The sequence below is a fragment of the Hyperolius riggenbachi genome, chromosome 7 (genome assembly GCF_040937935.1).
Source record: "Hyperolius riggenbachi isolate aHypRig1 chromosome 7, aHypRig1.pri, whole genome shotgun sequence".
Classification (NCBI taxonomy): Eukaryota; Metazoa; Chordata; class Amphibia; order Anura; family Hyperoliidae; genus Hyperolius; species Hyperolius riggenbachi.
The window spans coordinates 83,094,823-83,158,683 of NC_090652.1; the positions used below are offsets into that span (position 1 = coordinate 83,094,823).

At 45.1% G+C, this 63,861-nt stretch overlaps 3 protein-coding genes and 2 non-coding genes across 5 annotated transcripts; 3 read left to right on the forward strand and 2 right to left on the reverse strand.

Moving 5' to 3' along the window:
• Positions 1-4,721: 4,721 nt before the first annotated feature.
• On the forward strand, positions 4,722-16,364 carry NDUFB10 (NADH:ubiquinone oxidoreductase subunit B10). Its single transcript, XM_068246712.1, has 4 exons — positions 4,722-5,028; positions 7,109-7,247; positions 12,391-12,530; positions 16,143-16,364. Exons 1-4 carry the CDS (start codon positions 4,881-4,883, stop codon positions 16,247-16,249), a joined length of 534 nt encoding a protein of 177 aa, XP_068102813.1. The 5' UTR covers positions 4,722-4,880; the 3' UTR covers positions 16,250-16,364.
• An 8,298-nt stretch (positions 16,365-24,662) lies between these two features.
• Positions 24,663-34,326, reverse strand: RPS2 (ribosomal protein S2). The gene is made up of 7 exons (XM_068244172.1): positions 34,159-34,326; positions 33,983-34,072; positions 32,317-32,424; positions 30,676-30,849; positions 28,323-28,482; positions 26,012-26,103; positions 24,663-24,787 (listed from the first exon to the last, which is right to left on the reverse strand). The coding sequence occupies exons 1-7, from the start codon at positions 34,294-34,296 to the stop codon at positions 24,704-24,706; spliced, it is 846 nt and encodes a 281-aa protein (XP_068100273.1). The 5' UTR covers positions 34,297-34,326; the 3' UTR covers positions 24,663-24,703.
• LOC137526289 (small nucleolar RNA SNORA64/SNORA10 family) lies at positions 30,500-30,635 on the reverse strand. The gene has a single exon (XR_011023106.1). It is a non-coding gene; the product is annotated as a small nucleolar RNA SNORA64/SNORA10 family (small nucleolar RNA).
• A 4,490-nt stretch (positions 34,327-38,816) lies between the features above and the next one.
• On the forward strand, positions 38,817-38,952 carry LOC137526249 (small nucleolar RNA ACA64). Its single transcript, XR_011023090.1, has one exon. It is a non-coding gene; the product is annotated as a small nucleolar RNA ACA64 (small nucleolar RNA).
• Positions 38,953-43,406: 4,454 nt separating this feature from the next.
• On the forward strand, positions 43,407-60,130 carry RNF151 (ring finger protein 151). The gene is made up of 4 exons (XM_068246713.1): positions 43,407-43,557; positions 54,094-54,239; positions 55,345-55,441; positions 58,725-60,130. Exons 1-4 carry the CDS (start codon positions 43,507-43,509, stop codon positions 59,115-59,117), a joined length of 687 nt encoding a protein of 228 aa, XP_068102814.1. The 5' UTR covers positions 43,407-43,506; the 3' UTR covers positions 59,118-60,130.
• The last annotated feature ends 3,731 nt before the right edge of the window (positions 60,131-63,861 follow it).

Genomic DNA, 63,861 nt, shown 5'->3' on the forward strand with positions numbered 1-63,861 from the left:
CAGAAGCCTCTACCGCCGGCTGCTGTAAGTATGTATAAACCCTCCCTCACCCACCCGCCTGGCTGCTGCACCCTCCCTCACCCTCCCGTCACTCAAGTTTGCGTCGTCGCATGCCCCCATCCCCCGTGGAATGGTCCTTTTCTTCACTAGTGTGAAATGTTCCGTTTTCCATTGCCCAAATGCTGCAGCAGTTTTTGTCCGGATCCGATCCGCTGGGCAGAACGGTCCGGAAAATTACGGCCTGCAGCAATTTTTAGATCCGGGGACCGGAACGTACGGAATGTATCCGTACCAACGGACGCATGTGAATGGATCCATAGGTTAACATTGGATCCATTTACATCTGTTCCATTTGTACAGTATACGTTCCGGGTTCCGATCCGCAAAAAAACGCTAATGTGAACCGGGCCTTAAGCAGACTTTTATAAAAGACCTGAAAGAAGCACAACTTAAAAGTAGATCAAGCGAAACAAGTTGAAGAAGATTGCTACAGGTTAGAGATGTCGCGAACGGTTCGCCTGCGAACGGTTCCAGGCGAACTTTGGTGATTAATTTTACGGAAGTTCGATTCGCCCCATAATGCATTATGAGGGTCAAAGTTGACCCTCTGCACCACAGTCAGCAGGCACATTGTAGCCATTCAGGCTACACTAAGCCCTGGAGCCCCCCCCCCCCCCCTTATATAAGGCAGGCTCGCTGGCCATGACACTCACTCGTGTGCCTGCTGCAAATAGACAGACTAGGGAGAGCTGCTGCAGATTTTTTCTCCTAGGGAAAGATTAATTAGGCTCCTGGCTTGCTCCTGGCTGATTGTTATTGCTAAAATAGCACCCCTCAACAGCTCTTTTGAGAGCTAATGTTTTCCTGATGTGTTTTTTTTTGTGTGTGTGTGTGTGTTGCTCACTGACATTATACAGCCCTATCTGTTGCAGCTGGACCTTGGTAATTGTTATTACTGTGCCAGCCAGGCCCTGCCTAACTATCTATACTGGGACACCTACCTAACTACTGGGGCACCTACCTACCTATACTAGGGGACCTACCTATGCCTACCTACCTATACTGGGACTCCTACCTATGCCTACCTAACTACTGGGGCACCTACTTACCTATACGGGGACACCTACCTACCTATACTAGGGGACCTACCTATGCCTACCTACCTATACTGGGACTCCTACCTATGCCTACCTAACTACTGGGACACCTACCTATGCCTACCTACGTATACTAGGTCTCCTACCTATGCCTAGCTAACTACTGAGGCACCTACCTATGCCTACCTACCTACCTATACTGGGACTCCTACCTATGCCTACCTACCTATACTGGGTCTCCTACCTATGCCTAGCTAACTACTGAGGCACCTACCTACCTATACTGGGACTCCTACCTATGCTTACCTACCTATACTGGGTCTCCTACCTATGCCTAGCTAACTACTGGGACACCTACCTATGCCTACCTACCTATACTGAGATTCCTACCTATGCTTACCTACCTATACTGGGTCTCCTACCTATGCCTAGCTAACCACTGGGACACCTACCTATGCCTACCTACCTATACTGGGTCTCCTACCTATGCCTAGCTAACTACTGAGGCACCTGCCTACCTATACTGGAACTCCTACCTATGCCTACCTACCTACCTATACTGGGTCTCCTACCTATGCCTAGCTAACTACTGAGGCACCAACCTACCTATACTGGGACTCCTACCTATGCTTACCTACCTATACTGGGTCTCCTACCTATGCCTAGCTAACTACTGGGACACCTACCTATGCCTACCTACCTATACTGGGTCTCCTACCTATGCCTAGCTAACTACTGAGGCGCCTGCCCACCTATACTGGAACTCCTACATATGCCTACCTACCTACCTATACTGGGTCTCCTACCTATGCCTAGCTAACTACTGAGGCACCTACCTATACTGGGACTCCTACCTATGCTTACCTACCTATACTGGGTCTCCTACCTATGCCTAGCTAACTACTGGGACACCTACCTATGCCTACCTACCTATACTGGGTCTCCTACCTATGCCTAGCTAACTACTGAAGCACCTACCTATGCCTACCTACCTATACTGGAACTCCTACCTATGCCTACCTATACTGGATCTCCTACCTATGCCTAGCTAACTACTGGGACACCTACCTATGCCTACCTACCTATACTGGGTCTCCAACCTATGCCTAGCTAACTACTGAGGCACCTACCTATGCCTACCTACCTATACTGGAACTCCTACCTATGCCTGCCTACCTACCTATACTGGGACTCCTACCTATGCCTACCTACATACCAGAAGATAATAGGGTCGTTGCTTCATTGTGGACAGACCAAATTTGATCAGCTTGACAGTCACTGTTGTTCTATCATTGAGCTACCACAGCCCGGCGACCATATGGGCTGGAAAACTGCCACAGCCTGCACTCTGGCCATGTAGCGCCTAGGTTCTCAACGTGTGGTACGTGTACCCTAGGGGGTACTTCTGATGGTTCCAGGGGGTACTCGGGCTTGACATACTCAACCAAGAATAACACATTTAGGCCTCAATTCACTAAGATCATGCTGGAGATAATAAGGCAAGTAAGAGAGTTATCTTATCTCTTCATTCCTTACGTTACCTCTTCTGTAGTTAATTTACCACCTCTGTAGTTAATTTACCTCCTCTGTAGTTATTTTCACACGCAGTTAATGAACAGCCTGTCTTTAACTCTGGAGTTATTTTAAGGATTAAAGAGTTAACTTAAAGACAGAAGAGTTAACTTTAGGTTTGCCTGAGGTAAAATGTTTCCTGAATACTACATGCCTTATCACCATGGTAACAACTCTAGAAGAGTTATTAAAGACAGGAGATAAGCTTAGTGAATTGAGGCCTTAGAGTTTTAGAAAATGCTAAATATTATTTAAAACAATACCAAATTAGTGTTTTAACTAATTAAAAGCAATAGTAAATGCTTGGAAATTGTTTAGACCCAATTATCACGTACTACGATTAAACTTATATTTGTCAAGGGGTACTTGTGATAATGTTTACTATGCTAAGGGGTACTTGGTGAGTACAGGGTTTTAAAAGGGGTACACACCAATAAAATGTTGAGAAACACTGATGTAGCGCACCAGTCCAGCACGGCCGTCACTACGCAAACAGCTGTTTGCTGTGCGTTACACAGTGAGTTTGGTGTGTCAGTGTGAAGCAGTGCTCTAATTACACTCCCTGATTGATGTATACACATGCAAGATGTTTGAAAGCACTTTAGGCCTGCAATTTAGCATTCAATGTGATTTCTGCCCTTAAAACGCTGCTTTGCGTCAAATCCAGATTTTTCCCCAGGACTTTTGGTGTCTATCCCACTCCGCCACCTGGGGGTCCAGGTGTTAGACCCCTTGAAACATGTTTTCCATCACTTTTCTGGCCAGCATAATTTTTTTTTTATTTTTCAAAAGTTCGCATCCCCATTGAAGTCTATTGCGGTTCGTGAACTTTTACGCGAACCGAGCCTTCTGCGGAAGTTCACGAACGGAAAATCTGAGGTTCGCAACATCACTACTACAGGGCTGTCACATGTTTGGCAAAAAGAGCTGGCAGCACACCATATTACAGCCCTGTTTGCATGATTTCTTGGGCTGTGGCCAAATTGGTTACCTAATTCAGCTCGCAGGGGTGGAGCTTTTTGTATATAAGTTGTCCTCATTTGAGCTTGGCGATCTATGACTAAGGACCTGCGTGTCTGAAATGTGTCAACTGCCTTTCTTCTTCTTGTGAATGTGTAAATAAAAGTTTATGAATTTTACTCAGTGGCGTAGTTTAGGAGCTATGGGACCTCTGTGCACGTTTTACATGCCCCCCCCCCCCCCCCCCAAGCACTCTATACATAACAATTGATACAGCGCACCACAACCTGCCAATGACAACCAGTGTCAGAGGTGCAAGAAGGGGATGGGAACAGTTTGTTAATGATTACTACTATTTAAAGCATCTATAGAAGTGATTATTACCAACACAGGGACAATAGAGAGCTAATACTGTGCTTGAGAGAGGCTCCCTTGGGACCCCTCTAACCCAAGGGCCCTGATGCAGTCGCTACCTCTGCAACCCCTATTGCTACGCCACTGATTTTACTGCAACATGGTGTGTTGCAGAACATGAAAGAGATAGAGCACTTTGATAAAAAAAAAAAAGGGGGGGGGGGGCGAATGGGCATCTTCTAATTTTATAAAACATCAGTGACCAAAGGTAATTGTGTATTATATTATTATTAATATTATTCTAAATCCCAACTACTACCTAACATACAAGAAATACTGTACAGAGAGAGGTACAGAACTGATAGAGAGAGCCCCTGCTGCCTCCCCACTGAGGTTTCAGGTTTGAGGTGAAATTGAGGTTTGAAAGTTTAAACGCCAACTTCACCGCTATTGGGTTATGAATCACGTGACAGGAAAAGTTGTCCGTGGCGCCTGTGCAGAATTGGGTCACGGCTGTCTGTGTGTGAATGAATGGCTACTGGAAAGTTCAGCCCTGAAAACAACTGTACATAGTTCAGACTAAATATAGCGTTATTCTGCTCATTACGGGGTTGATTATACAGACAGCCGCTGTTCGTGTCCTTCACCTGTCTGCGAGCCTGGGGTCCTTCACCTGGCTGAAATAGCTGCCCTCGCGCCTGTCTTGATTTGTGACAATAAATAAAACAAAAACGGCTATAGGAGTGTAATATCGGGTTACAGTGTTAAATACATAATTCACAGTAGGTGCTATATAGAGTTCGGAGAACAGAGTGCCTGAGGTGGGGAGGCAGCCGCCGGGGTCCTTCGCTGGCCTCCATCATCTTCAGGGTGACCGGAGTCGGGTTGACCTGAGCGATGCCGGACGACGTGGATAAGGATGTGTACCCGGAGCCTCCTCAGCGGACCCCGGTTTCAAGGAACAGGTCCGGGCTGCCTGACCCGACCACCATATTCCTGAACCTCTTCTACTACACGGTGGATAAGCCGGTCACCGCCTTCCATGGTGAGAGGACACCGTCTGCGGAGGAGGCTGGGGAACTACAAGTCCCAGCATGTTTCACAATAAGTCCTAGCATGGCGTGTTCTGTATGCTGCTGCTGTACTGCAAATCCAAGCAGGTCCTGACAGGGTACTACATGTCACATATTCAGCTGCTGCTGTGTTGCAAGCCATCAGATCGCACTACAAGTGTCAGCATGGCTCACATGTAGCTGCTGCTGTATTGCAAGCCATCAGATCGCACTACAAGTGTCAGCATCGCTCGCATGTAGCTGCTGCTGTATTACAAGCTATCAGAGAGCATTACACCTGTCAGCATGGCTCGCATGTAGCTGCTGCTGTATTACAAGCTATCAGAGAGCACTACACCTGTCAGCATGGCTCGCATGTAGCTGCTGCTGTATTGCAAGCCATCAGATAGCACTACAAGTGTCAGCATGGCTCGCATGTAGCTGCTGCTGTATTACAAGCTATCAGATAGCACTACAAGTGTCAGCATGGCTCACATGTAGCTGCTGCTGTATTGCATGCCATCAGATAGCACTACACCTGTCAGCATGCCTCGCATGTAACTGCTGCTGTATTACAAGCTATCAGAGAGCACTACACCTGTCAGCATGGCTCGCATGTAGCTGCTGCTGTATTACAAGCTATCAGAGAGCACTACACCTGTCAGCATGGCTCGCATGTAGCTGCTGCTGTATTACAAGCCATCAGATAGCACTACAAGTGTCAGCATGGCTCGCATGTAGCTGCTGCTGTATTACAAGCCATCAGATAGCACTACAAGTGTCAGCATGGCTCGCATGTAGCTGCTGCTGTATTACAAGCTATCAGATAGCACTACAAGTGTCAGCATGGCTCACATGTAGCTGCTGCTGTATTGCATGCCATCAGATAGCACTACAAGTGTCAGCATGCCTCGCATGTAACTGCTGCTGTATTACAAGCTATCAGATAGCACTACAAGTGTCAGCATGGCTCGCATGTAGCTGCTGCTGTATTACAAGCTATCAGATCGCACTACAAGTGTCAGCATGGCTCGCATGTAGCTGCTGCTGTATTACAAGCTATCAGATAGCACTACAAGTGTCAGCATGGCTCGCATGTAGCTGCTGCTGTATTGCAAGCCATCAGATAGCACTACAAGTGTCAGCATCGATCACGTGTAGCTGCTGCTATATTGCAAGCCATCAGAGAGCACTACAAGTGTCAGCATGGCTCACATGTAGCTGCTGCTGTATTACAAGCTATCAGGTAGCACTACAGGTGTCAGCATGGCTTGCATGTAGCTGCTGCTGTATTTCAAGCTATCATATAGCACTACAAGTGTCGGCATGGCTTGCATGTAGTTGCTGCTGTATTACAAGCTATCAGGTAGCACTACAAGTGCCATGGTAGCTCACAAGCAGCTGTACTGAAGGCCCTGTAGGGGAACTGCACATTCTTGCATTCATTGTCAGAAGTGGCTGTGGTACTGCAAGACCCAGAATGGCTTATCAGGAACTGTTGTGGATGTGAAAGTACAAGTCACAGCATTCACTGCAAGAGGGTACAGTGAGGAGAGGCCATGTCATGCTAGGAGCTAGTATAGTATCTCAGGTCCTGGCATAACCTGATGTGGATTTGCAGGTCATAGAATGTTTTGGAAGTACAAGATTTACAACTACAAATTTACATATTGTTACTCAACTGTTGAACGACTAATATGTTCTAGTTAGTAATAGAAGTCATTGAAAAGTGAGGTGAGAGGGATATGAAGACTGACATATTTATTTCCTTTTAAACAATGAAAGTTGCCTGGCCGTCCTGGTGCTCCACTGCCTCTAATTCTCTTAGCCATAGACCCTGAACAAGCATGCAGATCAGATGTCTGGCTAGATTAGCTTTGTGCTTGTTTCAGGTGTGTGATTCAGGCACTATTGATGCCATGAAAGATCAGCAGGACCGCCAGGCGACTGGTATTGTTTAAAAGTAAATAAAAATGGCGACCTCCATCTACCTCTCACCTCGGGTTCCTTTTAAGGAGGCTGGTAAATGGCATTTGGTGTATCTTGCATAACTTTGCTTTACTTGTACTGCAGATTGGATTGAACGTCAGCGAGCCGGTAGGAAGGTTCATTACTATCATCGCATATTTCAGCGTGTTCCTGATATATCGCAGTGTCTAGAAGACGATGCCTTGTGTATGTATGAAGCAAACATGCAGTGGAAGAGAGATGTGTAAGTCTTTTTTTTAGTAGTAGATCATTTAGACACACACAGGAAAACCTCCTACAGTAAATACAATAGACATGTCAGCATGAGACAATTGTGTGTTCCCTCCAGCAGGGGGCCTCCCCCTGTTTTACTCCCTCTGCTCCAGATAGTAGGTTACATGCTGCTGAGCTGAGACCAGCAAGCATGCCTTAACAGGGATAAAGGAGGGTTTGCCCCTGTTTTAGGAACACCACAAGAGGCAAAAGCCTTTTCCCTGGTAATGGGCAATGAAGTTCACCTGAAATAAGTGTATGGAGGCTGCCATATGTATTTCCTGTTAAACAATACCAGTTGCCTGGCTGTCCTGCTGATGTCTTTGGCTGCCGTGGTGTCTGAAACGCACAGTCAGACTTCAGTCAGAGCACCTGATCTGCTTTGCATGCTTGTTCAGGGACCGTCATTATAAGTATTAGAGGCAGAGGATCAGCAGGGCAGCCAGGGAATGTGCATGGTTTAAAAGGAAATATTTCAGGTTCCCTTTAATCCTCTTAAAGTGAAAATAAACTGATGAGATAATTGTATCTGTCGTCCTACAAAAAATGACTTTTTTTTTTTTTTTTTTTTTTTTAGAATCCTGCAGTTTTATTTTCTGTATAAACAATTACAAAGCAGTCTTGCAAATGTTTTTTATAGTCTGTGCTCAATTGCAGTGCCTCAAGAGTCCCAGAGCGAAAATTCATGAACTATTGACCTTTTTATCTTTCCCTTGCAGTCAGAAGCCTATTAACCTGCTTAGGAAAGTGTTTTATAGCTGTTAGGGCACGTTTCCACTGCACGCGGTGCAATCGCCGCACCACATTGAAACTGCATCCAATGTTAGTCAATGGGACTGTTTCCATTGACGCGAACTTCCAATCGCCATAGGATGCGGTGCGGCTAAATGTATGGATTGCATGCTGCAGTTTCCCGCAGTCCGCATGGGGATGATATTGAGCCACAACGTGGCGCGACTGGAAGTAGTTGTGGCTGTATGTAGTGCAGCGACCGCACCACACGCCGCAAATACAGCCAGTGGAAACGGGCCCTGAATTATCAATGACCTCGAATGGGTCCCAACTGGAGAAAAACTGTCAATTGCATAGCTGAATATTAAAGGACCACTATCGCGAATAAAGTAGGCAGTTCAAATCTGACAGAACTGACAGGTTTTGGGCCAGTCCATCTCCTCATGGGGGATGAGGAGGGTTTTCTTTGTTTTTAACAGCATTTCCTGAACAGCAGTTTAAGACCTTGTTGACATTATAAATCGCCAGCGTTATCGGAAGCGCTTTATTGGGTGATTTTTGAAAGCGCTTTTATAAGTGCTTTTCTAAGCGCTTTTGCAGAGCGGTTGATTTTTCACTTCGTGGCGCCAGTTAGGAAGTGAACTTTTTAACCCGGAAATGAATAATGTATTCATCAAAGCGATTGGGAAATCTCTATAGAAAGCGCTTTTTCAAGCACTTTGCGATTTCCCTGCACCTGCCATTGAGCCAAATCGTTGAGAAAATGGTACAGGAAGAGCGTTTGCGATTTTTAAAGAATTACAATGTTCAAATGTGAACACTGTCATATGAAATTATTACACAAGCGCTTTTAGAGTGATTTGCAAAATCGCCAGCGCTTAAAAAAAACAGCAAACGCTGATAGTGTGAACAAGCCCTAACTGCCAAAATAGTAAGACACCAGCCCGCCTCCCTACTCACTTGCACACTAGTTTGTCAGTTAGGTCTGGTGCACACCAGAGGAGTTTTTCTGAGCGTTTTGAATTTTTTAAATCTGCTGCTAATGTTATCCTATGTGTCTGTGCACACTGGAGCAATGAGGTTTTGTAAAAAAAAAAACCCCATAGCATTACATTGGGAAGAGCTTTGAAACCTCTAGCGTTTGGGCGCTAGAGGTTTCAAAAGCTCTTCCCAATGTAATGCTATGGGGGTTTTATACAAAACCTCATTGCTCCAGTGTGCACTGACACATAGGATCACATTAGCAGCAGATTTAAAAAATTCAAAACGCTCAGAAAAACTCCTCTGGTGTGCACCAGACCTTAGACCAGGGGTCTCAAACTCAATTTACCCGGGGGCCGCAGGAGGCAAAGTCAGGATGAGGCTGGGCCGCATAAGGGAGTTCACGTGTCCCCGCCGCAAAACGAGGGCTGCAGAGCCCCCAAATTGCCCCGGGGGCAATCCGCCGGCATTTCCTGGAAGGGGCAGAGCTTTCAGCTTCAGCTCTGCCCCTCCTGACGTCAATCGCGGCGGATCGCCGCCTCTGCCCGCCCACTCTAAACATAAAAAAAAAAATTGGGAAAATAGGAAAAAATGCCAGGAATCTTCATACAGCCATATTACGGCTGTATAGCGATACCTGGCCAAAGCGCTGCGGCTGCGTATGGACCCCCTGGAAACTCTGTCAGGAAATGTATTGCTCTTTCTTTTGATACATGTAAAATTACACTACCGTTAGGCTTGCTACTAAAAGTGACATTTACCGCATTTAAAAGTATACTATTTTCCTTCGAAACTTTAAAATCGATTTTCTCAAAAACTATAAGGTCTTTTTGAAAAATTGTTTTTTCCTCTTATTCCTAATGATCTCCTTAACATATCCTGCAAATTTAGGGTTTCTAGCATTTAAGGTGGATTTGCTATTAACCATTAAAGTCGGCGGGTTTTTAAATGTGTATTTTTTTCCTTTGCAACTTTAAAATCGATTTTCTCAAAAACTATAAGGCCGATTTGAAAAATTTTTTTTTCCTCTTGTAGCCACTGGGGGCCCCTACAAGCTCTGGGGCCTTGGGGCCACAAAATATTGTATCGCGGGCCGCAAATGGCCCGCGGGCCGCGAGTTTGAGACCCCTGCCTTAGACCTTGCAACTGCTGTTCAGGAAATGCTGTTGAAAACAAAGAAAACCTTGACAATCCCCCATGAGGAGATGGACTGGCCCAAAACCTGTTGGTTCTGTCAGATTTTAAAGAGAGTCTGAAGCCTTTTAAAATCCTCTTTTTATTAGACATTTATGTAAAGCAGTATCAGCCTAGCTAAAACGCCGTAATCCCACGGCAGAACGAGGTAATGACCCCCCCCCCCAAATCCCCGGGGCAAAATTCGGGGAGCGCTTCCATGTAGAGGCTAAGCTTGCTGTAGGTCTGCCTCTACTCGTGTCAATCCCCGCTGGTCCCCACCCCTCTGTCTTCATTCACTGAGAGGGGCGGGGAGAGGCAGAGATCCGTGCAGAGCCCAGTAACAATCACACTTTCCACACACCTTTAGGGCCCATTTCCACTTGTGCGGTGCGAATTGCCGCGGTAAAAATTCGCATGTGGATGCGAATTTTGCATGCGGGTGTATGCGTATTTTCATGCGAATTTTCATGCAAATTCGCATGGATGACGATGTATAAGAATTTAACCATGGCAGTGCTGGTGTAATTTTCCATTGTTTCTATGCGAATTCGCATACCCAAACCGCATGCGAATTTCCTATTAAAATACATTGTATGCAATTCGCATAGCGGTATGCGAATTCTGATGCCTCTGCCATGCAAATTTTTTCTGCACAGAAAAATGCAAAGGAATCATGACAAGTGGAAACAGTCCCATTTAGGGCTCGTTTCCACTATCGCGAATCTGCATGCATCCAACGCATGCGGATTCGCACATGGTATGCAAGTGAATGGGCCTGTTTCCGCTGTTGCGTTGGTGATGTGCGTTTTTTTGAGCTGTGAAAAAACGCACAAAAGAGCCAACGAATTCGCCTGAGAGTGGAATGCATGCGAATCGCATGCAATGTATTTAATAGGGAAATCGCATGCGTTTTCCCCATTCGTTTTTTGCCGCGAATTCGCATAGGTACCGATGTAAATTCACACAGGCAGTGACATGGTTAAAATCGCATATACCCTCACCTATGCGAATTCGCGGCAAAAAACGCATGGGGAATTGCATCCACATGCGATTTCATCAGCGGTGGAATCCAGGAGATTCTGCACCGCAACAGTGGAAACGAGCCCTCACTTGTATTGCTATGCGAATTTGCATGCGAAAATTCGCGATAGTGGAAATGGGCCCTCACAGGCCTATAATTCTCCAGGCCTGGAAGTCGGTGTTGAACTCCCGCAGGTAGACCACTCCTGCAACCACTTGCACTATGAATAAAAAGGAGACCGCACACAAGTAGCTTCTTCAAGTAATCTGTATTGAGACCATACAGTTACAGAGCAGACAGAGGACATGGAGATTGAGGCAGAGCTACAGCGCTAAGCTCTGCCTCCCCGGGCAGCAGAATCCATGACCTGGAAAGTTGTGGAATTTTGCCCTGGTATTTGGGGGGTTTAATTACCTCGTTCTGCAGCTGGAATGCAGTGTTTTAGCGAGGCTGATACTGCTTTACATAAATGTCTAATAAAGATGATTTTTAAAAGGCTTCAGACGCTAACTGCCTACTTTTTTGGCAATAGTGGTCCTTTAAAGAGACACTGAAGCAAAAAAAAATAAAAAAAAATGATGTAATGAATTGGTTGTGTAGTACAGATAATTACTAGAACATTAGTAGCAAAGAAAATATTCTCATATATTCAGTTATATAGTGTTTTTATAACATTGCATCATTCTTTAATATTTGCAGTTTACACACCACTCAGCATTCTAAATGATTTTACAGAGCAGGCTAGTGAACTAACTCCTCTGCAGAGAAAAAAACAATACAGTGCCAGACACTTGAGCTCATAAGCTCCAGAAGACAGAGTTCTCTGCCACTTTGAAAGTTGTGGAGCTCAATGGCTCTTTTGCATAGATAACTCTGGTTTCTTAACTCTTCCTGTACTCGACTTGTGTCTCTGCTCCTAATGTTTTATTTCTTAGCTGTACTACACATAGAAATGATTATATCATTTTTTTTTTCGCTTCAGTGTCTCTTTAAGGCTTTTTTTCAGGCAGGGGAAAAAGAAAAGGAGCACAGCATAGGTATTGAGACCATACAGTTACAGAGCAGACAGAGGACATGGAGATTGAGGCAGAGCTACAGTGATATGCTTGCCACCATATATACACGTCATCTCATTTCTTGAATTCAGAGATTAAAGCGTGAAGAAAACTGCCCCTGATATTTGATTTGTTTTGTTTCTGTAAAGGAAAGTTGACCAGGAAATAGTGGGCATTATGCGTGAGCGATTAATAGCATGCAGGACCAGAGAAGGGGACAGCGCTGATCAGAACTGCGCAGGAGTGTTCGAACAATACACCAAAGTCTGCGCTGCTTACAGATCCAGATGTAAGTTCATGTTTTCACTTTCACCTTGATATTAAAGAGCCTAATTTTTATTATGAATCCTGTTTTCCCAGCGACAGAAAATGGCAGATGGCAACCATTTAACGACCACTCCACACCAGTTGGCATGGACGCGGCAGTAGCCCCAGGACCGCTTAACGCCAATTGGTGTGAAGTCCTGGGGTGGGGTTTTGCAAGAGATTGCGCGCACATCTCCGCTCCGTCATCAATCTCCCAGTGGCGATCACCGCTAGGAGACTGTCAGATGGTGAAACCGCCATCCGTCTATTTATACTGACGTTTGCCCCCCTGGGAGACAGGAGAGCTATCGGCTGGCGGGGGGAAGGTGGGCGCGGTTTCTACAAACATATATATATATATATATATATATATATATATATATATATATATATATATATATATATATATATATATATATATATATATATATATATATATATATATATATATATATATATATATATATATATATATATATATATATATATATATATATATATATATATATATATATATATATATATATTATTTTTATTATTATTTATTTATTTTTTTTTAATAGAGATTTATTAAGAAAAAAAAAAACATGCCGGCGGGGATCAGACAACAAAAAGCTCTGTTGGTGAGCAGAAAAGGGGGGGGGGGGGGGGGGGAATCACTTGTGTGCCGAGTTGCAAGGCTCTGCAGTGAGCCCTTAAAGCTGCAGTGGCCTAATTTTGTGAAAAGTAGCCTGGTCACTAGGGGCCCACCTGTGGTCCTTAAGAGGTTAAATAATGGCTTGGTTTCAAACTATGCACCCCAATCCACAAAAGGCATTTAGGTTACGCTCACAGTCGGGCGTTGCACTTCCTGCTGAAGCAGGTTTGGAACGGAGGAGAAAAGTTACATTGAATGGTAGTAGCAGGGCATTTCGGGCTCTTTTAGGTCCACTGCTCACCAAAAATCACTAGAATAATTGCAAACGCTAAGCGTGTTTGTTGATTTTTTCCAATGCGATTCCAGGCATGTGCTTAACGATTTTGGGAGCGTTTTGGTGTAGCAATTTTTTTAAATTTTTTTTGTTGGAAGTGAACAGCTTTTGCGCAAAAAAAGAAAAAAAAATTACGCTTGAAAAATCGCACTGTGTTTTAGAGCGATTTTCGACCTTTCTTATACTTAACATTGAGGCAGAATCGCCTAAGAAATGCGTTTGGGAACAAAATCACATCGCTCTGGTGTGATCCCATTCAAATTCATTAGCCAAGCGCTTTGCAAAGCACTAGTGTTTTTTAAAAGTGCTCAGAAGCGCTCTTGGTGTGCACCAGCCCTTAGGCCTCTTTCACATTAGAATGTTGCGGTTTGATGCGCCGTTAAAGACGCAACGCAAAATTACAACTCAACGCCCCCAAAAAAGTTGCAACGCAATTTAATGCCCCGCTATTGTTGCATACAGTAGATCATACAGGCAATGAAAAGTATGCTTGCAAGTCATTACTGAGCATGTGCAAACAGTCCAACACAGCTAATAACGTGTATAACGCACTGCATGCAGCACTTTCACTTAATGTGCAGAGTTAGTCACCAACGCAACGTGTGCACTGTGAATGGGGCATTTGATTTTTAATTGCAGTGAGTTATTCTGCGTTTAAATGTTTTAACATCGCACTGTGAAAGAGGCCTTAGTCCCATATAGTTTATAGACACCTGAGGAAGGGCTATGCCCGAAACATGTTGTGTGCTCTGTCTGCTGTATGTTGTTAACCTTCCTGGCGGTAAGCCCGCGCTGAGCTCGGGCTATGCCGTGCAGGAGGATTTCTCAGGCCCTGCTGGGCCGATTTGCATATTTCTTTTTTTTTTCCGGTACATGCAGCTAGCCCTTTGCTAGCTGTGTGTACTGCCCCCCCCCCCCCCGACCCCATACGCTGCCTGGCCAATCAGTGCCAGGCAGCGCTGAGGGGTGGATCGGGACTCCCTTTGACGTCACGACGTCGATGACATCATCCCGCCCGTCGCCATGGTGACGGGGGAAGCCCTAATGGAAATCCCGTTCAGAACGGGATTTCCGGACGGGCTAGATTGCAAAGAGGGTAGGGGGATGCCTCTGCACAGCAGCTGTCATGTAGCTAGCGCTAGGCTACCTACACGATTTAAAAAAAAATAATAAAAAAATAGTGCTGCGCTGCCTCCTGGCGGTTTTTAATTGACCGCCAGGAGGGTTAATACAGTTTACGTGAAGAAGCTATCTGTGTACCTTCTCCTTTGTGATATAGTTTACGGGGACGTGCAGGAGTGGTGTACCTGGAAGAGTCAGACACCGGCTTCCAGGTCTATAGTCAGAGGCCTGTATGGTGACAATAGTGTGGTCTCCATATAGTTTCCTAGTGGTTTTGGGTCACCCTGAGCTGCTCCGGTATTCTGTTATACGTACGGTGTAAAGCAGGCGGTACATACAAAGTATGCGTCGCTGTAATGTGCACAATATGCCAACAATTCAGAGGGAACGTGCCATTTCAATATAATTGCATCTGGGTAGCAGTGCAATTATATTGTCCAATGCACCACTGTGAAGGTTGCCTTCTTTATATATAATACATAGTTTAGCAGTCAAAGTGCTGTGATATGAAGCTGCTGCAATTAAAGGACAACTGTAGTGAGATGTATATGGAGGCTGCCATATTGATTTCCTTTTAAGCAATACCAGTTACCTGGCAGCCCTGCTGATCTATTTGGCTGCAGTAGTGCCTGAATCACACCAGAAACAAGCATGCAGCTAGTCTTGTCAGATCTGACAATAATGTCAGAAACCCCTGCTCTGCTGCATGCATGTTCAGGGTCTAGGGCTAAAAGTATTAGAGGCAGAGGATCAGCAGGGCTGCCAGGTAACTGGTATTGCTTAAAAGGAAACAAATATGGCAGCCTCCATAAATCACTCACTACAGTTGCCTTTTAAAGTGGACCCAAATTAAAAATACAAGATTTCAGAAATAACATCATTTTCTTAATAATAATAAATAGCAGCCTTTTTTAGTTGCATGATGACAAATATAAAATATTTTACATTTATTGGAGGAACCCCTCCCTTCCTTTCATATTGCCGGGACAGAATCCGGCAGACTGGTGGAGGAGATAAAATACAAAAACAAAACACAGGCTGCTACTGATGATGTCACAGGAGAGGTGATCTCAGCTTCTGTGAGATTTCACATAGATGTCGCCCCTGTGAGGGAGGGTAGCTGATGACAAACACACCCATGATCTAAAACCTCCTACTAAGCTCAGAAGTAATGGCTGCCACCTGTATAGCCCTAGTTATGAAAAGAGAAGGGTGAAAACCATGCACTGAAATGCTCATAAGCTTGAAGGAGTGTTTATCTTTGTATGTGTCAGTGGTGCAACTAAATATTTTGAATTAAAATGTTTGGTTTGGGTCCGGAAATAAATATGGCATCCTCCACGTACCTCTCACTACAGTTGCCATTTAACCTCCCTGGCAGTATGATCATTTCCAGATTTAGGGTCCAAAAGCTGCGAAGGAGGTTAAGCAAAAAAGGATTTAGTGTGATGCTGGTAGGTGCTGGCTTTCTGTAGTACCGTAATTCTGATATTGCATTTCAGATGGGGATCTCGGAGCCAATGGCAACGCTCGTAAATGTCTCATGAAGCAGAAAAATAGAATGATTGAGGAGAGGAAAGCTGCAGCGGCCTCCACCAACGAGGCCTGAGGAAATGGGATTACGCTTCCTTCCTGTCTATGAACATTGTCCTGTTATAATGTCTTGTGTTTCAGAATGGAACATTTAACCCTGTAATAAAAAGATCTGTGGATCGGCTTCTTTATATTGTCAGCTGGTTTGTAATGTGTAGATTTGAAGATTACGCCTACAGTTCTTAGAACCATAGTACAGCCTCCTGGGCTTCTCAGCTTTAGTAAAGCTAAATGAAGGTCTGTTATTCACTTTGCTATCATATTTGATGCAGCTGCGCTCGACAATTTATCTTTGGAAAAGTCAGTCATGTGATTCAGGGATCTGTGCACTAAGTATAGAGTTGCCAGCAGAGCGGGAGTTTCCTCTGCAGAGCCATCACCTGACCCAGGAAGAGTGGGGTTTAATTTACCCATGCTGCTGCTGTTAAGACTGCCTCAATTCACTAAGCTTTAACAAACACTTTATCGAACGTTTGATAATTTACCTCATGGGTAAAATCGAATTTTGAATTCACTAAGGTGTTATATATTTATCGAATGTTTTATCGATAAAACGTCCAATAAATCTATGACACCTTAGTGAATTCAAAATTAGATTTTACCCATGAGGTAAATTATCAAACGTTCGATAAAGTGTTTGATAAAGCTTAGTGAATTGAGGCCATATGTGCTTCATTCGCTTCCCATGTTGCTCTCATACTTCCTCCTTCAACCTAGAATGAGGAAACATGGGAGTGACATGGAAATTGAATGGAGAGCATTGTCTAATACTGGGCATACACGGGTCGTTTGTGCGCCGGAATCGAGCCGCTGGCTTGATCCCGGCACATCCCCGCTCGCGCCCGGATCGATTCCCGCTTGAGCACACCGGATATTATCAATCGAGCCATCAGCGGCACGACTGATCATAAAAAACAAGCCGTGTATGCCCAGCTTAACAGCCGTGGCATAGGTAAGTTAACCAACACTCCCTTCCCCCAAAATGTAGAGCATTTTCAAGCAGCACAAATATTGCAACAAAAACAGTAAATATTAGGAGGATGACCCTGCTCTTGCGAGCTTACAATCTAAAGGGGGAACTGTGCTTTAAGTCAGGAGGGAAGGCTCTTCCTAATGAGCCTGCCCTCCCCTCTCCCGGTGCAGCGATGTCCTCGGGAGCAGTATTTGACTAATTTGGTCAAATACTGCTCGCTAGACTGGCGGAGGTGACTGCGGGAGTCTAGTGCCCTCTTGCGCGCTCTGGTGCTGCCTGTCTCCTGGGGGGGGCTCGACTTGTGAAGTCCCCCGTGGCAGGGGATTCAAATACGGGAGCCAGCGCTACACAGAGGGCACTGGAGGAGGAGAGGGAAGGCTCATTAGGACCCAGAGCCTTCCTTCTCAAAGTGGAACCGAGATGAACTTTTACTCATTGCATAATTGTGTTTCTTTCCAATAGTTTATAGGGCATTCCTCAAGCCAAATACTTTTTTTTTTTTTCTTTTGTTTTAATACTCTAATTCCCTATAAACTAAACAAGCCTCTCCCACAGTTTACCAGAGAGCCAAGGCAATCTCAGCCTTAGTAGCAAGGGCTTATGGGAGCTCAGTCTGGGCAGGAGGAGGAGGTTACAAGCCAGAGATTTCAGAGGCGGAGAGGGGAGTGGGAAATACAGATCAGCTTGCCTGTGTGTAATGTGACAAACAGAACATGGCTGCCCTCATTGTATCACAGGAATAAATAATCAAACTGCTAAAGCTGTTTGCAGCTGGATTATAGTTAGTTTTTCATCGCAGATCTGCTTTAAGTATCTTTTTTTTTTTTTTTTTTTTACTACTCCCGTTAGCGTTAACTTCACATTTCTCACTTTTAAAGTTGAAGTACACCTGAATCCGGGAGTCTACTGATTTAAGCGAACGGTGGGCTTGATTAGCTCTTATTGTCCTGGCGCTGCTAATTGTCCTTGGTCTCTTATCTCCACAAACTCCCAGAAGTTCCTCCGAGGCCTAGAGTGATTTTTGAACTACGCAGGCTCGCATTTCAAAGTGTGCTTGCACAGTAAGACAGCTTATGGGTAAGCACTTGCTTTCGCTGTGCTTGTGCAATTTGGAAATTGTGCCTGCCCAGTTGACACGGGCCGCCGCTAGGGGGGGGGGGGCTTTCCTTCTAGTATTACGCTGGAAAATTTGTTGGATATGAAGCGGGATGGGGGACAACAAGCAGTGATGGGACACTGAAGTGGCTTATACACTGGTCAATTTCAGCTATTGAATTATCCGATCGATTTGCAGCAGATTGCTATCGATTTGATATGACAAGATGGAAAATTTAGGTCAATTTACTGTTGGCAGCAGATCTATGGCCCATAGTTGCATTGGATCTAATGGTGCAATAATGCATTTAGATCGATTTTCAATAGATTGGAAATCTGTTCCTAGTGTGTGGCACATCAGATTCGACTCGACAGGCATCTGATGGTCAAATCTGTTGCAAATCCATCAGTGTATGTCCACTTTAAAGGAAACATCCGAGCACGAAAAAAAAACAAAATCCACTTACCTGGGGCTTCCTCCAGTCCCTGGCTGCCATCCTGTGCCCTCGCCGCAGCTCAGGTGGCTACCGGTGTCCTTTGCTGCAGAAGCCGACCTCGCCAGGTCGGCTTCCAGGTCTGGCTTCTTGTGCGCTCCATGTGGTCCAGCTGACGTCAGGTCTGTACTGCGCCAACGCAGTAGTTCTGCGCCTGCGCAGTACAGACCTTATTTCAGCTGGACCACGTGACCTGCGCCGTGAAGTGTACAGGAAGTTGGCCTGGCGAGGTTGGCTTCTGCAGTGCAGGACACACGGGAGCCACTTGAGCTGTGGCGAGGGCACATGATGGCAGCCAGGGGCTGGAGGAAGCCCCAGGTAAGTGGATTGTTTTTTTTTTTTGTGCTTGGATGTTTCCTTTTAAGGAGTTAATCTAGCCCACTATTTAGTCTTTGGTGCAAGGGTACTTTAGTAAACTATATATTTTATTTTTTAAGTTAATTTGCACAGCAACTTCAATGGCAAGTGTTTCATGTCTAATTTACTACACATGACAGTACTGTTATACATGCTGGAATAGCCATTTATATAAGCACAATATCTATCTATGGAGCTGTAATCCCTCAAACATGCATTTTATCTTAGTGGTTTACAAAAGTATTCAGCCCCTTTGTTGCAATAATGTGACAAAATGTGGAAAACTTCAAACAAATTAATTTTATTGGAATTCCACGTGTAGGACCAATACAAAGTGGTGTACACGTGAGAAGTGGAACGAAAATCACACGATTCCAAACATTTTTTTTTACAAATAACTGCAAAGTGGGGTGTAATTATTCCAGCCCCCTTTCCTCTGAGTGCAGTCAGTTGCACATAGACATTGCATGATGAGTGCTAATGACTTTAATAGAGTGTACCTGTGTGTAATCTAATGTCAGTACAAATACAGCTGCTCTGTGACGGCCTCAGGGCTCGTGTCTACTATCGCGAATCCGCATGCGTCCAACGCATGTGGATTCGCACACGGTATACAAGTGAATGAGCCTGTTTCCACTGTTGCGTTGGTGATGTGTGTTTTTTGAGCGGTGAAAAAACGCACAAAAGAGCCAACTAATTCGCCTGAGAGTGGAATGCATGCGAATCGCATGCGTTTCCTGCAAATTCGCATAGGTACCGATGTAAATTCACACAGGCAGTGACAGGGTTAAAATCGCATATACCCTCACCTATGCGAATTCGCGGCAAAAATCGCATGGGGAATTGCATCCGCATGCGATTTCATCAGCGGTGGAATCCAGGCGATTCTGCACCGCGATAGTGGAAACGAGCCCTCAGAGAATATTGGGAGCAACAACACCGTGAAGTCCAAACAACACACCAGACAGGTCAGGGATAAAGTTATTGAGAAGTTTAAAGCAGGCTTAGGATACAAAGATTTCCAAAGCCTTGAACATCCCACGGAGCACTGTTCAAGCGATCATTCAGAAATGGAAGGCGTATGGCACAACTGTAAAGGTTATTCACCTAAACTCACAGGCTGAACAAGGAGACCGCTGATCAGAAATGCAGTCAAGAGGCCCATGGTGACTCTGGATGAGCTGCAGAGATCTACAGCTCAGGTGGGGGAATCTGTCCATAGGACAACTATTAGTCATGCACTGTACAAAGTTGGCCTTTATGGAAGAGTGGCAAGAAGAAAGCCATTGTTAACAGAAACGCATAAGAAGTCCTGTTTACAGTTTGTCACAAGCCATGTGGGAGACACAGCAAACGTGGAAGAAGGTGCTCTGGTCAGATGAGACCAAAATGCAAAACACTGTGTGGCAGAAAACTAACACTGCACATCACTCTGAACACACCATCCCCACTGTCAAATATGGTGGTGGCAGCATCATGCTCTGGGGATGAGTCTCTTCAGCAGGTACAGGGAATCTGGTCAGAGTTGATGAGAAGATGGATGGAGCCAAATACAGGATAATCTTGGAAGCAAACTTCTTGGAGTCTGCAAAAGACTTGAGACTGGGGCAGAGGTTCACCTTCCAGCAGGACAACAACCCTAAAGTTAAAGCCAGTGCAACAATAGAATGGTTTAAAACAAAACATATCCATGTGTTAAAATGGCCCAGTCTAGGTCCAGATCTAAACCCAATCGAGAATCTGTGGCAAGATCTGAAAACAGCTGTTCAAACGCTGTCCATCTAATCTGACTTTCAGTCTCTAGATGTGCAAAGCTGGTAGAGACATACCCTAAAAAAGACTGGCATCTGTAATTGCAGCAAAATGTGGATCTACAAAGTAATAACTCAGGGGGCTGAATAGTTACACACCCCATTTTGCAGTTTAAAAAAATATGTTTGGAATCATGTATGATTTTCGTTCCACATGTGTACACCACTTTGTATCTGTCTTTTTTTATGTGGAATTCCAATAAAATGAATTCATGTTTGTTGCAGTAATATGACAAAATGGAAAACTTTAAGGGGGCTGAATACTTTTGCAAGCCACTGCATAGGCTGTGAAGGCAGCCCATTACTGCTGAAGCTATAGCAGCAGACAGGGTGGATGCTGGATTCGTTTGATACCACCGAGGATGTGATCTTTGACTTTCCATGCCAATCTGCTCCATTTTTCCTCTGAAAAGCAAGGCACACCACCGCTGATAAAGTGATGCTCTTATCTATGGAAAGAACTGGGATGGAAGATTGGCAGAATATAGGAAGGTTGTTTCATATGTTCTTAGAGGCTGCTCCATAAGCAGCAATGGAACATACCAGTTACCTGCTAGATTGTGGCACACCTAGTGTAAGGGAGTAAGTGCACCAACCCAAAGACATCACCTGGGTTTTTAGTTTCCCTTGGCCCCTACAAGGGAAACTCCTACACAAAATACAAATTTTAGTCGATGCGATGAGTGTCATTTCACAGTGCTGTTAGTCAGGGCAGCTTCTAGGCTGTGTAGCACTCAGGGTAAGGGTGTAAAATTGGTGCCTCCCAAAGACTATTACAATTTGATGCGGTAGCCAGAGGAGCATCCACTATTAGGTAGCAAGATACAGCCTACCCCCCCCCCCCCCCCCCATATACGTAGCTACTAGCCAGATGCAGCCCCCTCCCAGTATAGGTAGCAAAAGAACTCCACCCCCCACTTTCCTTTGTAGAGGTAGCCAGTGAACTTCCACCTACCCTTTGTATAGGGAGCCCCCACAATATAGGTACCCAGCAATCCTCCCTGAGAAGGTAACATCCCTCAGTGATCCACACGCTGCATATCTTCTTCTTCCTTGGTATCCTTATTGGCAACATAAGAGCATGTCATCACAGGGAGCACAGTTACCAATTGAACAGGCAGGAGGAAGGGGATGTGCAGCGTGTGATCACAGAGGGGCGAGTTACCACTCCCTGTACACTTTTCTGCACGAATTTACAGCTTGCAGGAAAGACATGCAAACAGTGAATGTCAACATGGGTCTTAATTCCGTTGGAAATGTTTTTGACATTTGGTTATTGCATGCGATAACTCATTGTTAATAGAGCCCACAGTGCTAATCTAGTACAAATTAGAGACTTCAAATCAAACATAAAAAAAATTGCTTAATACATTTTTGGATTTAACTGGACTTAACTCCCATTACAGCCTATGGCGACACCTGGTGCACCCAAATTTCCTGCACTGTTTATGCCAGACTTGATTGAGACTGTAGTAAGATGCACAGTATATGAAATTCTTGATGAATGAAAGGACATTCATTAAAAAAAAAAAAGTGGTTGTGCCATTACAGATTAATAAACCAAACCCAAGTGGCCCGCATTACACAAGCACAATCACGGCCTGCACACTAGCATGGAGCTGCTCATGAGCACAAAACCTAGCAAGCCTGTATGATAGTTCCAGAGGGTCATAGCTTTGGAATGGGAAGCTCAAGGTGGCCAGGGGAAACACCTGGATTACCCAGCATCTTCCCCATACAAAAGGTAAGTAACTTTATTAAGTGTATTCTCTTCAGGTACACTGTAAATTACCTTAGGGCTACCATACACTGGTCAATAGCCAACAGATAGATCTCGCTCTCATCACAGAGGGATCTATTGGCTGCCCATACACTGCACACAGATTTGAATCTATTTTAGATGTCTCGCTGCCCCCCAGGTCATTCCTGCTCCCCCAACGAACAGCAATAACATCACCTGTACGGGATCTGTGCTGTCACTTCTTCCGGCTGGCCTTCTCCATATCCTCTTCACTTCCTGTCCCATCCTGTGGCAAGCGGATGTTTAAACAGAGGGTGCTCTACCGTTTGAACTTCAGCCTGTCACAGGACGCAACAGGAAGTGAAGAGGACATGGAGAAGGCCAGCCGGAAGAAGTGACAGCACGGACCCCAGGGACTCCCGCCAGCCAGACAGGTGAGGTTATTGCTGCGTCTGTTGTCAGCGAAATCAAATACCGCTATCGATATGCTCCCAAACCACCGGCAATCAAGTAAAGCTTTTCTGTCCCAAACAATCGACCGATGTCGTCTGGCAATCGGTTAGCGTTTTGGTTAAAGATTTCACAGCAGGTTTGATCAGTGATCGAATCTGTTTTATATCAGCAGGAATTCGAGCCAGTGTATGGGTAGCTTTACATGATGTGTCCGATACCTTCACTATGCAAGTGATCAGCATGCAGAGCTGAGTAGTGGAGGCAGCAGTCCCACTTCTAATGATTACTCACATGAATGGTGGATGGAGATCTCCACTAGGCCTGAACGATTTATCGTTTTGATATCGAAATCACGATCACGGAAACGACGATTCCGTGATCGCCACAGTGGCGATTTTTGCCGATATTCTGCAGACCTGTGCCCTCCCGCTGTGCGCAGCTGTGTGTAAAATAGCAGTGACTTTCACTCCCCGCGGCAGCTTATCTTTCTCTCTGCCTAGTTCCTCCTCCTCCTCCCCTCCTACGTCATCAGCCCTGCTGCGAGAGCGGCTCAGGCTCTCGCTAATGTGAACAAACACTTTCCTCCACAGATTGTTTAATTCTGCAGACCACGGCTATTTAGCTAATGTCTGGCTGACTTTTCCTCCCCCCTTATTCAACAGTTCCCATGAAAGCAGGGAGCAGAGAAGGAATTCCCTCCCCCTTCATTGCCGAGAAAAACAAAAGTTTGCCTTCATTGCCGAAGTACAGGAGAAGAGAGCATGTGGATGGAGCTGCACAGCATGGGGGAGTTTGAGTAAGCAAGACTGAGTGCATGACTGTGTGCGTTTCAGTATGTGTGTATCAGTGAGTGCTAGAGAAGTTTGATTGTGTGTGTGTGCGCTGCAGGATGTGTGTATCAGATATGCTGCAGGATCATCTGTGTGTATCAGTGAGTGCTGCAAGATGGAGAAGTGTGTGTGTGTGGGGTGTGTGTAAGTGCTGAGTGCGAGATGGATGTGTATCAGCGCAACCCCCCACGGCTTACCTTTACGCTACCTATCCCACACTTGACATTAACCATCCCCACGGCCTCTGTGACATGGCTTTTATCCCAAGCACACACCCCAAGCATAGTAATATGTACTGCATGGGGAATCAAGGGACAGTGGCATGATAACTCCCCACCCCCTCGACTTGGTCTAATTTTTTTTTTTACTTTTGACCTACTGTCTATTTGTTTGGGTTTAAGATTTATCACAGCTCTGCTCCGCCTCCTTTGCGCAGACGAATAGGCACATGCTTAAGCTCGATTTTGAAGAAATCGTGAATCGAATCGAAATTTGACAGAAATTGTGCGATTAAATCTTTTCTCAAAATCGTTCAGGCCTAATCTCCACCCTTTAAAATGCATTACATTTTATCCTGATCATGTTATTAAATACAGAATTTACAAAGCATCACCTGCCTCAATATGGTCCAGTACTGAACAGTGTATCTAGAAAAATAAAAAAAAGTCACACAGCTTTACAGGTGTACACTATGTTTATTTTCTGTGACAGAAGGTTTAGGAGGTGGCAGGAACAGCGGCAGCCTGGGTCCTCTGCACAGACACTCTGGTGTGGGTCTTGGCAAGATGGTCAGTGTACTCCTAAAAAGGAAGAGAGTCCACAGTGAGTAACAATCCTAAAACATGAACGTTATTTATGAGTTCTTAGGCTCTTTTCACACTATACACATTTATGCACACTAAAGACCCAGTGAATTAAATGGGTCCTTTTACTACTGCTCTGGTGCATACATGCCTATCTGACAGCTCACACATCTGCCGTTCACGACTATGAATGGTAATCATGCTGCATAAGAAAAAGTTTGTAATGCAGCATACAAATATAGTGGGAAAGGGCTAACCCAATCACAGCACCTTTTCAAAGAAAGCTCATATGTCCCTAAAGAAGGAGATGTGGGTACATTTTGATACATAAGGCTTGTATACACTAGATTTAAAAAAGTTGGCTCCTCCTTCAACCCACCTGCCACCCCCCTACTGCAACAGAACACACCGTTAGCCTGCAGGCTATCTATGCATCTGTTCAGCCCAGCCATGTCAATCCAAGGTATTGGGTCTTGAACCCCGTCAGGCGACACCCATCTAGCCTGTGTTTGGGCCTTTGATCTAATTTTCACTTCAGATCCTATTCCAGTGAGTGATCAGAAAGTCAATTGAAAGGACATACACAGGGATCGATAGCCAGTATATCTATCAATATTTTCCAGCATGTCTGATCTACATCCGATCAAGATAGATTTTAACTTGGTATTCATTAGTTGATGGCAATCAGAAGGCTGTGTATTTTTCTTTGAATGGTTGTGTACCAAGCCTAGCATCACTACTGAACGGAATTTTGGCTCTAAGCAGTTTTTCAGAAGATACAATATGAAGGCAATTCTACAGCTTGTAACATGAGGGGAAAAATACAGTTACAAAACTATTTAAACCTGACACATACATGTCAAACTCCAGCCCATGGCCCAAATCTGGCCCACAGAGCCATGAAATTTGGCCCTCAAGTGGTTTCCCCACTTTGCATTATGTTTGGCCTATAGTGGTTAGACCATCAGGGAAGCTGTAATGGAGGCAAAGCTCTACAGCACCAGGGGGCGTGAAAGCACTAGACACTGGGGATAATGGATAGGGCAGGGAGGACCAATAAACACCAGGGAACTGTATAAGGGAGAAAGGTTGTGGTTGGCCTGCTACCTGGTCCCAGTGCTCTATAACAAAACAAAACAAAAAACACAAAAAAAAAAAAAGGCTGCCGATGGTGGCTTCTAATCTGTTGGAGTCATCACAACCGTATGTATGCATGTATACCTGGTATGGAGACTTGGTGAAGATTGTCTCCTTCCACAAATCTGGAGTCAGGTAGCTGTAGGTCTTGGAGATAGCATCAAACGTGGCTTTAGCTGTGGGTAGAAGAGATTGGTGGAATTAATTTCAACCGTTGCCTCATTTGGAATTATCAGAAACTAAAATTTATTATAAAAAAAAAAAAAAAAAAAAATGAATACACCTACAAAACTAATTATGGGGCCTTACGGAATGGTTATAGTGATCATAAAGTAAGCCTAACAAATACAACAGAAAACACGATAAAATACATAATCTGTGGCTACAGTCATTGAAGGTTGCAAAACTAGGCCATCTTTGTTCTACAAATATTGTATATCATGGAGAACGAGCGTCAGGAGGAAAAGCCTGTATTTTTTGGTGCAGGCTTCAGGACTATTCTGGGCAGGTGTAGTTATATGGGCTTCAGCTCATCTTTGTTTGGATTTTGCTCTGTACACTTTTATGCACTGATGTGGAGGTTTAAAGCGGAACTGTAAAAGTGTTTTTAACTACTTTGGCTTCCTGGACGTACTAGCTACAACCAGGAGGCCATGTGCGCGTCCGCGCGCTCCAGCGGCCGTGCACGCGTGCTCCCGCCCGCGGTTCATTAGCCTAGCAATCAGTGAATCGGGCTATGGTGCCCGATCACTGATTCCTCTCCCCCGCTGAAAAAGCGACAGCTTCTCTTGGAAGCTTCGCTTTTTCTGGCTGTAACGTACCCCATGCATCGCTCTAAGCGTGTTACGCTTAGAGTGACGTCATGTAAACAAACTCATGGCCGCCATCTTGTGGCCAAAAAGTAAAACTACAACTAAAAGTGAAAAAAATATAAAAACCTCAAGACACATTTACATTATAAAACTATGGTTTACATCCCACCCTCCCAAAAATACCCAAATAAAATGTTTAATACAAAAAAAAAAAAAACATAAAAACATGTAAATATTTACCTAAGGGTCTAAACTTTTTAAATATCAATGTAAAGATGAAATTTCTATTTTATTTTAAACTTGTAAATGGTGATAGATGCAAAACGGAAAAAATGCACCTTTATTTCCAAATAAAATATTGTCGCCATACATTGTGATAGGGACATAATTTTAATGGTGTAATAACCGGGACATATGGGCAAATACAATAAGTGAGTTTTAATTATGGAGGCATGTATTTTAAAAACTATAATGGCTGAAAACTGAGAAATGATGATTTTTTTTCCTTTTTTTCTTATTCTTTCTGAATGCATTTACAGTAAAGTGGCTCTTAGCAAAATGTACCCCCCAAAGAAAGCCTAATTGGTGGCGGGAAAAACAAGATATAGATCAGTTCATAGTGATAAAGTTATAGGCTAATGAATGGGAGGTGAAAATTGCTCAGATGCATAAAGTGAAAACGACTGAAGGCTGAAGTGGTTAAACACATTGTTTCACTTACCTGGGGCTTCTCCAAGCCCCCAGCAGCCGTCCAGTCCCGCGCCGGTCCTGCCCGAGCCACCGTTCTCCCGCCGCCAGCTACTTTCGGTTTCGCTGCCGGGCCACTGCGCCTGCGTGGCTCTGGCCACGCGTATCCTTTCTTCGCGTCCCCTGCTATTGCAGAGGGGAACGCGATGAAAACATACGCTTGGCATGGCTGCGCTGGTGTCGACTTAGAAGTTGACGTCACCGTGGCGGGAGAACGGCGGCTCGGGCAGGACAGGACGGGCTGCTGGGGGCTTGGGAAGCCCCAGGTAAGTGAAACAATGTGTTTAAAAACACTTTACAGTTCCGCTTTAAAGCCTAGAGTACGGGAAAGTTATGGGCCAATAATCTAGAGTCCGTACAGGAGCCTTTTGAGGTCACCTAAAGCGCCGGCACACCCTACTCACCCACCTGCCAAAAGCCGGTCTGTCATGTGCCATGCGTTGTCCTTGCCCCCACCCAGATTTGGGCACTGAAAAAGCAGAAGGGCAGCAGCAGACCTTGAGCCCTGTTAAAGTAAAAGTCCAGCTCTGACCCCACTGCGACAAACATGTTGCTAACCTCTAAGCTAGTGATGTGTCTGTACAGAACTTGGAACAGTCACAATTCTTGCAGGTGACCTTACTTGTACGTGTGCACAAGGCGGTAGTCATTTTAGCAGATTTCACTGACGTTATCCTCTGAATAGTTCAGGACATGCCATTACCAAGAGGTGTTTCAGGATTGCCTTATGTGACAAGTTTACTTCAGCCCTTTATGAATATGTAGGAAGAGGTCTTCTGCACAAGTGAGGTCTCGTGTAAAAATGATATTGCAGTAAATGCCCATCGATCACTTACCGAAGTTACCCAGAGTGGCAGTGCAGCCCCTGGCGGAGGTGTAACAGTCATCAATACCAGCCATCATTAGCAGCTTCTTGGGGACGGGAGCAGACACAATGCCAGTACCTCTGGGGGCCGGGATCAGACGCACCAGTACAGAGCCACAGCGGCCTGTCACCTGCACAAACACCACAAGAAGACGTTAAGCCACAACTGACAGTTACACATACTTCTATTATCATACCAGGATTTCTAAGTTAGAAATAAAAATAAAAGAAATCCTACATATACAAACAGGGCTGTGGAGTCGGTCCAAAAATCCACCGACTCCTCAGTTTAGGATTCCTCCGACTCCTCTAATTTGCATATTACAATTTTGTTGATTAAAAGTATGTAACATGAAATTCGTCTCTTAACTGCCAACGCTTAGGAATTTTACAAGACAACTGAAGTGAGAAGGATATGTAGACTACTATATTTATTCCCTTTAGACTAAAACTAGTCCTTGGTAAGAGTACTTGTAAAAGGTACAAACCGGAACAAAGAACATCTATCAGGCCCTAGGCAATGTAAGTGTGGGTACATGTAAGAATGATGTGCAGGTACTCTGCAGGGGAATGAGGAGATTCTTCCTCTATTACACATTCTTCATGCACAATCTGAACAAGGTTTATGGGTGACAGACAACACCTCTGTTCAATGTGCACAGCATTCTCAGTGGATTCCCTGCAGCTCTGTGGGGAGTGCATATGTAGAGTTTAGTACTACTGTGTAACAAAGTAAACCTGAGAGATGAAATTAAAGTTTTATACATACCTGGGGCTTCCTCCAGCCGCCTTCAGGATAATCAGTCCCTCGTTGTCCTCCTCCACCACCTGGATCTTCTGCTATGAGTCCAGGTACTTGAGCCAGTCGGGCGTAGTGCGCATGCACACACTCCGCTGCCAGGAGCATACTACACCTGTGCAGCACTATTGCGCAGGTGTAGAATGTTCCTGGCTGTGGGAGCGGCATTTGGCCGGACAGCGCTGACTGGCTGAATTACTAGGACTCATAGCAGAAGATCCGGGTGGTGGAGGACAGCGAGGGACTGATTAGCCTGAAGGGGGCTGGAGGAAGCCCCATGTATGTATAAAACTTTACTTTTCATCCGTCTCAGGTACCCTTTAATTTGTAGTCACCAAACCAAATTTTAACAACATATCAAATTATTTGATTTCATGAGCAAAGGGAGTGCATACATTTGCATAAATCAGCATCAGTGCAGAATTATTTCCATCTCATTGACCATCTCTATTAGTGACACAGCTACACATCAGGCTTTATTCTTACAGCATAGATGTTATTTAGTATATATAAGAGATTCCTGTGTACACATCATATATACAGTCACGATCAGATATGTATATCTGACCTTAAAAATACAGGGACTGCTTTATTGAAGCAGCACAAGTAACTAATTTTGATTGGTTTATTTCATTTTTGTGGACTAAGCACAGCTATTACTGTATATATACATTATTTTTAATGACTATTATCTGAGAAATAGAACATTTTATCATATTTTCTATTTTAATTACAGTTACAAATTCATTAGGAGTCGGAGCATTTTTTCCCGACTCCGACTCCAGGCACCCAAAATTGCCCGACTCCACCTCCACAGCCCTGTATACAAATAATTTTTTTTTTTTTTTTTATGTAGAACAGAGATTACTGATGAGAGTAGAAGGGCTCACAATCTAATACCTACTATATAGCCATGTGTACTGTAGTCTAGGGCCAATTTTAGGGGGGTGCCAATTAACTTGTATGCTTTTGAGATGTGGGAAGAAAACTGGAGTGCCCGGAGAAAACCAAAAGCAGGCACGGGGAGAACATACAAACTCTGTGCAAATACTGCCCTGGCTGGGATTCAAACCGGGGACCCAGCTCTGCAAGGCAACAGTGCTAACCACTACACCACTGTGCTGTCCATCTAATTTGCTGATGTGGAAAGTTCCTCATTAGCTCGGTATTATACAATCTCTGGCAGCTCCAACAAGGGTGCTGTAATGAAGCTGCAAGATTAAACTGAATAAAACTATCCCTAATCTCAGCTTTAGGATCTTATGCCAGGGGAAGCATTGCTTTTCTGAAGCACAGAAATGAGAAGGAAATTTTACATGGCAAGCACTGAATCACCATCCCAGGATGCATTGTGTTGAGCATCAATCAGGAACAGGAAGACCACACGGAGGTCAGACTGCCGTGCATACGAAGCTCGTTGCTATGTCTCTCTTATAAGGACAAATCACACAATTGAGACGTGTAACTGATCAGAGCTGAGAGACATGGTTGGTGCCATACTATACAGGAGGACCTCCCCACTTACCTTGCAGGGCACAGTGTGTGGCTTTCCGATCTTGTTACCCCAGTAGCCTCTGCGGACAGGTACGATGGACAGCTTAGCCAGGATGATGGCACCACGGATAGCAGTGGCAACTTCCTTGGAACACTTCACACCAAGACCAACATGGCCGTTGTAGTCTCCAATGGCAACAAAAGCCTGTAAAACGTAAATACTAAAGTCAAGATACCGGCTGCTTTGTAGAACCCTCGAATAAGACTTAAGCTGGCCATACACTGGCCCGATTTGCCGCCGTTTCGACAGCAGATTCGATCACTGGGATCGAATCTGCTGCCAATCGTTCGCGCTACACACCGAATTTCGATCCATTTCGTCTGATCCCATCGATCGCTCCGTGCGGAAAATTACCGTCGATCACCTGCGGGTAGGGAGCGCGTCGCTAGCGGCGTTCGAGTACCCGACGACCGACGCAATAGAGCCGCATACATTGCCTGCTCCACCGGCATGACTACCCCCGGTCACTGCTGCCCCGTGTCCGCGCTGGTCTCTGGCATGCTTCAGTTCCTCCTGCCCGGCAGGAAGTTTAAACAGTAGAGGGCGCTCTACTGTTTAAACTTCCTGCCGGGCAGGAAGAAGTAAAGCATGCTGGACCCGGAGACCAGAGCGGAGAAGACAGCGGAGACCTGGCGGCTGGAGTCGCGCCGGCGGAGCAGGTAATGTATGCGGGCATGCGGGCGGGGGGGGAGCGGCGGCAGCACCACCACAACAGATTGTGAACGGTTTCAGGCTGAAATCGGTTCACAATCTGTTTGCAGTAAAGGTAGCCATACGATCCCTCTCTGATCAGATTCGATCAGAGAGGGATCTATCTGTTGGTCGAATCTGATGGCAAATCAACCAGTGTATGACCACCTTTACTGAACTGTTTCTGATGTCTACAATCACCATAAAGTGTTCCCATTTAGTATGTCAATGCATTTTTTAGAGCGTTTTTGTGTAGCACATTTCAAATATTGTTACAGTAAAGCTGTTACTGAACAGCTTCTGTAACAAAAACGCATGGAAAACCGATCTGATCTAGCGTTTTTCAGAGCAGTTTTCCACTTTCCTATACTTTAACATTGAGGCAGAAACACCTCAGAAATCTAAAAAACGCTGCAGCCCCCGGAGTTTGCATTTGTGGAAAAAATGAACCGCTCTGGTGTGCACCATCCCATTCACTTTTATTAGCCAAGCAGTTATCCCCCTGCAAGCGTTTTAAAGAACGCTCCAGAACCACTCTGGTGTGCACCAGTCCATACAGTCTTACCATGAAGCCACCTGAATCACGTAATTGAGGTGACAAAATCTAGGGGGCGACATTTGGACACTATCCTCCTCATCCATGCATCCCTGAATCCCCATTCTCATTCCACTGGTGGCACTTTCCGCCCTTCCCCATGACATCATAGGGCTTGCTACGTAAAACGCCATCACCGGCGAGAGATTACCATGGCTAGTCAGAGGGAAAGCTTTGGCTCGTACACTAGACTGGCCAATCACAGCCGCCCACTGCTTCTTACTAATTTGTGCCAATGGTCTCGCACATCCTCCTAAGTTTCAGGCAGTAGAAAGTCTAAAACTGGCCCTGCCTACACAACAGGAAACAGAGCACAGCAAACCCACCTTGAACCTTGTCCGCTGTCCGGCACGGGTCTGTTTCTGCACAGGCATGATCTTCAGGACCTCATCCTTCAGAGAGGAACCCAGGAAGAAGTCGATGATCTCAGACTCCTACGGGCGGAAAACAGACATGAGAAATCTGAACACCCATACATTCCCAAACATCAGTTTTAGCCATAGATCATCAGTTTTGGCCAACCATCTGCTACATGAAAGACCATTTGCCATTATTAAAACCAACCTTTTTACTGGTCAAACTCAATAGGACAAGATTCTTTCAAGTGGTACATAAGGAAAGCATTGCTTCACCGAAGAAATTTGATCACTGTAAATCGGAAAAACTACCATATTTCCCAGGGCATTAACTCAATACCAGGTGAAAATGTTGTAAGCTGAACAAAACTGACACATTAGGGTTAATCGCAAGACATGCAGAATTTTGAGCACGTTTGCACTCAATGCCGTGTGTAGTAAAGATTGTAATTTAGTAAAGCTAGTAAATTTGAAGGGTCTCTGAAGTCTCATTAAAATCAAGTTTTTATATTAAAAAATGTCTAACATGATTGCCCTAACTAAAACGCTGCATCCCAGCAGCTGAAATCTAACTAAATCCCCCCAAACCCCCGGGGCACACTGCGGGGAGCGATTCCGTGAGAGGCAGAGCCTCCAGCTGCAGCTCTGCCTCTACACGTGTCTATCAGTGCGTATCTCCGCCTCAGTCTTCTTTCACTGAGAGGGGCGGGGGAGAGGCAGAGATACACGCATGGAGGCAGAGCTGCAGCCGAAAGCTATGCCTCTCACAGAAGCGCACAGGGCAGCAAAAGCCACGACCAAGAAAGTCGTGGATTTTGCAAGGGGGATTAGGGGGGGGGGGGGGACGACTTAGTTAGAATTCAGTCGCGGGGATGTAGCGTTTTAGTTAGGGCAATCATGTTAAAGATATTTTTAATATAAAAACTAGATTTTAATGAGACTTCAGAGTCTCTTGAAATAAAGTTATTCATACTTCCTGAGTGTGTGGCTTCTGTCCGTAGCCCCGCCCCCGAACAGAAAAGGTCACAGGCGCTTCTCTGATGGTCCTAGAGAAACACCTATGACCTCTTAGGGCCCGTTCACACTGCACGTGTTTCCAGCCGCGTTTTGGAAACGCGTGCAGGAGGCAGACACGCACGGCATCAGACAGTGCATAGAGTGCACTGTGATGTTCACACTGCATGCGTTCCGGACCAGTGCGGTCCGGGAACGCATGCTGCACATGGTTTTTGCAAAAACGCGCGGCTGTCCCATTCACTTTTCAGTTATGGGATCAGCCATGCAACACATACAAACGCGGATGGCGTGCGTTCGCATGCGTGGCCGTCCGCGTTTGTAATGCGAACGGCCCCTTACACTTTGGGGTGCGGTGCTACGGACGGAAGCCAGATACCGGCACACCTGGTTAGAAAAAAAATAAATGTGCTAATCAGAACCGCTGTACAGCACTTTTAATCACTGGGAAATGCCAGCGCAATCGCTGCCCGCAGCGCTTCCTCGTGGGTTCCAGCCCTTACTGATTAATATTCCATTCTTTTGATTTAAAATGCATTCCAATTAGCCTGAGTCTTCAGCAAATAAATGAAAGTCACCACTATTACTAAATGCTCTGAGGATACAGCTGGAGAATGTTTACCTTGATGGGCAGGGAGAAGAGGTAGATCTCCTCCAGGGACTTGATCTTCATGTCCTTGACCAGGCGGCCAAGTTTGGTGACAGGAACCCACTGTGTGAATAAGACAGTTAAACTGTAGCAATAAAAACAATCTCACTCAATTAAGGCAGCTCTTTGTAAATTAGACGTTTACGCACCTCCTTGTCATCGGCCTTTCCTCCCCGGGCTCCACGTCCCCTTCCTCGGCCCCTGCCTCTACCACGTCCGCGGCCTCGGCCACCACTGCCGAAGCCCCCACGGAAACCTCCCCTGTTACCACCGGCGTCGTCCGCCATTTGCTGAAACAATAATAAAATACAAGTCAGGAATTTCAGTTTACAAAAAATTGGTTTGGAACAGAAAGTGAATATTTTTTCTGCAGCATGGAAAAGAGAAGGAAATTTTACATGGCAAGCACTGAATCTCCTTCCCAGGATGCATTGTGTTGAGCATCAATCAGGAACAGGAAGACCATACAGAGGTCAAACTGTCGTGCATACGAGGCTCGTTGTTATGTCTCTCTTATAAAGGACAATCACACAACTTAAAAATGTGTAACTAATCAGAGCTTGAGAGATATTCTATGCCGTACAATAAGGAGGAACTCCCCACTTACCTTGCAACGACCCCTCAATCTTTTAATCCTTAAAAAAAGGTGGGCAGCATTCCTACTCTAATAAATTTGGCACTAGTCTACTTTAGGGTACCCAGCAGGAAACCTCATAGGGAATTTCAGCTAATGTGATTGGGTGGACAGCATCCTCTCAAACTGCTAGGTTTTCAATGGGTTGTAGTAAGCTACGCCCACACTACTATTTGGCCAATCACAATGCTTTGTGTTGTAAGAGGGTGCTGTGATTGGAGAACTGTTCTCTATTTGGCTTCTTGAAGGGTTCCCTAAAGTAGACAAGCTCCAGCACTTTTGCCACTTCACCACAAGCCAAATGTTACTAGCCCGCATGTGGACACGCTTTCAGACAATTACTGGTAAAGATTGGCTTCCCAAACAGTGATGGGTGATCATGTAAAATCAAAGTACACATGAAAAGTTCTGATTATTTCTTTTAATCATTTGTCTCCCAATTCTCAGACAATCTAGTATTTTGATCAGATTGTATGTGAATACCAGCTTGTCTGTACTAGGCCAATTGTGAACCCACTGCCCCAACTTTAAAAAAAAAAGAGTCTGAAGTCTTTCAAAATTCAAGTTTTTTATTTTAACAATCTCTTTAATATCAATGCCCTAACTGAAACTCAGCATTCTGCAGCTGCACACTAACTGAATCACCCCAAACTGCCCGGAGCACACTGCAGGGAGCGCTTCGGTGAAGAGGCATAGCATTTGGCTGAAGCTCTGCCTCTACACGCATCCATTTGCGCAGATCTCTGCCTCTCCCCACCCATCTCAGTCTTCTTTTAATGAGAGAGGTGGGGAGAGGCAGAGATGCGCACGGATTGACACACATGGAGGCTGAGCTGCAGCTCAAAGCTCTGCCTCCCTGGGCAGCAACTTTCCCAGAAGTCTGCATGATAGTCTACACTCCATTACGCTTCATAGGCCGCATTGCACGACTCTACTGCACTTCCTCCAACCCGGAAGCACGGTAGGGAGTCATGCAGCGTGGCTCACTGTTCGCCTATGATGCATAATGGAGTGCAAACTATCTCGCATACTTCTGGGAAAGTTAAGCAGCATCACCCACGGTTACAGCTAACTAATCAGCGCTTCATTAGCATTTAAATTCCAAGTAGCCAGTTCTTTGAAATTAGTCGGAAGCCAATCTCTGCCTGTCAGTGTCTGCTGCAGGCTCAGCTTTCACACTCTTCCTCACACACATGGCTTCCGCGTATTGCATGGTGTGTGTATATGTATGTAAGGAAGAGTGCAGAGACAGAGCAAGTAAAGTATTTTTATGTACAAGGGGGAAACCATCTTCAATTAGGGGTGCAGCAGTCAGGGAGGGACATCACTAGTCCTATTCCTGAAATATTTGATGCTGAAATTGATCTGGATTCGGCCTGCGATTTATGGCCACAGATCTCTCTCGGATCAGAGAAAGATCTGTCTCCTGGTCAATCAGCTAACAAATGCACTAAATGTTTGGCCACCTTTACATACCGGCTGCTATACTAGAGACAGCTGAACATCGTTACACGGTGAAGGAAAAGCACCAGCCATAGCAACATCATCTCTATCGTTACAACAAGAATATGAACGCCAGAAAAACTCCCAGCCTCTACCCTGCCAATATAACCCCCCAACCAGCACCAAGTCATCGGGATGCCGCGGATATTCCGAGATTCCCTCCCGACCCCCTTCCAGCCCGCCGCCATCACTTACGTGATTATCAATGGATTAGAAGGCCGGAGAAGGGCGGAAGTGGGCTCATATACCCTGTTAGACATCGCGAGAGCGCATAAAGAAGGCATCACAAGCAGAGATCCAGTAAGGTGGCCGAGCAGGCGCCAGACATGGGCGTGGCCTTTATATAAGGAGCTTATGCGCCATTTTCTGTCTTTTTCTATCGCGACTGCTTTCTGGCTGGTAAGTGTGTGCGGGGAAGTGTACTGAAGGGCGGGCAGAGGGAATGGTTGCTGGTCTGGGCCGGGGTTATGTTTAGGTATATATAGTTGTAATAGCAGTGGCTAGCTAATGACGATTTGCTGTAAATTGCAGAGGTGGATTTAATTTTCTATGCACAATAGATGTCAATACATGTGCTCCATTTACATGGCAGATCATGTGATCATTGTCATTGAATATGCACGCGATCGATGTTGTGTCTGCTGGTCACTATTTTGATTTATTTTTGGCTGGAATGATTGATTATGCAGGCTTTAATCAAGATCTTGCTGAAATGGGGTAGTCTGGTGTGCAGTGGAGTGAGTTTAGGATGAAGGACAGTGTTCCGACATTTCAGCATACCTGACAGAATAGCATACAAACAACGGTCCTGTTACACACCATGCAACTTTTTGACAGATGGACTGGTCCAAATGATTATTTTCGACATGTCTGATCTGATTTATGACAGATTTTCTAATTGCAGCTATACAAAATTTGATCATTAAAAGGATCAGACTTAAAAGTGGTTCTGTAGGGGGAGGCTGAGGATAAAAACTGCCACTTACCTGGGGCTTCTATCTGCCCTATGTAGCAGTAATGTCCCCCACACTGTCCTCCTCTGATCTGGTACTGGGCAATTATTTGTCTGACAAAGCCGAATAATGCGTGCTACCGCTCGCGTCATCGGAAGCTTACTTCGCAGGCGCAGTACAAGTTTTCTTGTACTATACCTGCGCCATAAGATTCTGATGTGAGAGCGAGCAGGCATGTGGCTGCAGTTGGACAGCATGCTGCGCTTGACCGGGAATGCCGGCGGGGAAAGGTGTGGGATATTACTGCTACAGGGGGCTGATAGAAGCTCCAGGTAAGTGTTGGTTTTTATCCTCAGCCCCCCCCCCCCACTAAACTCACTTTAAAAAAGGCCTAAATAGGGGGAAACAGTTAATTACCTGCACAGCCTTTGCGTCCTCCGTGCCGATCCGCCGGGTTCCCCTGCTCGTTAGCCCCCCCCCCCCGGGCCGACACCTCCGCCCGGGTCGGGCTCCCCTGCCTCTCCCGAAATGGCCGCTTGCTATGCCCGCAGCTGCGCAGCTCTAGGGCCAACCTCCCCGATCCACGCCTTGTTTCGCTACATGAGAAAAATAAAAAAAAGGCTTTGCTGTCGTTTTGATAAACCGCCAGGAGGGTTAAAGTGACCCAGAGATGAATAAAACTTTTTTTATATATATATATACCCGGGGCTTTCTCCAGCCCCATAAGCATTGATGCGTCCCTCGCTGTCCTCCTCAGCACCGCTGTTCAGCCACAATCTGCACGCATCTGTGATTGGTTACTGACAGGGGCTGTTTGTGTAGCCCCCCTATCCTTGTGGATTCCATCCACAGCCAGTTGCTCTTCAAAGGACCTGCATCTGAAACTTGCTCCTGTCTGCAATGCATGCTGGGAGCTGTACGCCGCAATGCATGCAGGGAGCTGTAGATGTGTGTGCATCTCTCGCTGGGGATATGTATGCACTATATCTCTTATCTGTGGACTGCGTTGAAGGGTAGCAGTGGGGGCATTTTGAGCTATGCTTGCTACCACTAAAATTGGGATTTGACTTTAGCAAGTGTGGTAGGTCCATATTGGGGAGATGCCTACCTATTAATATGATCTTGATAAAAATGGATTTGTGTATGGAAGTTTTAGGCTGTGTCTCCATTGGGGAATGTTCACATTGGGCTCTATTCATAAAAACTTGTTGCGTAAAATACCGCAGCGGTATTTTACACTTCTGGGTGGTCATTCACAAAAATCTTGCCAGCTGCGATGCAAGAGCGGAGATCTCCCGCTGAAAGCTGGCGGTAAGCTGTCGGAAGGCATGCGGAAACACTTCAGCTGGCAGAGTCCCTCCGTGCACTGCTCTCTCTGGGAGGTCTGTCCCATTCACTTGTATGTAATCCGCAAAATCAGAGGAAGCGGTATTTCCCGTCCACATACCGCTTCCTCTAAGCTTTATGAATGGCCATTTTGTTACTTTTTTCTAGATAAATCTAGAAAAACGCTGGAGAAGGTGGAAATTTCTCGCTCTGCTGGGGGATTGTAGATTTTCATGCGGGAACAGCTTTTATGAATGCCCACTTTGCTAAATGGACGGGAAAATCCGCTGTTTTGAGCGGAAAACTTGCGGTAACCTTTTATGAATAGAGCCCATTGTATAGTTTTTTGCTGTATAAAACAAATGTAATTATTGTACTGTATCTGTTCTTGACTGGCGCAGGGAAATTACCCCTGGCATATTCTGTAGCCATGGGTAAGATCAGTGTGCCTACATTAATATTTGGAGTATTAAAGCTTATTACCCATAAACTTGTGTGTGCGTAATGAGACCCGTACTCCAACATTTTCAGTGCATTACTGTTTGCTATGGTATGTGGCCATGCATGAGCTGGCTAGTCTTCAGGGGAATCTGTAAAAAATAAACCGCCTCTGGGGTACTTACCTGGGGAGGGTGAAGACTCAGGATCCTAATGAGGCTTTACTCCGTCCTCTTTACCTTCTGAGATCCAGCACTGGCAGTCCTGAACACGCAATGTAAATCTTTACTGCTCCAGCGCAGTAGCGGCTTTCCCATGGGCTCAGGTGGAAACAGACGAGCCTGATCAGGTCCACGTTATGCTGCAGGCAACTTGCGCCTGTGCAGTAGAGTGGACCGGATTGGGCTTTGCTATTTCCACCTGAGCCCATTAAACCCGGGAAGGTAAATATTGCAGGCATTTTCTTGGGCTGCCAGCACTGGAGGATGAAGAGGATAGGAGTTTCAGTCGAATCCAGAGGTACTCCATGGGGCTGTTTTTGTGTGTGTGGGGTGTTTCATAGTTAGTTTAGTTTTTGCAAGTTAGTGCAGCCTGGAACGCATCCCAACTCGCCGTAATGAAAAATCAATGGGCTGTTCACAGTGCCCACGTTGCGTTACATTGTAACGCTACACGTTCAAATAAAGTACAGCATTCTATGCGTTCTACGCGGTTTTAACTGCGTTAGACTGTGTGCACATGCATGTTGTTTTCGTGGGGGGGCGGCGGGGAGAGTCCGCTAATGCGGCCAGCCACATGGCTACTTAATAGTCACTGCACTGTGGTGTTTACTTCCTGAAGCAGCCGCTGATTGGCTGGCAGGACCATGTGATGTGGAGTACTCTGATCACGTGGTCTCCGCATCGCATATCACAAAAAAAGGTGCACCAAGAGCAGCACGCAGCTCTAGGTAGCGTCCTCCTCCAACACTACCAGGTGTTGTGTTAGGGGAACGTTATGCGACCTATAACGTCCCCTAAAACGCAACGTCCTGGTGGGAAAGAGGCCTAAAGGACCGGTATCGCAAAAAAAATGTAAAATGCATGTAAACACATACAAATACGAAGCCTGTTTCTTCCAGAGTAAAATGAGCCATACGTTTCTTTTCTCCTATGTTGTTGTCACTTATAGTAGGTAGTAGAAATCTTATAGAACTGACAAGTTAGGCTAGCCCATCTCTTCATGAGGGATTCTCAGCATGGCCTTTATTCTTTATAAAGACACTCTCCGAAAAAGCCAAAAAATGAAAAGATGCTGGCCCGCCTCCCTGCTGACATCACACTTTTTTGGCAGTTGGACGGAGCAACCGCCACTCATTAAAGAGACTCTGAAGCAAGAATAAATCTCGCTTCAGAGCTTATATTCAGCAGGGGCATGTGTGCCCCTGCTAAAACGCCGCTATCCTGTGGCTAAACGGGGGTCCCTTACCTCCCAAATCCTCTCGTGGAGTCCCGGATATCTCTTCCTGGTGAGGCAGGGCTAATGGCCGCAGCCCTGCCTCCATTCGCGTCTATCAGAGCGTATCTCCGCCTCTCCCTCGCCCCTCTCAGTCTTCCTTCGCTGAGAGGGACGGGGGAGAGGCGGCGATGCCCCGCTGAGGCAGGGCTGCAGCCGTTAGCCCTGCCTTAACAGCAGCAAAACTCTACGACCAAGTTAGTCGCGGATTTTGCAGGGGGGGATTTGGGAGGTAAGGGACCCCCGTTTAGCTGCGGGATAGCAGTGTTTTAGCAGGGGCACACATGCCCCTGCTGACTATAAGCTCTGAAGCGAGATTTATTCTCTCTTCAGTGTCTCTTTAAATGCTTTTGAAAATAAAGAAAAACCTGAGAACCCTCCATGAGAAGATGGGCTACTCTAAAACATGTTGGTTTCTGTCAGATTTTTCTACTACCTACTAAAAGTGACAGCAACATAGGAGAAAAGTAATTTATGGCTCATTTTACTCTGGATGAAATGTACTTCTTTGAGTATGTATAACCTGTATTTAAAATGTTAATGATTTTCGCGATAGTGGTCCTTTTAACACATATTAAATTAGTGAGATTAAAATTGCATGCAGCTTCCAATTGGGTTAGTCAAAATTGACTTATTCAGCAGTCATGCATTGTGTGACACCTTAGAGCTCAATCCAACCTGAATAATCACAAATACCTTCTGTTTTAAGAAAGCAAACTTCTGTTTTGCATCAAAATTGACAGCAAGGTCATCTGGCTGGTGCAGTTCCAAGCTGCATATACAGAGTGGGCCATTTATATGGATACACCTTAATAAAATGGGAATGGTTGGTGATATTAGCTTCCTGTTTGTGGCACATTAGTATATGTGAGGGGGAAATCTTCAAGATGGGTGGTGGCCATTTTGAAGGTGGCCATTTTGAATCCAACTTTAGTTTTTTCGATAGGAAGAGGGTCATGTGACACATCAAACTTATTGGAAATTTCAGAAGAAATACAATGGTGTGCTTGGTTTTAACGGAACGTTATTCTTTCATGAGTGATTTACAAGTTTCTCTTTGTTTACAGCCATTGACATGTCGCCGAGGTTAACACGTGAGGAGCGGATAGAAATTGTGTTGCTGTCTGGTGAACGCAGTAACCGGGTCATTGCAGCAGATTTCAATGCAAGACACCCTACTAAACCATCCATCTCCCATGCTACAGTTAGCAAACTGCTTGCTAAGTTTCGTGAAACTGGTTCAGTGTTGGATTTGTCAAAATGTGGACGCATGAAATCTGTCACTAATGAAGAAACATCAGTGGCTGTCCTAGCTTCATTCAGCAAGAGCCCACAGCGTAGCACTCGCCGCATGTCACTGGAGAGTGGCATTAGTCGAACAACCATTCGGCGGATATTGGCTACTTAAAAACTCCAGCAGCATCTCAGCGAGGATGACCCAGATCAGCAGAATAGCCAGGCTACCAGTATTGCTTAACCACTTCACCCCATAGCGATTTTTACCCTAATGCTGGGCATACACGGGTCGGTTTTCCCTTATCAATCGAGCTGCTGATGGCTTGATTAATAATATCCGACAGGTCCAATGGCCCACCGGATCGATTTCCTGCTCGATCCCCGCGGGCGGGGAATCGAGCGAAAGACGGCGGCAGTCAAAGCCGGGTCAACCTGTGTATGCACAGCATAACTGACTAGAGCCATTTTCACCTGTCAGTGCTCTGCCCTTTTATTTGCCAGTAATTCGCAGTAATGTTGCGGTCACTTACAGTAGGTAGTAGAAATCTGACAGAACTGACAGGTTTTCAACTAGTCCAGCTCTTCATGAGGGATTCTCAGGAAGGCTTTTATATTTTATAAAGACATTCCCTGAAAAGGATTTATACAAAGATGCTGGACGGCCCTCCTGCTCACCGAACACTTTGTATAAGAAAAAAAATTCTCCGTTTTCAGCCATTATAGTTTTAACATAAAACTTTATACTGTGGATAAAATCCACACATTTTATTTGCCCATTTGTCCCAGTTATTGCAACGTGTAAAATATTTGCGCCATACATTGTACTAGGGAAATATTTTATTTAGAAATAAAGGTGCATTTTTTCAGTTTTGTGTCCATCACTAATTACAAGCACATATGGGCTCAAAGTTAATAAGGTGGATAGTAATATACATTCACAACATACATATTTAAAAAAAAAAAAAAAAATTAGTCCCTAAGGTAACTAGTGTTTTTATGTTTTTAGTTAATGCGCAGGGTGGGGAAGTAAATCAGATGTAGGATGTAGGACATTAATATGGCAGCCTCCACATTCTTTTCACTTCAGTCACCCTTTAAAAGGATACTAAAGTCAAAAATAAAAAATGATTTTTACTCACCTGGGGCATCCGTCAGCCCCTAGAAGCTGTATGGTGCCCTCGCAGCCTTGCTCTGATCCTCCTGTCCCTGCCGGCGGCTACTTCCGGGTTCGGCGACAGCCGCCGATATAGCATTATAGAGGGTGATATAGCGGCTGGGAACGCGGAGAATCGCTCGCGTTCCCAGCCTGTCGGTGGCTGTCGCTGAACCCGGAAGTAGCCGCCGGCGGGGACAGGAGGATCGGAGAGAGGCTGCGAGGGCACCATACAGTTTCAGGGGGCTGAGGGATGCCCCAGGTGAGTAAAAATCATTTTTTATTTTTGACTTAAGTATCCCTTTAAGTGTTCTCTTTAAAATATAGTGGTGATCGTTCCAAAGGTTGTTTAAACTAGTAGGCTTTATTAGAATGGGCTGGGAAGAAGCATGTGATGGTTTGTGGAGTCACTTCCACATTGTTTTTGCTCCTTTTGAAAGTTCAATAAAGTTTTTTTATAAAGTTATATACCTGTCTGATTTGTTTTTCTGCATTGCTGGTATTTGGTGCAAAGCCATGTGAAGTGATTAGCATGGCTGGTGCTGAGCTGCCCGCCCAGTGTTCAGTGTATGGCTGGCTGGCGAACAATACAGTACAATGTAAACCTGTGGCTGTGGAGCTGTATAGCCAATGACAGGCTGCCATTCCTCTGTCAGGAGCTGCTGCTGTATAATAGCTGCTGACAAGCTGGAATAGTGTGGAATGGACACTGTCACAGAAGAGCAGGCAGGCTGCACATGATTTGTACTATGAACCTACTATGGCTCTAGAAAGAGCTGAACAGCAGACAGTGGTAGGAGAAGAAGCTATGGTAAGTCTTCATGAGACATTTGTCTACATCTTACCAGGGTGTTTCAGTTTTGATACTACAGTGGTGTGAAAAAACGATTTGCCCCCTTTCTGATTTCTTATTCTTTTGCATGTTTGTCACACTTAAAGAGAACCCGAGGTGGCCTTGTATTACGTTAGTGGGGCACAGAGGCTGGTTGGGCACACTAACACCAGCCTCTGTTGCCCCATCGTGTGTCTCAAAGACCCCCCTGCTCGCCGCTATACTCCCCGCAGTGCTGGCGACACGCAGCGCGTCGCCAGCACAATGTTTACTCTAGCGCTGTCTGTCAGCGCCGCTCCCACGCCTCCTCCGCATCGCCGCTACCCGCCCTCGTCCCTTCCCTCCAATCAGCGGGAGGGAAGGGACGAGGGCGGGTAGCGGCGGAGCGGCGCTGACAGACAGCGCTAGAGTAAACATTGTGGTGGCGACACGCTGCGTGTTGCCAGCACTGCGGGGGTATAGCGGCGAGCAGGGGGGTCTTTGAGACACACTATGGGGCAACAGAGGCTGGTGTTAGTGTGACCAACCAGCCTCTGTGCCCCACTTATGTAATACAATGCCACCTCAGGTTCTCTTTAAATGTTTCTGCTCATCAAAAACCGTTAACCCTTAATCAAAGATAACCTAATTGAACACAAAATGCAGTTTTAAATGATGGTTTTTATTTAGTGAGAAAAAAACTCAAAACCTACATGGCCCTGTGTGAAAAAGAAATTGCCCACTGAACCTAATAACTGGTTGGGCCACCCTTAGCAGCAATAACTGCAATCAAGCGTTTGCGATAACTTGCAACGAGTCTATTACAGCGCTCTGGAGGAATTTTGGCCCACTCATTTTTGCAGAGTTGTTGTAATTCAGCTTTATTTGAGGGTTTTTTAGCATGAACCGCCTTTTTAAGGTCATGCCACATCTCAGTAGGATTCAGGTCAGGACTTTGACTAGGCTACTCCAAAGTCTTCCTTTTTTTGGTTTTTCTTCAGCCCTTCAGAGGTGGATTTGCTGGTGTGTTTTGGGTCATTGTCCTGCTGCAGCACCCAAGATCGCTTCAGCTTGAGTTGATGGAACAGATGGCCGGACATTCTCCTTCAGGATTTTTGGGTAGACAGTAGAATTCATAGTTCCATCTATCACAGCAAGCCTTCCAGGTCCTGTAGTGGCAAAACAACCCCAGACCATCACACCACCACCATATTTTACTGTTGGTATGATGTTCTTTTGCTGAAATGCTGTTCTACGCCAGATGTAATAAGACACGCACCTTCCAAAAAGTTCAACTTTTGTCTCGTCGGTCCACAAGGTATTTTCTCAAGTCTTGGCAATCATTGAGATGTTTTAACAAAATTGAGACGAGCCTTAATGTTTTTGCTTAAAAGTGGTTTGCGCCTTGGATATCTGCCATGCAGGCCGTTTTTGCCCAGTCTTTCTTATGGTGAAGTCGTGAACACTGACCTTAATTGAGGCAAGTGAGGCCTGCAGTTCTTTAGATGTTGTCCTCTGGTCTTTTGTGGCCTCTCTGATGAGTTTTCTCTGCACTCTTGGGGTGATTTTGGTTGGCCGGCCACTCCTGGGAAGGTTCATCACTGTTCCATGTTTTTGCCATTTGTGGATAATGGCTCTCACTGTGGTTCGCTGGAGTCCCATGGCTTTATAACCTTTACCAGACTGATAGATCTCAATTACAGTACTTTTGTTCTCATTTGTTCCTGAATTTCTTAGGATCTTGGCATGTCTAGCTTTTGAGGTGCTTTTGGTACTACTTCTGTGTCAGATAGCTTCCTATTTAAGTGATTTCTTGATTGAAACAGGTGTGGCAGTAATCAGGCCTGGGGGGACTACAGAAATTGAACTCAAGTGTGGTAAACCACAGTTAAGTTATATTTACAAGGGGGGGGCAATCACTTTTTCACACAGGGCCATGTAGATTTGGAGTTGTTTTTTTTTCTCACTAAATAATAAAAACCATCATTTAAAACTGCATTTTGCGTTCAATTATGTTATCTTTGACTAATAGTTAACGGTTTTTGATGAGCAGAAACATTTAAGTGTGACAAACATGTAAAAGAATAAGAAATCAGGAAGGGGGCAAATAGTTTTTAACACCACTGTACATGTATGGGCTGGATCTGGGGTGTCAAACTCCATTGCGTAAGGGGTCAAAATCTAAAACCTAAGTTGTGTGCTAAATTGTTTGTTAGTATTTGGCATTTACTGAACAGTCACAAGTTGTGAGTGGATCTGAACTCAGAATGTCCTCTCTGCTCTAAAAGATACACAACAGCATAATAACCTTTGAAGAGAACCTGAGGTGGGTTCTAAGAATCCTAATAGCAGACAGAGGTTGGCTGTGCATATAATCACCAGCCTCTGTTGCTATATATCGTTCCTTTCAGGGGGCCCCTGCGCTCTGCTTTGCCCCCCATAAATCACAGCCGCACAGTGTCACCAGCCGACTGTTTACAATCGCCTATCGATCTCCGCCTCCTCCTTAGCTCTGGTCCAAGTCCCTTCCCTTCAATCAGCTGGTGGGGGGAAAGGAACCGGAGCTGTGGGGGCCCAGCGGAGATTGATAGGCAATTGTAAACAGTCGGCTGCGTGTTGACAGTGCGACTGGGATTTGTGGGGGGCAGAGCGCAGGGGGGCTCTGGAGGAATGATGTATAGCAACAGAGGCTGGTGATTATATGCACAACCAGCCTTTGCTATTAGGATTCTTAGAACCCACCTCTGTTTCTCTTTAAACACAAACCTTTAGTTCTAGGATTTATCAGCTGTAAAAGTGATTAGCCACAAATGAGGGGGAATTAGTCTAAACCCTTTAAATACATACAGGGTGGATTTCTGGTTTCCTTGTGTCCTGTGCAAGAGGTCAGGTCCACTTTAAAGGAGTTCTTTTGCATCCTAAAAATCAAACAAGCGGACACCTACCTGGGGCTTCTATCAGCCCCCTGCAGCAGTAATGTCCCACGTCGTCCTGATTACGCTGCGGCCGTGCGCATGCTCGCTCCCGCGCGCGTCATCTGGTGCTTACTGTGCAAGCGGAGTACAAGAAACCTGATGATGTGGGAGCGAGCATTATTCGTCTGTTTAGATTTAATATTAAACTGGAACAGGTGATCGGAGGATGGTGCGGGACATTACAGCTGCAGGGGGCCGATAGAGGCCCCAGGTAAGTGTCGGCATGTTTGATTTTTAGAATCGCACAGAAGCCCTTTAAGTGGTGTAACTATAGCTAACAGGGGAGCTACATTTTGCAGCATGTCAGATTAATCAGTCGTCAATAGGACATGCTCTTGGTGGCACGGATTTTCACTTGATTAGAATAGTCAGAATGTCTGTTGGCTGCCAAGTCTGCTGATGTATTGCCACCTTTAGATACAGTATTACATGAGGTTTTTGTCTAGGCCCAAGTGCATTAACCTGATATGAAAGTGGCTGTATTCTATTAGTGGTGATCCAGAAAGGCTTCTTTTACACTGTTGGATTGCGCGTCCTTAATAGGATTGCAAAGATTACTGCTGCAATGTGACCTGTACTGTGCAGCATACAGTCCATGGACTTTGCACCACACAATGCCTGTTAACTCACTGCATGCTGCACGTTGTGGGAAATTGTTGCACTGCAGAGTGTGAAAGCCCCACTGAAATGTATCTGAATCGCAGAATACAATTATTGTCTGTTGTGGTGTGAAAGGAGCCTAAACTATCTACGTTCCATATGTTTGTGCGCTGCAGGTCCCCCCCCCCCCCTCCGTAGCAAACAATCTCACACTGAACATTAAATGGCTCCCAAACTGATGCCTGAGTGAGTCCTGATCCTTTCAGGTAACTAGCTATGTCTGTATACACACCTTTAAAGGAAACTTAAACTGAAAAAAACATGAGTCTCTTACCTGGGGCTTCTACCAGCCCCCTGTAGCCATCCTGTACCCTCAGTCTCACTGCTGCTCCGATCCCTAGCTGCCAGCTAGTTTGGTTTATGTGTACCTTTTTTACACATTCCCACTGGTGCAGGAAGCTATCGGGGACATTAACACGTACATTTTTACACGGTAAATGCGTAACATTTTAAGCATTGCACCTGTAATGCATAAAATGTATTTAATGTCCGTGATAACTTCCTGCACCTGTGGGAATGCGTAAAGGTACGTATGGCAGCTAGCTGGCAGCGGGGGACTGGAAGAGCCATGAGTGACTGAGGGCACAGGATGGCTGCATGGGGCTGGTAGGAGCCTCAGGTAAGTGAAACTAATTTTTTTTTCTGGTTTAGGTTTCCTTTAATCTGTATTTAATAACCATCGCTACAGTGCAATCTAAATGTAAAGCGGTTACCTCTCCACCAGGAACCAACAGAAGAGGCTCATCACAGCAAGGCCTGTACAACTGCCTCTGTCATTAATCCAGTGTGTACAGCAGCCCAATAATGGTCAGCAATACGCCAGGTGGATCAAATGGGCCAAGCGAAAGCTGATACTGGTAACTTTGTACTTGCTGTCTGCTGCGTGACATCATATCTGCATGGCTCCATTGGCCATCTGCCTAACACTTCCTCCTGGTGTGATGCAGCCATATAGTGGGGTACATAGTCTTGTAGTACCATTAAGACATGCCTCACTACCAATTTAAGTGCGCACGTTACCCAGTAATGCAAGTGTACCCACTGTTATGACTGAACCCATCAGATCGCACTACATCGTTCTTACTGATAGCTTCATAGGACAATTCTGCGTTTGAGGTCCCCTGTTGTGACACAACAGCCACAGTGGTAAATGGCTCTAAAGATCTGGCATATGGGACCTCAGGTACCTGTTGGTCAGTCTAGTATGTATGAGGCTTCAGACTCAGATAAAGAATTAAACCAGGCTTGTGGGGTAGGTCAATAAGAATGAATGGGGGAAATTTGTTACTGTGATGCCCTGTTCTCGTGTCCCGAGTCGAAGTTGGTACGGTACTTTACATATTATCACTGGCCCTCCTTCTAGATCTCGCTCATGGGTGAGTTCAAGGAGCATTCACTATTATATTACAAATCAGGTAATCCTGACGTGAGTGATTACTGAATAATTATCATCCCCTCCCTCCAAAGTTTCGTAGTACATCTATTTAGTGCTGCTGAGAAGTTATGATTCCTTCCACTCAGGCAAATAGTATAAAAAAAAAAAAAAATACTTTCCTAAGAATCCTACAGAGGCCTACCATGTCTTCCTGGCCACCCTTGTTGCTGCAAGTGGGAAAAAGGGATGGGGAAGAAACTGAGAGCCCCCTATAGTGTCTGTAAAGGCTTATTATGGGTAACCATTGAAATAATACAAGTGTGGGTTACTACTCAGGCAACCACTGTATAGGCAGGTGGGGAGATTAGACCCATCTCACTCCGGTTAAGAAGTTACTCTAGTAGTAGGAATGGGGTGACACCCTCCACCAAGGCTGAACAACAAATAGACTGGTTTAGGAATACAGGGCTCAAACCCACTAGAGCGATTTTCTGAGAGTTTAGGGAGCGATTCAAACCGCTAGCAATTTCCCTAAATGCTCAGCTGATGTTGGATCGGCTAAATTCCACTGGAGCAATTGCGATTACCAAATCGCAAAACATGCAGCATTTATCGCTTTTAGCATTAGTGTTTCTGCATTGTAAAGTATATAAATGCTGCCATAATCGCTCATCAAAACCTACACAGTGATTTTGCTAGCGTTTTGAAGTTACTGCACACTGTAACAATTGAAAGGACCAATCAGAATTAAAAATGCTAATAGCTAATCGCTACACAACCACTGGCAAATTGAATGCACTTTTTAAAATCGCTACTGAAAACGCTCATACAAAACTCTAGCTATTGCGATTAGCGATAGCGTTTTGTAGTGGGTTCCAGGCCTTAACCCCCTTGGCTGTATGCAGTTTCTGAGGCTGCATCCGCCAGGAGGTTTTTTGGCCCAAATTTTTTTAAATGCTTTAGCTAGCATAGCTAAGCGTATGTCCAAAGTTGCTCCGGTCCCAACAGCCCCCCCCCCCGCATGCCCGCCGATTTCCGGTCTGATCGGCTTCTGGTGTTGCTATTGCGACGATCGGAGATGACATCTGCAATCCTGATCGCTGTCATCGCGAAGCCTGGAGCCGATTGGGTGGCTGCGCCGGTGTGGGAACGCTGGGGGTACGTATACCGGAAGCTATTGCGAGGGACCGGAGTAACTTTGTGCATACGCTTAGCTAGCGAACCGCCTACCTTAAAGCGTATGCCACCATTTAAAAAAAAAAAAAGTCCTGGGGTCATGTGATTCTTCGCGGCGTGTGTAGAGCGGGGTTACCGCCAAGGAGGTTAAAGTGGGAGGTAGTGGAGGACTCTTTGTTGTGATGCGTTTTGTGGGACGAACCCCCCTCTTCCTCGGGCAATGGGGAAGAGTGTGGAGAGTCTCAGCAACTGGGCGCCCATTCACTGAGAGACTCTCCACAGTTACCATATATACTGGTGTATAAGGCGACTGGGCGTATAAGACGACCCCCCAACTTTTCCTCTTACAATATACAGTTTGGGGTATACTCGCCGTATAAGACTAACTCTGTGTGTGAGCGAGCATGCCGGGTGCCTGGCAGAGTTGTAAATACCGTACTTATGCTGCAGTCCCCTGGTTAATAGATCGTATTCTCAGCCTAATTGCTACTTGCGAGCAGCAGTGCCTCTTCCGTGGTCACCTGACTGGTGACGTGTGCGCTCCACTGATGACGCTCATAGAAGAGCCCGGCAATCTCTTCTATGAGCGTCATCAGTGGAGCGCACGCATCACCAGTTAGGTGACCATGGAAGAGGCACTGCTACCCGCACAAGGCGGAGAATGTGATCTATTAACCAGAATAGGAAACGCATAACGACAAAGCGGACTAAACTCCAATAAAATTGTGCTTTATACTAAAATAGAGCTATGTTGGGAGGCAAGTCCACCACTACCTCAAAATTTTAAGCTGTTTTTAGAGTATTTTACTTGGGCGCCTCTATCTTCCTAAACCAGTGCCGGCACAATAAGCCAAAGCCGCTTGCACATGAGCAGCTACAGGCTGTAAAGCCGCACTTGTGCATGAAGAGTGTCCTATGCAGCAGGAATGTAGTGAATGTTTGTGCTTTATCTCTGCCAGGGCGTAGATTGCACTAGGCTGCGTCTCCACCTGGTGGGGAAGATTCAGCTGTCATTTGATCATCCCATATATGCAGAGAAAACAACCTGTGCACTTTATTAGGAACACTGTACATTTACTTAATCATGCAATCATCTCAACAGTAAACCACAGCAATGGAATGGGTAAAATCATGCAGACACATGCTAATGTAGAGAAAAAAGTGGACCTTGGTATGATTATTGGTGAGCAACAAGCTGGTCTGAGCATTTTTGTAAGCTGCTGATCAGCTGGCATTCCCATGCACAACCCGTCTCTAGAGATTACTCAGAATACTGCAAAAAAAAAAAAAAAAAAAACGAAATCCATCCATGATGAATAGACAAATGTAGCCACATTGGTTCGAATTGACAAAAGGCCGCTTAACAGTAGAGAGCAGAAACGTCTTAAGGTGGCCATACACTTATAGATTTGCAGCAGATCCCTCCATCAGAAAGAATTGTGTTAGATTTCTGTCAAGTTGAATATGACAGGAATCTATCTGATGTGTGCCACACACTACTGGTAGGAACAGATTTCCAATAGATTGCATTCCAATAGAATGAAATCTATTGGAAATCGATCTAAATGCATTATTGCCCCATTTAATCCAATGCAACTCTATGAGCCATAGATCTGCTACCAGCAGCAGATCGACCTAGATATTACATCCTGTCAGATCAAATTGATTGAAATCAGCAACAAATCGATCGATAAATTGGTAAGAATTGATTTCCAATCGATTCTATAGAATTGATCGATCAATCGATGGCTGAAATTGACCAGTGTTTGGGCCCCTTTAGAATGCATAACGCAACAACCTACATTGGGTTCCAGTCGGGAAAAGGAAGCTGAGGCTGCAAGGGGCACACTTTAAAACAAAAACAAGGAGCGCTCCATGGTGCATTAACATAAAAACTATTTATTCTGCAATTAAAAGTTATACTCACAATGTGCAAGTAACAAGTTCGCTTGTCAGCGGTATGCCTTCCGCTTAACACTCCGGCGGCTATGACGCTCACGCTGTGGCCAGCAGCGCGGTTCCGATGGAATCCGTAGCTCGTCTCTGGAGGGGTGGGTGTGGCTTAGTCTAGGCGTGCTTGTAGCGTCATTATGCGTTTCGGCGCTATGCGCCTTCGTCATCAAGCCACAGCGTGAGCGTCATAGCCGACGGAGTGTTAAGCGGAAGGCATACCGCTGACAAGCGAACTTGTTACTTGCACATTGTGAGTATAACTTTTAATTGCAGAATAAATAGTTTTTATGTTAATGCACCATGGAGCGCTCCTTGTTTTTGTTTTAAAGTTATACACATCGGGCAGTAGGAACATAAAAGCCACAAAGAACTGTTGAACGATCTTTTTGAAAACTCAGATTGGAGCGCAGGGGTTGTTTGAATTGCAAGGGGCACACCCCTTGCAGTACCAGTTATGGACCGCTGAAGAGTTGAAAGATGCAGCTTCCCTTGTGGTCTAGTAGTTACCCGTCCCTTCCCAATAAAGTTTCCTTGGTGGTCTAGTGGTTTTCCCCATCCCTCCCCAACAAGGCTTCCCTGGTGGCCTAGTGCCTGCCCCCCCTTCCCAACAAAGCTTTACTGGTGGTCTAACACACACACACACACACACACACACACACACACACACACACACACACACACACACACACACACACACACACACACACACACACACACACACACACACACACACACACACACACACACACACACACACACACACACACACACACACACACACACACACACACACACACACACACACACACACACACACACACACACACACACACACACACACACACACACACACACACACACCTTCCCAACAAAGTTTCCTTGGTGGTCTAGTGGTTCTCCCCTTCTTCCCCAATAAACCATCCCTGGTGGTGTTGGTGGCCCAGCCTGTGTCCCGGCGCCATCCTGTGCTACCCCAGCATGAAGTGCAGAGTATGGGCGCAGCAGCGGTAGCAGCGTCTCTTACCTACTCCACCGGAGTCCAGCCTTGTGTATCCTTCTGTAGTGCTCTGCTCTCACATCTGGCATAGCTTCCTATACTCGTGTAATCACATAACATGCAGGAAGAGATGTCAGGCACTAGAGGGCGAGCACTGGTGAGAAAAAGACACATCGCTGGACTCTGGCGGAGAAGGTGAGAGAGGCGCTGCTACCGCTGCTGTGCCCCTAGTCTGCATTATATGCTGGGGGAGCATGGGACACCACCGGGACAAAGGTGGGCTTGGGACTATACTTCTCATCCAGGGATAGTCCTGAGCAAATCGGGATGGTTGGGAAGTATCATATAGCATCAACAGCCTGAATCTACAGCTATCCCACCTTATGGCAGCAGTCCTTTTTGGGATGTGACGGAACAGAATCATAGAATGAAAACGTGCAGCTTACAAATCTGCAGAATTTGTGTTATGCAATCACGTCAATGTAGAGAGCAAAGGGAAACGTGTGGGGGGGGGGGGAGGGATTACAGCTGCCCATAATCCCCCCTCAGACCAGGGCCAGTGTTATGTCTGGGGACAGGCTCGAGTTGAGACAGAATATCTGCAGGCATCCTGCAGCTCACAGCATTGCCCCCTTTCTTTCCCTGCTACAGTTGACTTTGGATAGAGCAGCAGCAGTGTGTGTGTACAGAGCATGGAGCAACTCTGGGGAACGTAATAGTCAGGTATGAGCACAGCCCTGTGCCCTGCTGTGTGAATGCTTCACTTTCCCCTTCATTACCAATGTTGGCTGTCCTCATTATCATCTGTATCCAAACTGCTCCTGATCGATCCCGTTGTTGATCGGGAGAAGATTGGATATTTAGGAAATAATTGTCAGATCCTGTCAGCCGGACGGGAAATTGCATTATGTTTACCCAGCATCATGTCCTACCATATTTTTATACTGTATTGTGCGTGGCTGAGGAAGACCTTTCAGGAATCCCCCCTTTTAAAATCCTGGGTTTGCCCCTGGAGAGAGCCCACAGACTAATAAATATTTATGTTCACTTTTCCCTAAGGGCCCGTTTCCATTGGCCACCGCGCGTGGCTGCAAGACGCGCTGCGCAACTTCCGGGTCTGTGGGTACGCAGAGGAATCCCAGAAGCTGTTCCATGCACGGCTGTGGGATTCGCTGCATCCTGTGCAACAACTGAGGGCAATGTGGCCGAATCGCGAGGGCAATCAATTAGGCCAGCGGCGCCATTACTTCCTATGGCAGAGTTGGAAACGGGCCCTAACACATATGTATCATCTGTTCTGTGTATTGTGTGATTATATAAGGCAACATAAATTAATGAGCCAAGTTCCTTCATCTGCACAGCTGTGATGTCCTTTGCTCTGGCTGCTCTGTGTTTTTTAGGGTGGTGGATATGATCTAGAGATCTTCGCTGAGCAACCAGATGATGACCTCCTGTGCTCAATCTGCCATGGTGTGCTGCGATGCCCGGTCATGGTGTCCTGTGGCCACACCTTCTGCAGGAAATGCATCTTACAGTGGCTAAAGAGGTGAGCTGCCTGATATGAGAACCAGTTTTAGGTAACTTTCACTGCAAATAGATTATAAGTATTTCCCCCAAATCATTGAAAGAGATGCTCCTTGCTCGGCTATTTCTGGCAGTTTGGCACTACAAATTGGCCTGAGGAAGTGGCCTCAGACCTACAAAATGTGTCGCCAGTGCATTACATTTCATTTTTGTATGAAGTTGTCATTATTGAGGTAAGCCACCTCCTTTTCATACCATTTTAGTTGTTTTTATCTTTATTTTATATACAGTACACCTGGGCGTCTCTTACTACCCCGTTACCACCTTCATTTAAAGGACAACTGAAGTGAGAGGAATATGGAGGCTGCCATATTTATTTCCTTTTAAACAATGCACATTGCCTGGCTGTCCTGCTAATCCTCTGCCTCTAATACAATTAGCCATAGACCCTGAACAAGCATGCAGATCAGATGTTTCTTTTCTGACTGAAGTCTGACTAGATTAGCTGCATGCTTGATTCAGGTTCATGATTCAGGGCTAGTTCACACCAAAAATCACTAAACATAATTGCAAATACATAGAAATTTTTGTAGCGATTCCCGGCATGTGCCTAGGGATTTTGGAGAATTTGCGTTTAGCAATTTTGGCTCTTCCTATTCAGTAAGGAGTTATTGGGCAAGACTCCCTAACACTGCTACTGTCTACTGGGGCACCCTAGTGGCTGCCTCTTTGAGTCCGGCAGGAGAAAAGCGCTAAACAAATACAGGTAGTCCCTGACTTACGAACGCCCGCCTTACGGACAGCATGGATTCTGTGTTTCCATGGGAACAAGTCAAAAAATTTTCAAATTGGACTTGTAGTTTTTGAGAAAATCGATTTTAAAAAAGTCAAAGAAAAAATGGCTTTTAAACTTGTATAAGCAGGTACAGAGGGCAGAGGGGGACACTGGAGGCACAGAGGAGATACAGGGGACAGAGATAGTACATTGTTCCGACTTAAGAACAGATTAAGGTTAAGAACGAACCTACAGTCCTTATCTCGTTCGTTAAACAGTGACTACCTGTATTGGAATTATTATTATTTTTAAGTCTTTGTATTTTAAATGCCATTTTTCACTGTCATTTCAGGCAGCAGTCCTGTCCCTGCTGCAGAACAGAGGTGAAAGGTAAATTATTTGTACAGATGCACAAAATGAAGAGGAAGATCAATCAACTGAAAGTCAAGGTAAGAGCACAGCCTGACAACATGCTATCACGCTATCCCATAGTGAGAGGAGTGTGGAGCAGAAAAGGATTAAGGGCCCATTCACACTAGGGAGTGATTTTCCCGTGATAAACGTGGAAAAATCACTAAACGAATTATCGTTTTGGGAGTGATAGCGATTAGCGGTTCTATACATGCCAATTGCGATCGCTCCAGATTCACTGGCAAACCGCTGCAGGTAACGCGTTTGAGATAAGCGATAATCGCAAAACGCCCGCGATTTTGTAAAACCGCTAGCGGTTAGCGGGAATCGCTCGATTCCCACTTAGATATGAATGAGAAAGAGGAGGTGTCAATGGACACTGCAGGTGCTTTATTCCATCATCAAGGATCAAACACGATACACATACAAGGTGTCATAAAAAGTCACATACCATTGAGGTGAAGTGTGGTGGTGCGGTGGGTGCTGGGCACAAGATGCCTGACAGCCGTTTCGTGCTATAAATGCGCTTCCACGGAGGCTCGTGGAAGCGCATTTACAGCACCAAACAGCCATCAGGCATCATGTACAAGTTGGTCTCCATCAACATCAGAGCACGCAGGTTGCACCACAGTATAAGAAGTGTGTGAACCCTGTCCGCACCACCCCAGTATCAACTGTCTAATGCTGCAGTGCCAACTACTTCCTTCCTTGCTTTGCACACTGCTTATAAAAACGTGGCCCAAAGTAATGTAGTATCTTTGTTCCCACCCCATAATAGTCTTTTTTTTTAAGGTGGGAATAGGGTCAAAGAACATAGCAGTCATGTCCCTTGACACCCACTAGGCCCCAGGCAACTGCCTAGGGTGCCTTGTGGATGATCCTGCTTTGATAAGGAGGCTTACATCTTTATTTCCCTCTAATAAATGCATGTTACCTGTCTGATCTGCTAACAGTCATTTGAGTCCCACATCTGGAACAAGCATTCAACCAGTGGCGTGAGAATGTTTGAAGAGGGAGAGGATCATCACAACTAGACAAGTAACATTTTATAAGAAAACCAGCAATGGTTTCTCCTGGTGGACTCAAATCACCAGAACTTCAGCCACTAAGGGGCAGTCTATAGGCAGTAGTAATGCTAGGGAGATTTGCCCAAGGACTTCACTCTGCTGGCTTACTGAACTGGAAGAGCCGAGATTCGAAACCCTGGTCTCCTGTGTCAGAGGCAGAGCCCTTAAAGGACTAATGTAGGAGGTAGGGGAAAACGAGTTGAACTTACCTGGGGCTTCTAACAGTCCCCCGCAGACGAACTGTGCCCACGCAGCCACTCATCCATGCTCCGGTCCCCGCCTCCGGTTCGGCCGCATCCTCGCTTCCCGACGTCAACGGGAGCGTACTGCGCGGGTGCAGACCATACTGGGCCTACGCCGTACACTCCAGGTGACTTCAGAGGGAGCGAGGACACGGCCGCACAGGCGCAGTGGTTTTCCGACTTTAAAGTCTGAAATTCCAGAAGTGAACCGGAGGCGTGGAACAGAGCATCAGTGAGTGGCTGCACGGGCACAGGATGTCTGTGGGGGACCATTAGAAGCTCATGGTAAGTTCAACTATTTTCCCCCTACCCCCTACAATACTCTTTTAACCAGCCCTTACACTATCCAGCCACTGCCACTTCTCCTCCATCCTCACCTAAACCTGCAGTTGTGCTGAAATGATAGAAACATGATTGCATTGCAGTGTGATCGCGCATGCAAGCGTGTTTCTTAATAGAAAAGGGCCCTTCAATAACAGTAGCCAGTAATGTCCTGCAGTATTTCATGTGGGCTGGTGTGGCCTCAACTGTCAGACTCCCACACTGTGCAGAAAACAGCCTGGCCATCCTGACTGAAGAAGAGGATGCTGTTACCACATGGCCATGACATGGCCTCAATTCACTAAGCAGTTTAGACTAGTCTAGACTAGTCTACTGACGGTTTGGTGTAATGTTTTTAGACCTGGTCTAAAACATTTGGTAATTAAGTCAGTAAAGTAGGGGAAATGATCAAAAGATGCAGGTTTAAAACATTTGGTAATTATTAGTGAATATCCTTTTGATGCAACTGATTTACACCAAACGATCAGTAGACTAGTCTAAACTGCTTGGTAAATTGAGGCCAATGGGCCATATGCAATTCACTTTTTCACCTGAGTTCTCTCCTCAGGGATATTTTAAAACTTTTCAATAAAATCCCTTGTAAACCACCAGCAAGCAAAAAAATACTCAAAATTGTTTTGATCGTACTCTTTACCTACTTTTTGATACTTTTTTCCATTGCAAAGTACTAAAAAGTTATTTTAAATCAAAGATGAAAAATGTTCTCCTACGAGAAAACTAGGGTGAAAAAGTGAATTGCATATGGGCCAATGTGCTCTACAATGGCCTCAATTCACTAAGCAGTACTGCATTCAGCAATGCAGAAAACAGCTGATTTTGCCAATCACCTTGCCAAATGCAAATTCACTTAACCTATTACCGCACAGCAAAATTACTGACTAGTGAGGTAAATTACCGACTTGTGCGGTAAATACCTCAAGAAATGTCAAGAAACTGAAATTCACAAAGATTAAAGCATTCAGTAAGCCAACCAAAAGTGTTCAATATTTACCTCCAGCTCTGACCAGCCAATAACTAACAATCTCTATGCGGTAACATATTGACAGATATAGCAGGCAGCCAATAGAGAGAGCCACACAGTCTTGCTTCTCACTTAATTTAGTCCGATACCTTAGAGGTCGGGACTTCAGTGCCGCAGAGCAGGGGGAGGAGACATTTTATAAGGCTTTTCAGCATCCCTTTAGATGTGAATATCTGTATACTCTTATACAAAATGATCCCCCTGGTGGCTTTGGCACGTCTAAAGGGATGCCGGGGATGCACTGGACAGAAATACCCGAATCATTAACACAGACTCATAGCTTCCTGCCTGACCGCTGACCTGCTCCACAGCTGGTAAGTGAGACTTACCAAGCAGGGCTTAGTGAATTGAAGCATGTTTGTTTGGTAAATTACCGAACTTCTACCAATCTTAGTGAATTTGGAAAAAAAAGTTTAAAACACCGAATGGGGTATTTTACCAACCTAAATTATTTTACCAAACTGCCCTTAGTAAATTGAAGCCAATATGTTATGAAAGAATGGTGGAAGATTTGGGGGGGAAGTGGGCTCAGTTGGAATATTTTAAAAAAATCCGAAGCTGAGAGAAAGCCCACAAAATAAAGACTGCGCTACTGAAACTGTTTCTACCTGTAAGATAACATGTCCACATCTCTAATCTTTGCCAACAGTGCCCTAACGAGCCTAATGGCTGCCCCGCCATCTTCCCTCTCTCCCGGAGTGAGGAGCATGCAGAGACCTGTGCCTTTGCCGTGGTTTGTTGCTCCAATGACGGCTGTCCTGTGGAGGTCTTGCGGAAGGACATCTGTGAGCACAGCCAGTGCTGCCAGCATTGGCGGGACATGTGTCACATGGGCTGTGGAACCCTGCTAACACCTGACAACCGCGATGAGCACAACTGCTACATGGAGCTGAAAGAGCTTTACAACAAGCAACTGCACAAGCTGCGCCAGAAGGCCCGGCGAATAGAAAGCCTGACCTCCCAGATGACCCGGCAGATACAGTTGCTTAGCGAGGGTCTGGAGGGGGTACAAGCTGCCACCAGTACCCATGAACCCCAATAATGTATGCCAAGCTGACTGTTCAGGAATGACAAGTCATCGCTCCTAGAACATAGGAAAAGTATCTCTATTGCTGATAGCAAACTATTTAGCTTGTGTTTCCTAATCTTAGCTTGAAAAATTAAGTCAGTTCCAGTTACTGCTCCGTTGTTTCCATACAATGTAAACATATGCATAAAATAATATTTAAAGACATTTCCTGTGTATAAAAGTTTATTTTCAATGCAGAGAGCAGTACAGGCTTGCTTATCACTGGTTCATCGGCAAATGTAATCATTGCCAGCAAGAATCTCTCTGCCCGTGTCTTCACTCTGCCCCCCCCCCCCCCCCTCTTTTCTGCTGCAGTGACTCAGCAGTTGCCAGGTTGATGTGTCTGTTCAGCAGAGAGAGAGGGGAGAATCAAGACACAGGCAGAGAGTGTCTCCTGGCCAGCAAGAATCACATTTGCCAATTATCCACAGATAAGCAAGCCTGTACTGCTCTTTGCAGTAAAAGTAAACATTTTTATATACAGGAAATGTTTGGAAATTCTTTCTTTTTTTTATGGATCTAAGAGTAGTTACTGAAGTTTTGGTTATGGGAACATGATCCCATTTTCAAAAGGATCCTAACTTCCTCCTCAGCAGCGCCCATCTGCCTGCTCATTCCACCTTCCTAGTTTGACTGAGCGTCTTTAGACAAATGGGCATGCAGGGGGGAGAGTGACTGCATGGTCAGTCACGCCTACCTACTGACTGATAGCCTATCATAGTTGTCAGCCTCTACTAGGGAGGTTTGGCTTCAGACTGACTGAGTGGGGCGAGGTGTCAGGTAGATGTAGATCCCTGTGGATGACAGGAGTATCTATGAATTGGTGCAGCAGGTATTTTCCACTTTTGTCTGTAGCAAAATCTTTTTTTTTTTTTTAGGCAAACACTACAGAAATATTTCTCTTTGCTGCTGTGAATTATGCAAGTGTTTAAAGATTCAGTATGCAGAAAACAAAAGTATTATTATTTTATATAAATTCAATTAATTCATTTGTATGACTGTTAATCCTGCATTATGACGCTTTGTAATAAATCTAATGATTATTGCAGTTGGCCTGCCAGCGTGTTTCATTTCTGTAAATATACTGTATGTATACAGTAGAATCACTTTATTGTGCACTCCAAGGGACCTGGCCATGTAGATTGCTATATCAGAATTCATCATTCATTGTATATTCCATACAGGGACATGGCCGGGACCTGCGGACTGCGTTTACTATAGCCAGTGGTTTACTATAGCAGCGTTTACTATAACGAGATTCTACTGTATAGTTGCCACTAACAGAGGCTCACTTTTATATGATGCAGAACAGATTTAGGAATTTAAAGGGTACCGAAACTGAGGTGTGACATGATGAGATAAACATGTGATACCGTAGTACCAATCCCACTTACAACTGTGCCTGTGTGTTTTCTTTTTATTTCTATTATTACAAGAGTTAAAGAGACACTGAAGTCTCTTAAAAATCTTCTTTTTATTACAAAATCCTGTATAACATTACTGTCCTAACTAAAACGCTGCATCCCCACGGCTGTAATCTCACTAAATCCCCCCTAACTCCCGCCTCCCTCTCCCCCGCAAAATCCACGACTTTCTTGGTCGTGGATTTTGCTGCTGTTGGAGGCAGAGCTTCCAGCCGCAGCTCTGCCTCCTTATGCGTCTATCAGCGGCGGATCTCCGCCTCTCCCCCGCCTCTCTCAGTGAAGGAAGACTGAGAGGGGTGGGGGAGAGGCGGCGATCCAGGCTAATAGAAGCGCTGAGATGCAGAGCTGCAGTTCATAGCTCTGCCTCTCACGGAAGCGCTGCCCGGATAACCCCCCGGGAGTTTGAAAGGATTTAGATAGATTACAGCGGCGAGATGCGGCGGTTTAGGTAGGGCAATAATGTTAAACGCGATTTTGTAATAAAAAGAGGATTTTTAAGAGACTTTTGAGTCTCTTTAACAACTTCAGCCTAACTGGACGAAAATTTTCGTCCAGTTAGGCTGTGCGCACTCCCGCGGGTCGTGCGCCCCCGCTGCTGGCCATTAGCCCATCGATCAATGAAAGGGATTATAAATCCCTTTCACTGATCGGACCCCCCGGAGAAAAGCCGACAGCGTCTCTTCAGACGCTGCGGCTTTTCTGAGCTCTGGTCTTCTTTCTTCTTCCTGGGAGCGAGATCGATCGCTCCCAGGACTTTTTGACTGTGGCCATCTTGTGGCCAAATAGCAAACTACACCAAAAACACACTTTGTATTAAATAAATACATTTTTAAACATGAAAAATCCCCTGTTTACCTCCCACACCAAAAAATACCCACATATAAGTTTTAATTTAAAAAAAAAAAAAAAAAACATAAATAGTTACCTAAGGGTTTGAACTTTTTAAATATTCATGTCAAAGGAGTATATCAATATGATTTATTAAATTATGGGCTTCTAAATAATGAACGCAAATTGAAAAAATGCACCTTTATTTCCAAATTGAATATCGGCGCTATACATTGTGATAGGGACATAATTTAAATGGTGTAATAAGCGGGACAAATTGGTAAATAAAGTACATAGGTTTTAATTATGGTAGCATGTATTAATTTTAAACTATAATGGCCAAAAGCTGGGGAATAATTATTTTTTTCCATTTCTTTCTTAATATTCCTGTTAAAATGGATTTACAATAAATTAATTCTCAGCAAAATGTATCACCCACAGAAAGCCTAATTGGTGGCGGAAAAAACAAGATATAGATCCATTCATTGTGCCGAGTAGTGATAAAGTTATTAGCAAATGAATGGGAGGTGAAAGTTGCTCAGATGCAAAAAAATTTCAACCTTGTAAGCTTTATTTGTGCAGTCCGAGGCAGTGCTCTAACAAAAGGTTTTAATAGGTCATCATGTTTCTATGTGGGAGATAAATAAACAGCAGCCATGTCAGTGTGACCTTAAAGAGATACTGAAGCGAAAAAAAGTTATGATATAATGATTTGTATGTGTAGTACAGCTAAGAAATAAAACATTAGGAGCAGAGACATAAGTCTAATATTGTTTCCAGTACAGGAAGAGTTAAAACAACTCCAGTTGTTATCTATGCAAAAGAGCCATTGAGCTCCATGACTTTCAAAGTCTCAGAGAGCTCTGTCTTCTGAAGCTTGTTATCTCAACTGTCAGTCACCGTATTGTTTTTTTCTCTGCAGAGGACAGTTAAAAAGTTCACTATGCTGCTCTGTAAAATCATTTGGAATGCTCAGTAGTGTGTAAACTGCAAATATAAGAGAATGATGCAATGTTATAAGAAAAACTATATAAATGAAAATAAAAATATGAGAATATTTTCTTTGCTACTAATGTTCTAGTAATTATCCGTACTACACAACCAATTCATTATATCATAATTTTTTTTTCCGCTTCAGTGTCTCTTTATATCTGGTGCAATCTTAACATAGATTTTCAACCCTTAACATGAAAATAATAGGATAGGAATCCAAGGAAGTGATATTTAGGGTCCCTTTAGACTAGAAATCTGATAGGACCTATCGGAAATTATCGATTCGATCAGTCGATCTGAAGGAAAATGGCATGGTGTGTGCCAGGCAGTACGTATACTGTACACTGTGTAAATGCATGCGTAGCCCTATACGGTTAGATTTTAACACGACCAATAAAGTATTGTAGTGTACCTGTAGGTGTAGCTGTGTTAGATGGGTCCTGCTCTTGTCTAACTTTAGTGACACCCACCACCTCCAGTGATCCAGTGATACACATAAACCAGCAGTATAATGCTAAGCAATTTTATTGGATCCGCAGACCCAGTAATACAGATAAAATTAATAATTTACCTTCTAGCAATATGTTCTAATAGATAGGTCAAAACATCTGAACTCACAGTTATGGCAATAATTGAATACCAACAGTTGCCTGCAAAGGAATGCAATAGAGAATGACACCTCCAAAGTCTCTGGAAAGGGTTTGGCCCAAAAAAACACCAAAAACTCCAGAGATGTCACATCCCCAAAAAATCACAGTAAATCACTAAGTGCACTTTAAATGACAAATGTATAAACCGTCTGTTATAAACAAACTCAGATAAACATTTAAGCTAATTTCCCCTAACACTGGACAGTGTTAATCTAAGTAGTAGGTCGGCAGTTGGAGCTCATATATAAAACAGTGTTTGTAATCCACAAGTAGCTTCACTCAGAAGAGCAGCAGCAGGAAGATGACACAAGTTGGATTATTAGATATATATTAATGATCCTCTTCAGATAGGCCTCGACACCTCATAACAGTTTGTTAGGCCAATACAGTTCAGTCTCTAGTCCAAACTACAAACTGCGTTGCATAAGACCCTGGGAGGCCTGATTATGTGAAAGTTACAATCCACAGAAAATCAGTCACTGAAAACTGGCCTTGTGAATCTGTAGGCAGATGATAAAACATACCAACAAACTGGATTCAATACCAACAGGTCACTGTAGTAATAAAGTAGCTTGGTTACAGTTCCTTCAGATGAGGCAGAATGAAGCAGCCATGTGAAGTAGTCTGTCACACTCCTTCAGAAAGGATGCAGTCACAAGACACTGTGGAGGAAGAATTTCAGCTCACAGACAGCTCAGTTCTGTGAGTGGAACACTGTGTATTACCCCAGATCTCTCTCAGTTCTGTCTCTGCTCTCATCTCACTCAACCCAGTTTCTAGCAAATTCTCTGTTCTCAGAGCTAAGACTTTGACTTTGGGTTG

Excerpts from the sequence above, each read along its gene's own strand:
- RPS2 (XM_068244172.1), bottom strand. The coding sequence starts at position 34,296 with ATGGCGGACGACGCCGGTGGTAACAGGGGAGGTTTCCGTGGGGGCTTC. Across the intron at positions 32,425-33,982 it reads TCTTCTCCCTGCCCATCAAG|GAGTCTGAGATCATCGACTT; the intron begins GTAAACATTCTC and ends TTCCGCCCGTAG. Across the intron at positions 26,104-28,322 it reads TGCCACTCTGGGTAACTTCG|CTAAAGCCACGTTTGATGCT; the intron begins GTAAGTGATCGA and ends TTCTACCCACAG.
- RNF151 (XM_068246713.1), top strand. The coding sequence starts at position 43,507 with ATGGCTCTAGAAAGAGCTGAACAGCAGACAGTGGTAGGAGAAGAAGCT. Across the intron at positions 54,240-55,344 it reads ATCTTACAGTGGCTAAAGAG|GCAGCAGTCCTGTCCCTGCT; the intron begins GTGAGCTGCCTG and ends CTGTCATTTCAG. Across the intron at positions 55,442-58,724 it reads TCAATCAACTGAAAGTCAAG|TGCCCTAACGAGCCTAATGG; the intron begins GTAAGAGCACAG and ends CTTTGCCAACAG.
- NDUFB10 (XM_068246712.1), top strand. The coding sequence starts at position 4,881 with ATGCCGGACGACGTGGATAAGGATGTGTACCCGGAGCCTCCTCAGCGG. Across the intron at positions 7,248-12,390 it reads ATGCAGTGGAAGAGAGATGT|GAAAGTTGACCAGGAAATAG; the intron begins GTAAGTCTTTTT and ends GTTTCTGTAAAG. Across the intron at positions 12,531-16,142 it reads CGCTGCTTACAGATCCAGAT|ATGGGGATCTCGGAGCCAAT; the intron begins GTAAGTTCATGT and ends ATTGCATTTCAG.